Source organism: Nyctibius grandis, chromosome 4 (assembly GCF_013368605.1).
Source record: "Nyctibius grandis isolate bNycGra1 chromosome 4, bNycGra1.pri, whole genome shotgun sequence".
Classification (NCBI taxonomy): domain Eukaryota; kingdom Metazoa; phylum Chordata; class Aves; order Nyctibiiformes; family Nyctibiidae; genus Nyctibius; species Nyctibius grandis.
In genome coordinates, this window is record NC_090661.1 from 97783421 (window position 1) to 97855509 (window position 72089).

Consider the following 72089-nt stretch of genomic DNA (forward strand, 5'->3'; position numbering starts at 1 on the left):
GGGACCATCGAGTCCAACCTTGCCCTGACATCACCACGTCAACTAGACTATGGCACTAAGTGCCATGTCCAGTCTTTTCTTAAACACATCCAGAGATGATGACTCCACAACCTCCCTGGGCAGCCCGTTCTGAATCATTCTGACAAGTGTATCCCTTTGGAGACAAAACAAATCATGAAGCACCTGAGATCTTGGGAGAGTGCTTTCTAAAGGGTCAAATTTATGGTGCAAATTCATTAAAAAATTAAATTTGGTAAATCCAAATTTTAAACATTTTTTGAAAATATTTCAGGACTTCCTTCTTTCAGAAGATATTTTTATTGTAAGTGGTTGGCACAGTAATCAGTCTCCCTCTAATTCTTTAAAAAAAGACTGAGTTTACCTCCCTTTCTCCACATTGCTGCTGTATTTGTTCAAGGAAGAGGAAATGGACAAAAGATGTTGTTAGTAATTCTACAGGGAAAGTACTATGATACCACAGGGGTGTATAATACGTCTTGGGAATTTCACAGAACTCTTGCTTGGATAAGTTCTGAGTGCGCTGCTCTTCTTCCACAAGCGAGTTTCATATGGGCAGTCTCACATTAATCCACTTTTAGAGTCAGTATTTACATCGTACCTGTGTGATTTTATATATATGCAACACGGGTTTTAAAAAATCATATCTGGCAAAATCTTGCGTCCTGCGATTTTAGCAATCTTCACATGAGCAACAGAGCGCATCCGAAAGACAAATGAGAACAAGGGAAAGGACTGTCAAATAGAGAAAGACCAGGATGTCAAGCTTCAAAAGAGGGGCTGCCCTTGTGCATAAGGCCTCACATAAGCAACCAGGCAATCTGGATTCAATTCCCAGCCTTTCCACAAATCTTCGCCGAAAGTACGAATAATGCTTTTTTTTTTTTTCTGATGCTCTTCATAAGATATTCAAAAGCATATGTGATATTCCCTGCTCTTCTCTAGCAGTGAAATGCAGGAGTATTATCAACCATGCTAACAAGTCAATTTGACAGGTCGCTGTTGGATGAATATGCTGCTCCTGACGACAAGTGCACCAGCTCTCTTACAGTTTTGGAGCTCTTGGAGGGTTCACTCAGGAGAGCATTTGGTTGCAATCATTTCCTTTGAGTTATTTAATCAGTATCTCCTGTCTACTTAGGCTGCAGCGCCAGGGCAGGAGAATGAAAGGATGTAGAAATAGATGACCCAAAGAGATGACAATTCATACTTCTCAAGCTGTATATTTAGTTCTGAGGAGCCCCCAAAACAGGGGAGGGTCAGCTTCGTAATCACACTGGAGCTGTGCAGTGAGTTTGATATTTTAAGCAAACTCTTTCAGCCGATGGCAGGTTCACAGTCAGGGAACAATGGGAGCAGAGCCTGCTTCACATTTCTTACATGCCAACGATGCCAATTTATGAATTCTTCTATAAATCTCTGGAGATACAAACCATCTGTAAAGAATAAAAAGACAACAACATTTATGCATTTGGTTACACATAAGAGGAGTGAACACGTTTTGTTTAGACAATTCCCATGAATTCCAGTCTCAAGAATCATTGACAGCACGCCTTGTTGATGAGCTTTAAATAGTGACGGCAAAGCAGAGTTTCCAGATAGCTATACAAAAACATAGATTAATAAGTGACAGCTTTCCAGTTTGTTTTTGTTACTGTGCCTTTTAAAGGGACAAGTTAACACCCTATTTGAATACACCAGTGGCTGAGCTGAAATAAAAGAGCTTATCTGCTAATTTAATTTTATCTCCTAAATCAAAAGCAGTTATTATAGGAGCATCAGTTAAGTCACAATGATATGGTTTTGCTTCTTGAAACTCCTTTATTAAAGAAGGAATAAACAATGAAGTATGCAATGGACTTAGGGTATTTCCCAGGTCTTTTATCTTCCTTTGACCTTGGCAGTTATGTGTACAAAATACATTGCAGGATTAGGCCTGAGAAAATTAGGTTTTGTAATTTTTAGTGATACTTAGAAGAATTTTCCAATGTATGGGTACTATTTTTCAATGCTTTGACAGGTTTCAGGGACATAACCTGTCTTTTACTCCTCAGAATAACCTACTACCATGTCTAAATATAAAAAGACAACCTGTCATCTGATTGACAAGGTATCAGTGTTACTACATGGTCTTTTCTTAAACCCAGAAAGACCCAAAAAGAAAGAGGAAGGAAAAATAAACATATATGCAGAGGTTAAAATGACTTGTAGTGAACATACTTCTAGAGCAGTGTTTGCTTACCCTGAGTTCTGAATTACTTAGGCGATATCAATGTACTTTAAAAGAAATCCTTTTGTAGGAAAGCTTCACTGGGTACACAGCAAAATTTCTCTCTTCTCAGAGTAAGTTCCTCCCAGCCTGGCTTGCAGGAATGTGCCCCTCTGCTTTGTTACACAGAAAAGAAGACACCACTACTCTGAAGGGAAAGAGGGCTGACTCATTATCACACACGTGCTATTTCTAATAATGAATGAAAAGCCTGAGTTATTTGGCCTCACAGTTATTTTCCCTTATTTTTCATCTACATTCAATACATTTTAGTCCTTATACCAACAACTTGCAATTATACAGCTGCATTGGTGGTAGCAGCATTGTGATTTCTACCAGGTTGTCTTGCCATGCAGGTTAAGACACTTGAAGCAAGGCATTACTTTTTTGAAAACTTTGCCTTAGCTATATATATAACCACTGTGATTACTCTCTGCAAATTATACTGTCCTGCTGCAAAAGAACAAGACCTGTTATTTATCCTACTCTCAGCTCAGGAAGACAAGAACTAAGCTCGGGCATCAGAGTGTACGATCACAGGTAGACTTTGAAGACTGTATGTAGACTTCAGCTTTTTGTGGCATTTAGGGTAAATTCCCATTAATCCATAGAGCTGTGTGGCTTCCAGTTTGGTAACTTTCTGATCCTTTTGGTCAAGAAGCGCTTAGGTCTAAGTTACTCTGGAGACTGATATCATCACTTAGCCAAGTCAATTAAAAACATGGATGTGAAGATAGACTGTGAAGGCGAGGATATGCACTGGGGTATAAGTGTCATGCCATGAGAAAAGCAGCGGAACGGAGTCTTTGCTGTAAGGAATGACCTGAAAATCTAAGGCCATTAATGTGAATTTGAGATCAGCTTTCCACGGCTTTACTGAGGAAGGCTATAAAAAGGACAAAATGCTCCAGGCCACATAAGAGTGCAGATGTTAATGAAAACAAAAATCAGAAGTTGAAGCATAACCAATTTAATGCCTGTCCGATCTTGTACATGAGATATCCACTTGCAAGGCATGCGGCAAGAGCCTGTGACCTCATTTCCCCTGGCACATGGGTAGAAAATGTTATTTTCTTGTGCCATCACACAGTAACCGGAAGCTTTTCTTTCCAAGTGATAACTTGCACAGATGCAAGTTATTTCCCAGTAATGCAGGTGGTAACATGTGTTGCCGCTGCAGTTTGAAAAGTCCATTAATTTAACAGTAAATCCTTTATCCCTGTAAAATGAAAACACCATATTCCACATGGACAGAGAAGAGCGTGTAACTCTGCTTTTCAGATGTTAGAGCCTCCAGTGGACAATTGTTCACCAATTTCAATTTACACAGCTGGCTGTCTCATCCTGAAAAGATGCCTTAGGACTGAGAAAGCATGGAAAGTAAATTACCATCTCATTCCAAACAACATAATTTCCCTCTCCCCCAGGCTAAAATTGAGGTATGTTAATACAACAATGTTAGGAAGTCAGCCCCGCTTCTGTTGGCACAACATTTGACCTATGTAAAGAGGCCAAAATTTTCTATATCTGTAGAAATGAAGTTTTGTAGATACCAGATACTTGTTTGTCCTACCCAGAGATGATGATGAGGAAGGGACTGAGGTAGGCAAAGCTATGAAAAGTTTCACTGCCATTGGAGTAAAAATTAAAACAATCCCGTCTTGCAGAGTTAAAACAAGCAAACAAAAATTGAAGTGGTTTCTGCTTTATGTTAAAAAAATTAAGCACATGGAGGATTCTGTTCTCAAGCATTGCCAATTTTTCTTGTCCATGTAATACAGCAGTGGGAAATACTAAATGCGAGACAGTCCAAATCTATTTCTGACAGTACCAACAATTGCAAGGGAATAATCTGACTCAGCAAGTTCATTATCGCTAAGGACACTTGAACATGCTGAGTTTATAAATTTGATAATGCCTGGTTTATGAGTTTGATTACTGAGTTAAATTATAGCTCACAATAATTAGCCCAATTAATGCTCACTCTACTACTGTGCTGAAAATACTGACAGAATGCACAGGCAAATGCTAATCATGAGCCACATAGAACAGCAAGAGGGAGATGGGAGCTGTGGCAGAACCTCCCCCCAGCCCAACACTACTCTTTTTCATCCTTACTTCACTTCTGTTAGATTGTTTTAACATTTGTGAATTGTTTTCCAGAGCTATGGCACGATGGCAAGGAGTCTGGAATTGATAACAGCCTCGAGAAATGCTGTAAAGTAATATGATTTTCTCTTAAAGTTTGATGCTTAGCAAAGCTTCAGAATCCATTTTGAATTATGTTTTTCTAAATGATCAGAATTGTTTTTCTTCTTCCTGAAAGGGGCATGAGTCAAATAAACAATACCAAAGAGGATGCTATTCCAAGGCGTGTTAGAAGCTAGCCCTCATAACCTATGAAAAGTTAGATGCTACTGGGAGGCTGACTCCCCTCTGCCTTTGAAAATCTCCTCCTACGTTTGTATCTCAAGGCATAAAATCAGCTATATTACCATAGCCTAATAGGTCTCAATTCTCAAACAGACTTTACCAGAAAGTGAAAGGACCTTTATTTTTTTGAAGTAGTGTAAACAGAGGTTAGGCGATGGCTGCACAGATAAGTGCAATTCAATACAGCCTCCTCAGGTGTGGGAATTAACATCCATTCAGCCCCACAAGTGCTCTCCCTGTCTGGCTATAGGCTGAGCTGGGGCTGCCAGGGCAGAACTGTGCAGAAAGATGTGCAAAATTAATTTAATTGGGATGAGGCAGAGAAAGTATCTTTAACTGGACTAGTGCTGAGAACACATCTCTTGGGAGGGACAGACACTTTGGTTCTGCCCTCAGTCTCCATGGTTTATGGTAAGGTCTTACTGAATAGGATTTATAAAAAATCCTGGGAGCAGGACCTAGGAGTCTCCCCTACTCCTGCCCTCTCTAAACACCAGGCTATTGTACATGAAGCTGGTGTGAGGAGGCAGCAGACACTGCCATTGTAAATACAAGCGATCACAGTACTGTTTTGCAGCCATATCTGGGTTCAGCCTGGGCTATAGGGGCTATGGGGCAGTTTGGGGGGATGCACAGAGCTACAACCCAAAGCATGTGTGAGGACTGAGTTCAACTGCAAGGCACTTTGAGAGTTCAGGTTCTTCCAGGATTAGGCAGGCACTGCATAAGTTGTCTTTCTAATCAGAATTTTGGACTTTGTTGTCTCCATTGTACCTAGGTCTTGCTGTGAACACGTAAGCGGTGTGGCTAATGTTCATAATTCCTGCAGAACACATGGGTGGATACCTCTCTCATTCAGCTGTGATCATCCTCTTCCTTTCCCAGACTCCCACGAAAGCGTGAAAAGTGCAGTTATTCATGCACAATAAGGAGTGATCGTTATCGTGATTTGTTTCTGCAAATGTTGTTAAAACAAGGCAATATCTGAAGCTTCACAAAAGATGTGCCTTTCTCATGCAAACCATAACATTCCTAGCGAGTCAAATGCTGTGTCAGAACTGGGTAAACCAGAATATTCCCAACATTTTAATGCGTGTGCACACTCCTCCAGTATGAGACATATGTTTGTTAGCCAAGGAGAACGCTATCAACAAAATTCAATAGCTAGTGTGGTTTACTGTCATCCTTTTTGCAAATGAGGTATTAATTTAAAAACTGTCATTAGCTATAGAAAGGTTGAATTTATAGTGCTTTTTCCTTATATTTAAACCACCTCTTCCCTAAGGAATTTATCTTTAGTCATCTGTAAAACCTTGCCCACATTTGTATTGCTGTGTAAATAACATTATAACAAGCATAACCCTGTAACCGAAGTCTGAGGCTTAAACCGAAGAATCAGTTATTGGGAGATATAGAACAGCTTAAATTTTAAGACTACCCTCTTGAGATATCTGACTGTTTCTAGAATCTCTCTCAGCTTTAACAGACATTTTATGAGCAGAATTTGCAGGAAACAGGAAAACCAAGCAATGAACAAAGGAGGTCCTATGGCCTGGCGTTGGTGCAAAGTTCAAAAGGAGATTATACAAATCCAGAAAGTGACTAGAGACCCTATTACAAATCTTTCCACTTAGATAATGTTTTGTTTTCCGAAAACAGATTTTAAGAGTCCTTCCCATAACTAAATATTTTATATGATGCAGAAAGTCTTATAACTAAGAAGGAGAGAAAGTCAGAAGGTGAGAAATACATCTAATGTGAGACTTTGAAACAGATGTATATGCAGTTATGGCAAATTCTGCACTGGACTTAGGCTGTTGCTGTGCGAAACAGCCAGTTATGACCTAGGCTACTTCTTGATTGCATGATACTTGATGGTGTAGTACTGATACCCACTCAATCATCACAGTAACAGAGATCAGCTGCATAGAGCTATCTGTTTGTTTCCTCATAATAATAAGAAAAATGAGGACAAATGTAGAAGATACGAGAAACTTGGAGGAGAACTTCAGAACTCCCTTTTATTTTCAGGTACCCAAGGAAATCCTTGGGCTTTGCATGACCTTAGGGCATAGGACAATTCTGGTGTTAGTTTATTTTGGGGTACGATTAAGGGTTTTCACACAGAACACTAGTTCTTTCCATTAGTAAGTGAACGCAAGAGAAAAGGACTTCCAACCACATAAAACTACAGTAGTCCATATGTAATTTAAACTGTTTATGTAAGTTATGTTGGGATTTTTGACTTTTGACATGTTGGTGCCTGTCCTATTATTAACTACGAACCTTCCAACTCAAAAATGCTTAAACGTCCAGGATCCTCTGGTTCTCCCAGTTCTGTGATACGCTGACCTAGAATATTGTTACCAACATTAATGTTTAGTGGAAGCAATAGACACAGAGACGGCTTCAAATCATGCCTCGGAGCTGGGACAGTAGTTCAGTCTAGAAGTCTCTGAGCTCAGGGCAATACTAAGTGCCTTTCCAGTGGCTTTCCAGGGAGTCACTTTGCAGTTTCTTAGTTCCTCAGCTGTAAATCATGGACTGGCATAGGGATACAGTGAGGTAGTGTGTCAGGATGAGGCGCTCTGTTATAATGAAGAAAAGCTTAAGGAGTGAAACTGGGATGGGGACAGCTGCATGCAGAGGAACGGCTTGTACACTGGAGTGAATGAAAAAGGCATGGGAACTATTTTGAAAGGTAAATTGTGGAAATCAGGACAAACAGAGCTCTGGTTCACCCAGGAGAAAGTTGTCACTGCTGGAACAATGATAAGTTGCTTTTAGGTGGTCATACTGTACATCCAGATCTTGTTTAAAGTATAGAAGCTTGTCTTGTCTTGGATTTGTCACTCTATGGTTTGGAATATTTTAATAGAAATCATTATGGTCCACAGCTGTCCAAAGGGGCTATGAGTACAGACAGGTATACCCAATTTGTTACTAAATTGGGTATTATATGCTGAAAAGCAACAACTGCTCTTTCATAGGGAAACAGGGTACAGTACTGAAATGGAGCATCTTACTAAAAGCTGTGTAGCATTACTCTTTCCATCCATGGGGTCTGGCTCCATATTACTTCTACTGAGATATATGTGGGTGGGCATGTGCAGATTGGAACATAAATCTGAAGCTTATCTCCCGCTCCACCTGAACACTGTCCCCTACCCGTGCAGGCAGCCAAGCCTATGGTTTAGAATTAAATTAATGGCTAAGCACTCAGAAATCTGCACTCTCCGTGTGTTTACATGCTGAGTCTGCCAATGTACAATATACAATTTTAATGATTGCTGGAAACATGGATATCTGATGATCTAAGCTTCATCTGCTGTAAATTAAAGCACAGATTTCTTCAAATCAATTGAGTTTTCCAATCATACTGAAAATGAGATATGATATCAAAAGTATAAAAAGCTCAAAAGGTATTAAGCGACCTTTATCACTCTGTCAGATGTGATCACCAAATCGATTAATTTCCTTCACCTGATATAGGCAGTAACTTCTAAAATAAAATTATAGTTACTGGGACCTCGTCTCCAATTCCTTTCCCTGAATACAATAACAACTAATTATTTAAGAGGGGCTTGAAAACTTTTCATTACAGTGGTGCCAGTTGTCACACAATGATTATGAAACGAGATCTTCGCAAGCTTCCTGGGTGTATGTGCATTGTACATAACCATTACCATTATTTATAAACTTTTTCCCCTTAGCCCAATAGAATACAGAATTCTCTTTCTCCCTTTTTTTCCTAGACCTCAGTCCAACAAATATGAAACACACAGTAAATGCACTTTGCAGGCTAAGGCAATTCACGGGAGATATTCTGTATTTTTTCCTCATTTGACTGAATCTATTTAACCAGATATTTATCCATGCTGAACTTTGGTACCTTTGCAGTAAGTCCATGCTGTATATTTTATTTAAATTTCTCTGGCCTCTGACTATCAAGTTCAGAATTGTTGATGTTTAGCCTCAGACAGCAGTAATTTTGTTGAGTTCCTAGAGCTCTGCTGAACCTTCAGAGAAACCCGCTGGTCCTGCTCAGCAGGATGTCTCCAGGACTGAGTGGTGAACTGCACACAGGGGTGTTGTTGGCTGGAATCACAAGGGCATAGGCCAGCAGCTGCCTCGATAGTCAGCTGGTGGACTCCAAAGTGTGTTACCGAAGACATTGAGGTGGCAGCTACTGAAGAGTGACTTCTGGAGTAAAACAACTGTGCTGAAATATCAAAAGGTAATTTTTCTTAATTGTACACAAAAATGACAATCAATCATATCAATTCCATTACATGCGTCAGTTAAGATGAGAATACCTGCCAGAGAAATGCCTGTTGGGCCTCTTTTTTTCTAAAAGTCGAGATGACTGAGTCCATTTCAGACACGCGTGAACACATCTGTGCAAGATTAGCCCCAGATGGGCAAACATCAACATCCCTACGTCACAGGCAGTGGCCAGAGGCATAGATAGATTTGAGGGACCTGCCAAGAGCTACAAGGGGAAGTCTCAGGCAGATTTTGGAAGAGTATCTCCACCATCAGAGCCTAGGCAAGGACCACCTTAGCCACCAGGCCCCTCACAGTCTGCTTCTGAGAGTACTCACAAATGAGATGCCTGTTTCTCTAGCTCCAGGCAAAATATCTACCTACAACCGTGCCTTCTCTTACGCACCACACAGTTCAGATGTAATGTCAGCGAGCCTTGAAAGGAGGCGTTAACATTGAGAAGACTGATTATTTTCTATCCAAAAAGAACTCCTGTTTCCCTATAATTTAAGTTTCAAGCCTCTTATTTCTGCCTGGACTGAGTTTCAAGAAAAAAGACATGATGCTTAAAATCAAGCCCTGTCTAACTGGCTGATTTATTTTTACAAAATAAAACAGCTAAAGCAGGGATTGCTTTTTCAGTCTGGAAGCCTCTTCTTCTTTGTTTTTATTATTAATTTTATTATATATTAGACATCTGTAATCAGCAGTACGTATGTAGAGCTATCGGGAGATAACTCATGTTGTTCCGCAGTTTCTGGCCAGGTGAAGGGCAAAGGTTTAATGCAGTTTCATTACACTTAATTATTTAATAATGTCAGTCACAACTCCATACAAATTCAGATTAGTATAACTTAATTAAGCCCTTAGAAAATGATCAGCCTAGCCTTGTACTATCTGTTCCAGGCCAACTTGTCCTTTCCTTTCAGTGAATAGGGTAATAAAAACTACTTGCATGACTTTCCTAGGTGAAGCACACAATTTTGCCATTGATGCCATGCAGGAGAAAAGACAGCAGTGGAAACCACGAACTCCGGCATCACCAGCACATTGTCCCAACCCTTCAAGCTCTGCTTTACAACAGCAGGAAGGGCATTACCCACCTCGCATGAGATTACACACAGACTCCTTCTACACATGACAGAGTGATAGTAGGGTTGTAATCATGCGCTCAGAAGTGTATTTCATCCCCTTGTGCATCCCCTTGGTGGTACAACCTGTAATTACAGTCACACACTATTATTTTTCATAAGCCTCTGGCCTTATTCAGGGCACCTATAAAATAGTTCTTTAGTACTATATTTTCCTTATTGAATGTGGGTCCCATACCTAATTTACTGTACCCTATTCAAATTACTGTCTGAGAAGTGACTGATGAATGTCCTTGGAGGCAAGTCTGTGGCATTCATGCTTGCTCTGGTGAGTAATTGCTTCACAAACATCAATGAATTTATTTGCAGAGTGCATCTGTGAGAGGAGAGGATGTTTCACAAATATGAAGTGCCGAAGTCCACTGATTTGGGTTACTAGTCCAAAAGATCTGAATTTTCATAAGGCACCAGAATTAGATGACATGTTTGGTGCCCGAAGCACAGCTCCTCTGTATGCCAGCTCCAAATAAGTGTGCTCTGAAGTTTTGCAGATTGGGCTTGGTCGTACGTTGGGCACCCAGAAAATGAAGAATCATGCATGGTGACCACCTTTGACAACTAAAGCTGAGTTGTCTAATATCTGGTGGGGATGCTGTCCAGGACAGCAAGGACAGCATGCTGTTCTCATGAGTACCTCATCTGTGTTAAGTCTAAGACCATTTCTCCTATTCCTGTCTTGTTCCTTGCCCTGCAACCAGGCACATTCCTCCTTCCTTCAGTAAACAGTCCCAGTTTGTCCTCTGAGTAAGTCTCTGAGTAAGGTAGGCGTCTTGAGGAAAAAATATCACTTAGTTAAAGATTGTATTGTTCTGTCTATGCACTTGACATGATGCTTCCCAGGAAACCTTAATCCTAACATTTCTCAGCATTATAAAGCTTACATTTACTTCATATTCCAACATAGGTTCTTGGCATGCATTTTCTTGTTTTTCCATTCAGGTTAAAAGAGAAAAAAAATCCAGAAATTGTCAGATCCATGTCTCTTCCTCAGTCACCCTTGTTTTAATGACTATGCTCTCATCCTTGTACAGCTTTTCCAAATTGTCTCTCCCTGCATCTGCACCTCCCACCTCTTTCTCCTTTCCTTTGTGGCTCTGAAGATGATGTCTAGAATTTCAGTGTGCCTGGGCCAAGCACTCAATGGTGAAGAGTGCAGGAGAACTGGCTCTGTGGTCTGGTCTCCAGTGCTGGGTTCCAGCATATTTTTTAGCACCTCAGAGCCAACAGGCAAGGGGATGTTCTGCTCAGTGGTGGGATGGAAGACACCTTGCAGAGGTGAAATACATAGCTGTTAAAATCTAAATCTGCAGTAAATGTTTGTGGCTTTTTGAAGGCTGGAAGCTTGTCCCAAATAGGAATGTCTCTTCTCAAGGGCAGTAAAAGATGCTTTGCTTCCTTCCCCTCATTTTATCTAAATTTCATGCTCTGATCCAAACCATATGAGAGCATCCTTGCCCTCCCTCTGATCTGGATGGTGGTGGCTGAAATGAATAGGTTTTATTATTACTATCTAGGAGTAGGCACATAACACACAGAATTTCAGTCCAAATAGTTCAAATCCACCAAAGTTTAAAAAAGAAAAAGAAGATAGCAAACCTAAAAAAGTTTCTTACATTAGGAATTGCCAGGTTGCCTAAACAAGAGGTAGCTAGCCCAAAGTACATTGTCAGAATATGCACGTATGTAGTATTATAGGGATAAATACTGTCAAGTCATTATCAGTGTACAATGAATGAAATTTAATAAAGTCAAATGAACCCATCCATCTATCCTTGCAGATTTCCAAATGTTATACACTAATTTTCGTGTTCCTCTTTGACACTGAATTTTTAGGAAGAGAATTAATTCAGAGAAATGGTTCTTAATATAAAATTTAATCATAGCTTTTTCAATAAGTGTATAATTTTTTTAAAGAAATAAAATGTGATGTGATCTACATTTTTGATTAAACAGGGAAAATACTTATAGGCTTCATCCTGGTAGAGCCTTGATTCCTTAAGCAACACATTATGAGATGTTAATTAAATGACAGTAACGTGTAACATAGCTGCCATTTTTAATTTATTCAGGCTTCATATTTTTCCACACTGAAGGGATATTCTCACCTTAAGAGCAAAGCAGCTCTGTGAGCGGTGGAGCTGATGAAACCTGTTTTCCTCTAAGATTTGTGACCATGGGCTGAGCTCAACCCTGTGGATCACAGAGCATCCATGGGGAAGGTCCACCTGCTGCAGCCTTCCCTGGCGTGCAGCACTGACAGCGGGGTGGGGATTTGCTGAGACAGTGCCAAGGGTGTTTTGTTCTGCTGCTTGGGGAATTGTGTTCGTCGAGGATTTCTGGACCCCTAGAAAGGCCAGACCTTGCTGAATGGGTGCAGATCAGATACACACAAGATGTACAGAAGGTCTGACCTGCTCTGATTGCAGGGACTCGCTGGATTTTTGGGGCGTTTAACACACTGCCAGGGGCAGAAGCATGTCACAGAAGAACATGTATATTTTACTGGATGCAAATGCAGCACAAGAACCCCCAGCCAGCTCCTGGTGGTGCTCGTCCCATGATTTTTTCTGGTATTCCCTACACATCAAGAGGGGACCTCTACCAGCATGTTCCCCCACCAAGCACAACCCTGGTGTTCTTCTGGTCTGCATCCTGCCCTGTACATCCTGCATCCAGCCCTGGATCCCTCAGCTGGCAGGACATACTATCCATGTCACTTCTACTCTGCTGACAGGTGAGCTTGAACTGCCTAGTAACTTCAAAATTTCCAAGGGATCATTGAAAGAGGCAAGAAGGCAATACACAGAGCTCAGGCAATCACTTTTTGTGTGTAAGCCAAACTAAGAATATACCTCTTTGGTTTTACAACTGAGATAAAGAAACATGTTTTCCTATCTTATTTATGCCAGGTTTATTTATTTTGTACGTTCAGTAGCATTTTGAGATACTCAGACTGCCTACAGTTAAACACCTGAAACCCAGTAATTTCAGCACTGATGATACAGGGAGTCTTTGAAGTTCAGTCTCCTACCAGCAGCACGGGGATTCAGTGTCCTTTATTAAGGGGGTGAACCCCCGCCTTTACCTCAGGTCAGTGAGACCCTATTCTTGCAGGCATTAAGCGTGATGCTACTCCTTTTGAATTTTACAGGGAGTCATCACGAATAGCCGTGCTGATGCTCAGTGTCACTCACCACTAGCCACTGCAGTGAGGACCTGAGCAGGTGGAGGTCTCTGACCATGTCCCGGATAAAACATGGAGCACCATCTGCTCGGGTTCTTTCTCATGCCCATAATAGAAGAAGAAAAAAAGCAAAACCAAACAATCCTGCTGTCCCCCAAAGTGTAAACACCAAGAAAGGCAAACTGTCATGCCTAAACCTATCTTTAAAGCGATTCCGGAAACGGAATTTATCTCGTATATTTGAAGGTTAATATTTAAGGGAACATGACATCCTCCAGTTTCCCAATCTGCAGACCTACTTACATGTCATGCTGAAGCTGACCTTTTAAAAACAGGTCCCAACATGGGGAATAGTGTTTAGGCATGTTTTAAAAAGGGGCTGAATACAACAGGAAAATGAGAGCACACTGCAGAACAGATCAAGTGACATGTTCAATGCAGGGAAATATGTTTTCGTTGCTATATGGAACGGAAATCTAGACAGAAACCAAAATTAAATATTTGTGTAGTCTATGGCCATTTAAAAGAAATGTTCTGTTCTTGGAAGCAGAAGCAGAAGTCATATATTAGGTTGGTTGTTAATCTAAATTTAAATGTCCTTAATTATGCTAAATTTTTTTCCCTGGCAGATAATTAAAAAGAAGATTTTTAATGAGTTAGATGTCTTAAGATCCTAGAGAGAAGGAAATAAAGGGAGACAGAGGCTGGTAGAAAAGCTAAATAAAACAAACCTCAGACCTAAGATGCATTCAGTTCCACATTTGCTCTGCCGTTTAGTAGGCAGCTTAATTTCCCTGTGTTGTCCTTTGACAACATTTTCCGACTATGTGCATCCATTGCCATTTACTTGTACTTTTGACTATGAGCTCTTTGGGGCAGAGACAACCTTTTTTCATCTCCCTGCAGAACAAGGGAGGCCGGGGGTAGAGCTTGCACATTAGTACTCTACAGGAGAAATAATGCTGGAGACTAGTTCCTGCAGACGAAATCCTGACCCACTTTGGAACTGATCACTCTACAGTACTTTTATCCTTCCTCGCCAACGTTGTTTTTAAAAGATTTGGTCTCTGACCTATTTTCACACTGATTTCTGTGCTAGTGAGGCTTTTATCCTCTAAATTGTTGGGTAGTTGTTTATGTAAACACAGCACAAATTTTGCTAACCAAACAAGATTTCAGTGTTTTTGTTGGCAAGAGACTGTTTTTGTGTTAGAAACTGAGGTGTATGTAATAGAAATACTAACTTTATTTTAAGTCTAATATACCTTTCTGCATTTTTCTTGCAGCTGGGACTGAGATGGAGACACTGAGGAAAAATGTATTTACAGCCTGGGAAATAACAAACTAGAGAAAACAACCTCTTGTAGAGTCTCTAAGCCACAGTTTGAGCAAAATATTCAATCATAGGTACAAGTGGAGCAGAAATTTTAAGGCAGGGTTTTGGGTTACAGTTTTGCCTCAGCCAGTTCTGGAGAGAGCAGCCAGAAATTTCCGGTAAAACCATCCAAAACACTGGGATAAGCATATCCCGAGCACCCTGAGAACCGGACACGTGCCGTCTCAGCCCAGTTCTCAGCAGCCAGATAATCCCCCTTATAAAAGCCGCTACCTCAACAGGTGCTGGTAGCCCCCGCTGACTTCTTCATTCAGGGGCCAAAGACTATGTGATTACGAAAACTAAACACTCACTTATCCCTAGGTGAAGTTCAACTCGGTTACAACGGCAAAGGGCGGCTGGTGGAGGAGGCATCACTATTGTACTTGCTCTCCGGACTTCATCCTGCAGTACTGTTAACCCAGCACTTTTCACAGCACTAATCCCTAATTCAGCAAAACACCGAAGCCCCTGCTTAACTCCGAAGCTTGGCTGAACCAGGGCCTGAATTCATTTTGAGAGGAGGGAGAGTGAAAGAAAAAATAAATCTACGAAAGACATTGAAATTTTTCATAAGTAATTGTTAGGCATTGAATTGCTGCATGTAAATAAATGTATTCCTAATCAGCTAATTGTGTATATATGTATGTATGTATATGTGTATATATATATAACCTAACCTGTTTTCTGCGGGATGGGTTAGCTACAAATGAAAAGCACCACTAAATAAAGAAATAAACGGCTTTGTTCAGTTGTATCTCCAGCCGGGATCCGACTGTTCATTATGAATAGGGGCTGAAGGCTTCACTGCTCTGTAGTTTATAAATACTAATGAGTGACATATTGAGAAAAATTGTACCTACAAAAGCAAAGTCTTCTGCCATGCAAATCAGGCCCCAATTCCCCACAGATAAGGATCTTTTTGATGGAACACATGCAAAATCTACAGCTCTTAATTCTTTCATTAGTATTCCAGGCAGACGATTGCCAAATAACAGGGAAAACTGTCTGAATTGCTGTGTCTGAAACCTAATATTGATTTGTTTAATAGTGTCAGGAAGTCAAAATTCACAAATCTCCTGTCGATTGTTTATGAGGCAGTTAGCACAGAATTGGATGCCCCTGCTTAATTAATAACTCATTACTGAAATTTGATTATATGCTTGAATGGTTTAAATGGGCTCTAATTCAGTATCTGCAAAGCAGTGCTGCAACAAAGTAAAATGGATCTAAAAGCTTGTTTTTTAACACTATTGCTGCCTGTATTTCATGATCTCCATTGGTGAAGAATATGTTGACATAGTTGCTAGGGCAGACCTCGTAGTACATTAATAATTGACATAAAAACGTGTTGTTCTAATGATGTTATGAACTGAATCCCAGCTAAATCAGAGGGATACTTTAAGAGAAATGACACTGATTTGAAAAAAAGGAACTCTAAAGGTAATTTTTTTAGTATGCTATTAGTTTATCAACAATGGAAGGAGAACAAAGATATTTCTACCATGGACCTTAATTCAGAAGCATCTTAGGGATTCAGGTTTGTATGTCCAGAGACTTAGCTCTGGATTTAGGTGTTCTTGAAACTCTTATCCACCATATTTTATGCTGTTCCTTTCATTTTCTCATCTCTGGTACTAACAAAGGGAAGAAACACTCCAGGTGTAATTTTGAAGTCCTGAACTTCTCTTAATGAACCTTTCCCCATCTTCAGCATCTGACTAAAATAAAAATTCTCCCTCAGGGATTCCCTACCTCCCCTTTCTTGTCTTTGAGAAGCCAGAACAAAATAGATAAAAAAAATATAGATTTGTGCACATCTTTGAGATAAAAAGAACCAGAATGAGCTGTGCCTAAGGACTGGGTAATCAGGACACTTGTTTTTGGCAACACTGGAAATCCCCAATTTTCATTAACTATGAAAGAATTATTATTTTGTTGGAATATTGAAGAGGGTTTGTCTTTATCTGCTGTTAACTTATCTGTTAAAAAGAAAATCAGCCCACAGGTATACTCTGCTGTGAGAAGGACTCAAATGTGTGCCTAAACATGTTACTGAATGGTGGTCTGGGGGTTTGGTCAAGAAGCAGAAGCTGTAGCTCTCCAGTTAGACAATGCTCCCTGTGTGGCATCTTTCTGCCTGCTCCTGGTATTACCTTCAGTGCATGCAATGGTCACCAACAGACTTTGGTGCTCAAGTTTTCGTGCACGTTCTTCACAGCTGACACACTGTGGAGTTACTGGGTCTGCAGGGGATTTCCTTACTCCCAAGATGAATTCCACTGAATTCCACTAAGCTCCTACCAAAGGCAGTGCTCACTCCCAGCAGGATGAACACATGCTCCAGGGTGGCTAATGTATATGTCATGAATAACGATTAGCAAATAGTTGTAAGTGAAGAGGTCACGGGCAACCCATTGTCTGATATTATGTGCTCAGACTCTTCTGCCAAGTTCAAGATGCTCATTTAGCCAAAAGCAGTAAAAAATTAATAATTAATAAGATTCAAGCAGATAAGTTCAACCAGCTCTGATAAGAGAAATCAGTGAAATGCTTTGGGAGAAGCTGTTCCCATGAGAATTCCAGGTGTGGTTGGCCTTAATGAAAAGGTTTGCATAATTGGAGCAGTTTTAGAGCAACCTGGAAGGGGAACTCTGAGCTGGTCAAAACTGGCCCTGGAGGCAAGAACTTGACCCACAGCAGTAAGAAATGGCATAATTTCTCTGAAGTCTGTGAAGCTAAGCATTTAATCTCAGATCCTCAAAGCAACTTAATCCTTCAATCAATAAAATATACTCCTCTAAATATCCCCGAGGAACTGGACCTTGGAACTTGGACCTTGATCCACATGATGTGTTAACACCTACTCAGGATATGCATTTTTGGATACTTCTATAAAGAAGAACCTTCTAAGGACCTGCAAACTGTTGCAGCTGGACTGAGTATCTCTCAGAACGATAAACAGACCTGCCTGATGAGCAAATACAAATCTCCTGAAATACAGATATATATAAAATCAGAAATCAAATGGTAATTCTAATTGAAATAAAACTGACTGAATTATACAAGTGCAAAATTTTACTCAATACATTAACTGAATCTTAATGTGTAGGCACTTTGAGGGCAAAAAAAGGCAGCAAATGACTGCAAGTTTGCCTAGAACTGCCCATAATCTTGTGCAGATGAATAAGCAGTGAGGTACCAGTCCAGGTATTGTGTGGGCAGTGAGTGTTTCTAGCACAGTGGCTGAACTTCCTGGTATAAACTGCATGTAGGTTTTGTGCCAAAGCCTCACATGTCCGTCTCTGAAAATGTGAACAGCAGTATGTCCTATATTATAAAACTTCAAAAATATTTATTAAGCTCTTCTCTCACAGCCTTTCCTGCATGTCTTGTGTGGGCAGGGGAAGGGATTTCTGATGCCCTTGTTTGGAAAAGGTATCAACTCCTGTAGATTTAGCAAAAATGCTTTAAAAAAGCAGGGAAAGAAAAAAAATCTGAGTTTTACCCCTTTTGTGTGGTCCTTCCAGCCTTGTGATTGGGAAATGCTGCAGGGTTAGCCTCTCATACTCCGTCGCAGAGTACCGTATTCTGCTCCGGATCAGCTTTCTTCCAGCAAGACACTAATGCTCTTTCAGGTTATCTGAAGCCTTTGAAAATGGTTGTGTATTTATCAAAAGTAGAGTCCGTCAATATTGAATCAACAGATGTGCTTTTAAAAATCATCTTTACACTATGCGTGTGTTAAATCTTTTTAAAAGGCTGTCACTTTGCTGCCTTTCACTGACAGGTTTTAGTGACATCTCATATAGACTTTTTCCATTTGAGTTTCCGATAACTAGAACATCATTATAATTGTTTAGCATGCAGACTGCTTAAGCAGTTTAAGATGAAGATTATTTTAAATTTCCACTCTTACATAACGGAGCATATTATCAGTGTTAAACTGTGAAACAGTTATTAATGATAACTAACAATAAGTGAGGCCATCTTGAGTTCATTTCTCAAGCAAAAAGGAATTGCTGTACATTTTCATGCATGCAGCCATTAACAATGTTGTAGTTCACACGTTTGCTAACTTTTTCCAGTGATGGGTAACTTTTACAATTAATTTGAGCTAAATAATTAAGCCTGGGCAACTAAGAACATTTTTGAACCACCATTAAAGACAAAAAAAAAAACCCCTTTTAAGCAATGTTTTAACTTGTGCTGAACAGCAGTCTCAGGAAGAATGCTGGGTTCTTTCTGCTGTGGGCCGATTTGTCAAACTGCTATTAAGAATTTTCAGTTATAAAAAAAAATGGAGTGAACCTTTATTTTTTTCCTCTAATTTATTACGCTTGATTACGCAGCTGGAATGGGAAGGTAGCTGCTGTTTGTAGTTAAATAACTCCTCACAATTTCTTAAAGAAATGATCTTCAAAGCTTTAATGGGTCAGTGGCTCAAGTACAAAGGAAAGATTGATTTTCATACTCCCACTCTTTGTTCCCAAAGTTTAAAACAGACACGTTCTGGTAAATTAGTTTGTCTATGTTATTAATGGAAGAACTTATTAAACTCCCATAAATACATGGTGGTATCTTACTTAAAACACAGAAGCAATTGCTTTGAAAAAAATACAAGTCTAAAAGTAAACAGGGGTGTAATATTTTTATTTGATTTCAGAAATGCCTCTAAAGTCAGAAAGCGGGAGAATTGGGGGTTTGCAAAATATATTAGGTATGCATAATGATGAATGGCACAAAGAGCGTAGGCTTGAGTCGATAGAAAATATGTTATTTGTGTATAATGAAAAGCATTCGCATACTGGGCAAGTGGCAATGCTGTGGGGAGAATGACTACTTTAAGCAAGAAATATTGTCTGAGTGAAATACTTCTTTTATGTGAGCCTCATGTGCACGTTCCTGGGCTGAGTGGAGGGAGGTTACGCTGCTGGTGCAGGAACGATCTTGGGGTCAGGGCGGGCTTCAATATTGGCAGAAAAGAGAGTTGCTGTGAGAAAGATTATTCAGATCCATGCAGGCAGCAGCGCTGCTGCTACATGAGGGGGACAAGGAAAGGGTTCCTCAGCTGATGTAAACCGTCAGAGCTCCTTCTGCATCAGCTGAAGTTCTGCCCCAGGTCCGTGTCTTCTCCTACACAAGCGGAGACACTTCTGATATATTCCCATGGCCTCTGAGGTCACTGAGCTTCCCCTGGTGATCTGCTTGTCTGTAGAAGGATGTCTTACCACACTTAATCACCTTTTCTTTCACTCATCCAACAGTGTTTAGTTCTCGCTGTGAATAAATCCCCCACACCTCAGCAGTTCACAGGAGAGGACAGACCCTCAGAAATGTTCCCAGCTGACCCCATCAACAGCTATCGGGGTTGCTGTATCAGATGGGCTCTAGTTAACTAGGAATTCACCACCAAGGCTGTCATCAGTGGTAAAACCACCCTTTGAACCCGAGCTCATGCCACTGTTGCCTGCTAATGGAGGGGCAAGCTGCCTGTGACAGGCTATGGGGGTATTACTGGTGGGTTGACCAGCTAAACGGGGCTGGTCTGCATGCTCCTTGGTCCCACTGAGGTAGTGGAGCTTAGCTCCTGCTGCTGCTCTGCATGCTCCTACTCCTGCTGATGACTCTCCCTATAAGCTTTAGTCTGAATGTCAGAGCTATAGGGTTTATTGCAGGAAGATGTGGAGCTTTTTTCTGGATGATGATGCTCAGTGGACAATCAACGCAATATGGACTATGGGGAAGTGGTCTTTTCCCTGTCTTTTTTTTTTTTTTTCACTTTACCAGGGAAATTTGGCATGGTCCCCAGTGCAATTTGAGGGGGGACCAAGTAATTGTATTTCCTCATTACAGCATGATCTGGGAACTTCAGGGTGTAATCAGGGTCCAGCCAGCATCAACCATACTGGTGCCCAGGAGCAAGGACCACCCCGTGTAGAAATACACTCCTGGTAGAGCATGCTGGGGGGAAAGATGGTCCAACGTGATATTTTTCTGTCACAGTAGGCTGTTTCCTTCAAATGTAAAAGCTTCACAGAAGTGATTTACACAGCCCCTGGGAAATATCAAATTGGAGCGTTCCTAGAAAGTCTTTTGGACTTGGAAGTATTTTGATTTTCTAAAAGACATTTTGTTTCAACCACTGTTTGTTATGCATTCAAACAAAAAAAAAGTCAAAATTCTCACAAATGTGATGAACTAATCAAAACCTTTGAATCTTCTACTCCCTATGTACTCATTCCTCCGTCTCCCTTTATGTTTGTGGAAAATTTCCAATGTTTTGAATAAGTTCTGGAGCAGAAATGAAAACAAGGCTTCCTCTACCTCTTTAGCAGTATAATCTTGTGGTTCTCCAGCATGATTATCCTGCCCAGTTCCAGAGAGATGGTACTTTCAGAGACACGACGATTTCTCACTCTCTCATCCAACAGTTGTCCCTACCAGTACAGGGCTGAGATAGGGATTCTGCCTTGCTGCAAGCATGGGGAAATAAATCACGACATGTTCTCCACACCAGCTCAGGGGAGAGCATGCAAACGGAGACATCTGCCTCTAGTTCTGGGCACACGGGACCTCTGGGTGTTCATCAAATCAATTTTTCCACCATTTACTTACATATGGCCTTTGTAAATCACTCCCTAAAGGAAAACACATCCTGTATACTGGAGATCAGCTGTTTCATTGACTTGCAGTGCATTAAAGCTCAATATTGAAAGCGATTGCATTTCTTTGCAACCAATAATTGAGAGACTGCTCCAGAGCCTTGCTCCTTTTGGAGCTAGGTACCTTCCAATTCTAAGCTTCAACTTATTTATTCATGACTAGTTTTACACTAATTTCTTCATCTTTAAACATTGTCATCCAGCTCATCCTGCAGTACTTCAAGCAGCAAGTCATATACCCTCAACCTCATCTTTTCTAAAGCTGGGCAAGTAAGAAAATTTTCATCTTTTGTCATAAGACACGCTCCATACCAGAGAATCATCTTAGCAACCCTTCTCTGACCCATTCCAGCCTGGACTGGTGTTTCTTAGACAAAGTGCCCAAATGGCCCCATCTTTGATATTTGACCATTCATTACAGAGAATTTGTTATTTAGATAGGAATAGGTCTTTGTTGGGTAAGGGGGCTGTGGCAGCAGAGGTGAGTAGGCCACTGAAAATACTACCCAGTTGAGATAATTTTAGCAATGGATATGAACAATACCCCAGCGACTTTGACAAGAGAGGATACAGACTCCAAATTTTCCTCTACAATGGACTGATTATGGAACTTCACATCAATGGGCTTGAGGGATCTGAAATCTGATCTCTGTCTGGGCTCATTTCTAGTTAACATGAATTATACCAAGAGTTACACTTTCATGATAAAAAGGAAGGAAAAATAACATGGAAAAAATAATTGGCTGCAAACATCACAAAAAAAGTTTCTAAAATGATAGCAGCCACCTGCACTAGTGATACTGAAATAAAATGTACAAGCCCAGCATTGTGTTGTAAAATATATGCAATTAAAAACATCTCATGGCTGCTTGTTAGGACAGTTAGAAAGAGAAATTTGCAGGCATAGTTATTGAGCAATCTTTCACCATATAGTTGATTGTAAAAGATCATGAATAGAAATTGGAGCTCATTTCATTTCACACACTCATGTGACAGCAAGCAAACTCCTATCCCTGCTTGGGACCACAGGCTGGGGAGGACCATGATGCTTTCTGAAGGAATGACAGCAAGATCCTTCATGCCATTTGTTTTTAGTGGAACTCCCTATTGGAGTGACTCTGTTGCAATCATTGATGAGGACAGGACAATTAAATGTCTCTTTCATGCCCTAGCAGATACACAGAGTGGCTCATGCATACCTTCTGTTTTGTTCAGCCCTCTAGACGTCAACAGTACATCACAAGGGCAAGCACAGAGCTGGGATGCAGCGTGTTTGCATGCAATTGTACGAGCAACCCTCTGCCAGGTGGCTGGCGACAGCAAGGAGGGCTGGTTTAAGTGTGACACAAGTTTTACTTGACTAGTAACTAAATTGGCTCCAGCCTTTGCCCTGAAATCTGGGTACACCAAATCCCCCATCCTCAAGAGTCCTTCTCAGGTGGAACTTCCTCATTTTCAAGCACTCAGGTTTATCTACAGGCAAGGGGAGGTAATGACATGCTCAGAGGGGACTGCAATAGAAAGAGGTGCAGAAAGCAATTCAGATGGTCAGCTCTTCCAGTAAATTTAGCTTCCAGTGCCTTTTATCTGGCTGCCCCAGAGCAGCTGCCACAGGAATACCCCCACCATGCCATCCCCGACAACTGAGCCCCACTTGCCACTCCGATGAGTCCGGGGCAACATTTTCACAGCTGCCAGAGAGCTGTCTGTTTTGTTTCACTGACCATTTTCAGCATCTGCTTTGTCTCTGCTAGTTTGCAGAGCAGGCAGGGTCCAAGGGGAGCCCCCTCCGCAATGGTGCAGCTCCAGCGGGTGACAGTTCCCTGGGCACAGGGGCTCTCCCAGGAGAATCTGGGCAGGACAGAAACCAAGAGAATGTCTGTCCCTTCATCTCCCAAGTGCTTTGTTGTAAAATGAGAGTGTATTTCCCTGCTCTGACACTCAGAGGAATGCACTTCGCTGTTGCACGTACGCTGGACACTGTCTAAGGGAGCTGTGGGTAGACTGAAAAGGAGAGGAAAATTTTTCTGGAGCATTTTCGCCTTTTTACCAACAGAGGGATTTGAGAGCCTTTCTCCATCTGCAGGCTCTGGCAAGGACGGAGCCATAGGGAACTGAGGATGTGTGTGTATAGTACAAACGGCCCTGTGGGTGCTGCGTCGTGTCCAGCCAATGGTTTTACATACGGCACATTTTCCAGGAGAGGCTCACTGAAACGCAGGCTGAGAAATCTCTTCCCAGGCACCAGAGAGATGGATCTACTGCTGGAATGGAATGATCATCTGCTTAACAGCTCAGAGCTACATGCACACCAATTTGGGTCAGGAAGTCAAAAATAACACCAGATTGAATTGAAATTGTATGGGGGTTATAAGTAAGCAGAATATTGTTGTGGTGCCTGGGTTAATATTTTCCTCTTTTGGAAAGCACCGTCGGATCATTAACGTATATAAGTGGTTAGGCAGGCGTTGGTTTTATATCTCATCTGCAAGGAAAAGCTTCCAAAAAGGCATTGGCTTTTAACTGCGGGCTCTACAGAGAGATAAGATGCCAGTTACAGACAAACCATCCCTGCTTTTCTAGCACAGAAGCTTTCCCCCGGTGCCTGCATATCCAAGGCTCTTCCATCCCACGCTTCTGATCTGCCCCACTGTAGTGCTCACTCCTAATCAGTTCTTTTGTCCTAATATCTGTTTATTGCTTCCCAAGTATTTTAAAATGGCAATAATCACACAGCTTGCTTGCTTTCAACTGTGCTGGGGAAATGGCTTTATTAATGCTGTGACTGTCGTGCCATGTGTGTGCGCGAGCACGTCTATGCATGTGTGCTGAGGTCTGACAAGATTACAGCCGGAGATGGTCTGACTACAGGCTACATCCTATTTAGGCTTCTGCAAAGATTAGAAAGAGAAATCTCCCTTTTGTCTTTGAAGCACAAATGGATGCTGAGCTTTCTGCAGTCTGTAAACTGCCGCAATGCCTCTGAAAAATAACAGCAACTTTTAACTTAATGATTTACTGTTAAAACAAGAGATAAAAAAAATATGTCACTATCTGTACTCCCCTCTCCCCCTTCACCCAGCTGAACTGTACATGGATATTGGATCTCTTTTGTTGGCAGAAATTCTAGTAATCTCTAAAGGACGTGCTTTTTCTGCCTTCTCAGGCTACCTCACTGAAAAGAATTCCAAAGATTTCTGGAAAAGCTTTTTAACATAGGCAGCAGAGCTCCCCTCCTCATACCCCTTCCCCCTAGTATCGTTACAATTTACAGGATTCATATGATCATGTAACTACTTTGTGATTACATGGAAAATACCTTACAAATACATAATAATCACAAGTTCATGCAGATTACTTAGTAAAGACATTTGAAGTAAGAAAATGGTTCAAAGATTAATTATCCCATAACTCACAGCACTAAAATTATTTTCCCCCAAATGTACAAATATATTTGCAGTGACTTCAAGGCTGGTGGAGAAGGGGTTATGATGGTTCTGATCTGAGAGGAAAAAATGAAATTTGACAGCCATGGATTATTTAAAGCATGCAGACGTGAGCCATATAATCACTGCACTTTGATGCAAATCATAGAGGAAAGCACAGGAGGGATGGCCTGTACAGAGAAGCAGTGGACAAAGTTAGGATTTCCTGCCATCGACTTGAAATTTAAACAAATAATCATTTAATGGCAGGGCAGCATTACATTCCTTGTTGCATGCATTAATGTCAGCATCTGGGACCAACATTTTGACAATTCTATTAAAATGCTTCACCATTCCCTATCTAACACCTGTTAGCTCTAATTTTCTTTCCTGAGACGTACATCAGTAGACAGTGTAGATTCCAAATCATTTATCACTTTTAAAGTGCTTCCATATGAGCTTTTTGGGGGACTTATCTTGGCCTTAGGAAAACCTCTTCTGAATATATTAAAATTCAGTACTTAGAGGGGGGAAAAAAGTGTAGACATCAATGTTTCATAGCATTCATGTCTGGTAATTATTAGCCTAAATTATGGCTCGCACATGACTTGACAAAGTGGACCACGCATTTAAAAAAGCTGCTCACTAGACATGCACTCCTCAATATGTTCCAAGTTATTGAGATGTCAGTCAGTAATCATAGAGCAAACACCCCTCACTGAAAGGACCCTGCTAAGAGGGCTACGAGGCCTGGGGGACTACCTAAAAATGTCAGAAATGTTACAGTCTAAATGAATGACATCAGCAAGAGAACATGTGTTTAAAAACATGTGCAATTAGCTCATACAATAAAATGCAAATCTTGGAACACAACAGACCCGAGGAGCAGTACCTGGGAAGCAGCATTTAAAAAGAAAACAAAATATTCTGCTCTGGAGAATGAGAAAACATTCATATACATATATATGTAAAATAAAATATAGGAAACGTGAAAAATGATTGCGTTGGTGTTTTTATAGCTGTGCATTGTGGAAAGAGGAAGAAATGTGTTATATCCTTTATCTACCCGTACATAATAGGCTTGCTTATCATTATGTATGTTAAATCACTCCCTGCGTTGCTCCTATCATGCAAAACAAGGTGCACTGTGAATTAATGCAGTGTTGGTAATCTCTCACCTTTTACAATGCTGACCATAAGTTAATCAGCTTACAGAGACATGAGTGTTATGTACAGTATTTTAGAAGTATTTGCCTTTGCAATGCAATATCCTTATATGAGAGATAAGGCCTCACCTATTCCCACCGAAGTATATGGGAATTCTGCTGATGATTTGGGTGGGTAAAACAGTGGGTCCACCTGCAGTATCTACACCGAGGGCCTCTGTTGCGACGGTGCAAGGTGGTGTGAGGGAAGATGACGCCCAGGAAAGAAAACACGGGCACTTCAGGCTGGACTGCCTGATTTCTTTTTAATACAAATTTTGCCTTTATTCTCTGAATCTGAAATGTGTGGATGAGTCCGCCACCAAAAACTTGTGAACGTCTTTGGAGCCATGTGGAAAACCAGACTTCACCTCTCTGTGTTTTTTAAAGGCACGTGCAAAATGCTCACAAATAAATAGCAGAAAACAAAGCACATAAAGCAGCTGGCAGTGACTAGAAATGTATACATCCGCGGACAGCTTAAAAACGTCCATCAGCGCACAGATACGCACCTTTACTTTCACACATCTGCTGTTTACTAAATAACATTTCAGCACAGTTTTCATCTTATAAGGAAAGTGTTTGAAACTTGGAATAAGTGCACTTAATTAAAGGAAGGCTGTGAAAATGTGCACTAATCTGATATGACTAATAGCAAAGTGCATGAAATTGCTAATTAGAATTTCATTAAAGGTGCTGCTTTATCAGACTGCGAATATCACAACCTTTAAAATTCTTTCAGGAAAGCTTAATTCCTTTTCAAACAGAAATATTCTTTAAAGACATTTGATTTGTTCTGAAGGAATTTGTAGCTTAGGCTGAAACATAAAATGTTGCCAGTATTCCACGGGAGTAATATTTGAATAAAAATATGTATCAGGTACTTTCTTTCATCAGGCAGATGAATAATTTTTTTTTTAAACATTATTGTTCAAATAATACAATCAGCTAAGAAAAATAAAGTTTAATCTTTAGACTATTTCAAAGATGGTTTGTTTTTATGCCTATACTGTAATATTTGATATGTTCTTGCTTTAAAGGAGGAAAGAAATAAAAAGCTTGCTTCAAAAGTAATGTATGAACAATAAAAAAATACGGCTATGAATCTAATTTTATATAAATACATAAGGTTTTGGATGTCCAGAAAGAGGAAATTAATTGTCTACCTCAATTTAAAAAAAATACATCAAAAACTAATATTCTTTGTGAAGCATCTTCTAACATCTTAAACAGAAATTAAAAAAAAATCTGTATTTTTGAGGTATTGTTGAAGAAAACCCCGAACTTTACACAAATGCCTATATTTCTATATTTAGCTAAATATTAATTCATTTTACTTCTTTTTTCCTCCTTGCTAAGTCTTAAAGCTTAATGGTTTTTATTTATTTTATTGCCCCTCGCTTCCCTTGTTTGATGACAAAGTTTCTCTCCTCAGATTTATTGTTAATTTTGGAAACACACTCTGCCGTCAGTGATTTTATTTGCAGCTGAACATCTCCCTTTTGCCCAGCCACCCCCTGGATGTGCGTTCTTCTCGTTGCAGTTGATGGGGCAGTTCTAGGCTTCGGCAAGGCACTTAATTGCAGCGAAGCCACTGTCGCACTGTGAGGAGGCAGCAGCAAAGCTCACTTTGCTTTCAGGTTCCCTTTTGTTGGGGGAAGAGCTACTCCCCGTCCATTTTCGGCCCCTGACTCCTAGGAAATGCCCTTTTCTACATAGAGCCGGATCCTTCCTTGGCCAGAGCAGGTTCCTCGTGCCAGCAAAGGGTTTTCTATCATTAGGTCACTAGTGAGTTTGTCCTCACAGGTCATACTTTTGAAAAAATTCTCGTTTGCTCGTGTGTCACACTGCAATTTTTGGCCTAGGAACAGGCAGTTTTCCTTACATAAGCAGAGCAGCATTGGGACTTAAAGCTCTGTCCTTTTTTTCCTTGAAATTTTAGTTTACCAGCATAGGTAACTAATATAAGGCTTTCTGCGAAACTAAAGATTATTGCAGCAACTGAAGTTTATGTGTATTAAAAAACTATCCATCAAGGCTCCCCGTTTGTGGACTGCAATTATTGTTATTAATACTAGCAAAAAAAAAAAGATATACTTTTGCTGGAATTACATATTCAGAGCACATTTTTAGAAACTCAAATTAAAAACTAATCAATGCAAATTTACATGACAAAAAGATTCTTGGAAATGGATAAAGAGTGAACAGAAGAATCTTTACTTAGGAGATAGTATATTATTACTTTGAGCATTTTTAAAAATCACGTCAATTACAGTTTTATGTGATTTCAGCTCTTGTTATAGGTATTTTCATGCCAGTAGGTATTTTATCAGTTGGACAAAGCGACACATAAAAGTAATTTCAGCTTTCTTCGTAAATATGTCAACCTTCTTTATGTACATTTGCTTTCTACAAGAAATACATTGATAAAAAATCAGTCTAGACTCAAATAAATGAAAATTATGCTCATTAAATCTAATGTCTAGTGTCAAAAGTTAGGTGTCAATCTTACCTATCTTACTTCTAAGTAAGGCAAACAAAGCTGCTAATTATAATATTTAAGTTTAAATATAGAATTATTGTTCAAATATAGAAAACAATGGCGTGGTTGTTCTTTCTACAGCTATATGATTAAGACTACTTATGTCTCATTTTATGCAAAATAAATGACACATGATTGTGATTTAATTCATACTAAGTAAATGTCTACAGGGATTTATGACAAGAAAAGAAATAACAGTCCATACCTTGTTACTTGTCAATAACTGCATTCAGAACAGTGGGGAGCAATGAAAAATAAATAATTGCTTGGAAAAACCCAAGCATATGCGAAAGGAGTAGCGTGCAATACTTTACATCACGTTAGTCTAAGGCTGCTGGTTGTAATACAGTGAGTGTTATAAATTAATGTAGTCCTGTACTATTCTGCCTTATTTTACTCTCCCTTATGTAATGCCACTGCTCCCCGATTCAACGTGCCTCGATCCCTATCGCTGGTGACGAGATTAGCGCTCTCCATAAACACGACGAGATGCATTTAGTAAACTGTTTGCTGAGCAAAGATAAGACATTGACATTAACAATTTCATTCTTCAGCAATTATAAGACAGATATGTTTTGGTGTGCAAAGGAAAACAAGAGCAGGCAGAGGCTCTGGTCCTTCCCTCTTCCTGTGGCGAGGTGAGGCGTGCATGGTTTCCAGCCGGTGCCAGCGGGGATCCGTGAGGGTGGAGTCGGGTGCTGGCCTCCTACACGACCACAACGCTCCAACGTGGGCAGGGGATGTCCCTGCCATCCTTCTGGTTTTGACCATATAAAGTAATAACAGGAAAGTCTCAACACGTTTAGTTTAAAGAGGATCCAGCTACTTGGCAGGAGTGAGGCAGCTGCCACCAGCGTGCCATGGGGATCCACGGGACCAGCCCCCAGCACCTCGCTGGCAAGCCACATGGCCGGTGTAAATGCAAACTAGTGATTTTTTGTGATGAGATTAAAATCCAGCTTGGCTGGATTGCTCACTCTGTGTTGATCGTGGAGCACGATGTGAGGATCTTTCCAGGTTTAAAAGGAGAATTTGTTTGAAGTTTGACTTCAGTGGGTTGTAGGTGCAGGAATGATGCTGACTCTGGCTCGGGGTAAAGCAGCCAGATTTCTTTGCAGGATTTACAGAGTTTGCATTGGTCTGACAGAAAGTTCTCTGCTTAACTCCAAGGAATATGTGCACTCATGCTGTGGCCAGGATACCAATTTCTGCAGCTCTGTACAGCTCCGCTCAGCAAAGTTGAGGATTTTGTTCCTTTGCCATATTTATTTAGTGTTTGGCCTGACAGACAAAATCACAAATAAATGTATCTGGTTGTGCCAGGTAATACCATTTTATTACCTAGCTTCTTCTCACTAGACATCACTGGGACCCAACAGCTCATTACATGGAAGACACATTCCTAGAGGGACATAAACACCTGTAATCTTGAGATACATACTGTGTGATGATCTCAAAATAGTGACCATCACAAGGGCCGAGAAAGCACTACTCGGTTGGGCCTCGTCTCTTAAAGTACATGCAAGTGTGGCTTTTAATGGAAGCTACACAGCTTCTGAAGGCCTGACAGATTTCATTCCTATGCTCCACTAAAAGGCCAGTCAGAAAAGATCAGAAATTTCTTGTTCTTCTCTGCAGTGGCAGAAGCATTAAATCTGCTAATTATGTTTATAGTGAGCCAGTATTCCTACATCTTTTGTTAGAAGCGATGGCCGGTAGCACAGAACTAGCGAAGCAATGAGAAAGAAGACATACGCAGGACCAGACATAAGCTCTGTGAGGCCTCACTGGTTATTCTCAATTCCTTTGAAAACCTTGCTCTGTTTTTTCCTTTGTCTTATGTTTTCTTTTTCATCCTCCCTCTGCACGTTGTCTTAGATTTGCTCCTTTGTCTCTTCTCCCTCTGCGTTTCTTTCCCTCTTGCTTTTATGCTTTCTTCTGCATCATCTTATTTATCATCCGCTACCTTTGTTTGACTCTATCTCAGGCCTGAGGGCTTCCTCATGTGCAAATCCAACGTGCTTTGTTTTTTCCTCTTCCTTTGCATTTGAGACTTTCCTGTTCTCTTCCTCACATAAACATCTCACTGCACAAATACCTGCTAAAACTCGTAAAACTATTGATGCAGCTCAAGTTCACTGAATGAACCACTGCCCCTGCTGCCTTTGGACATCTCGAGACAAAACTCTTTTGCTAGTTTGTGTGTAAAAAGTAAAGGAGCCTCCTGTTTTTAGAAGAAAAGCTAAGAGAAAATAACTTCTTTTTCCCGCCCTTTGCTGCACATAGCTTGAAACTCCAGCTCTGAACACAAATTGCCAGAATCTGGATTGTTTTATCCTAACCTTTATAGGTAATCCCGAAAGGATTATAGGTAATCAATTGAAGATCATAAAATATTAGACTTAATACTGCAAAGTGCTGCTTTATAATTCACATAACAAGCTCCTAAATAATTCAAATAGCAAACATATCCTGCTACTCAGTGATGGGAGGTTGTTTAGATCAGTCGGAGAATGTCAACACATGCCACATCTCATGGATCTACCGCATTTCAGGAACTCTATTAAGTTAATTGCTGGTTTCTCGCAGCAGAGAGCATGCCGGGAGCAGGGTGATCTTTATTAGCCTTTCGGGCATTTGCAAACATCAGCCATTTTGCCCTGACGTATATATACCAGGTACAGCATGGAGAATGTAAATCAAATTGTGAGACAATAACCGGTGTTGGCATCACCTTTGCATTGGATTCATTTGTGAATTAAAACAAAGGTTCTCATGTCAATTGTTTTGCCTGTTAGATTTATGTATAATACCATATGCATATTGTAAAAGTCTAATAGGAACAATCAAGAAATTACATCATTTTGCACTGCATATGTAATGCAGATAAAAATGTAATCAAACTGTGGTTCCTCACATCTTCATAACGGAAGTACTTTGAAGACTATAAATAGACAAGAAGCTTCAGAGTAAATTAGCAACACAATATAATTTTCATTAGGTACCTGCCTTGTAGGTGTGCACAGGTGCTCTTTGTTCTTATATATGTTTTAGACCAATGTTTTGATTTCCAAATAGCCCAAACACCCTTTTGTTCATAATTTCCATTTTCTAGCTCTATTTTTTAACTACCTACTGATTTCAAAGAGTCCTAGGAGAGAAAGAGGAGGGGGAATAAGAAAGAGTCTCTAAAATAATTTGAGATGAGGCTCTATCCATCCATTCCTGGCTTGATCCAAGCTCCCTTGAAGTAATTTAAGAGGTTTGATGATACTTTTGTGGTCTTTGGCTCACACAGGTAGCTCTATTAATTCTACATATTATGGACCACCCAGTTTTCAGCTGATGTGTCAGCTTCAGTGTAATCATTCTAGCTAAAGAACATATTCAGATACAAAATGAAATCATTTAGGTATATAAATCAGTAAATACTTCTATTATCCACAAAACAGTATCCTTTAATCACAGAATCAACTTGTTAAACAGAGTGTAGATAAAAATAACAGTTGCATTCAACAGTGTTGTAAAGATGATGCAAAACTGAGTTACTTTTAAGAAATCAGCTAGTGTAAAAAGAAAAAAACAATATTTAAAAAGTCAGTTGACTATAGGCATGGAGAAGTATCTCTTTTGCCTACTCCTGAAATCACATATTCACAGTTTAATTTTTGCATGAGTCCGTGGAACATTGTACTTCATGGCTTATCTCTTCATTAGCCAGCACAAGAGCGGCCAGTGTTGTTGCATAAATATTACAAACACATTTCCCAGGCATAGCTGATGTTCTTTGGAGTCAGCACTACACATCTGAGGTGTATGAAAAAATTCTAAATTGCTTTTGATAGCTCCCAAACTAACTTGTTTCATTCAATTTAAAAAGTCATTTTAAGAGTGAGCCAATTCACCAAAAAAATTACTCCACATTTATGGGCATATGTGTATAAATATATATGTATGTATATGTATATATACACACACATCTGGATGAGCACGTGTTCTATATTGCTTTGAAAGATGCCAAGTGTGGAAGCTGTAAAAGGCTAACTGAATTTTGCAGTTCTCTGAAGATAGGGCCATTGTGAAGATCGCACCAGTATGTTCTGCTACTTCCGATACTTTTGAAAACAATTGTTTCCCATCACGGCATAAGTCAGAACACACATATCTTACCTCTCCAATTATATAGTATTTTTGTAATGCACGCAGAGTATGTGAACCCATGAGTCTAAGACCTTTCTGATCGCTAGAAACAGGAACATAGAAGTGTTACTTACTGCTGTATCATCAGGCATTGAATAAACACAAAGGTGCACGCTTCCCAACAGCTATCTCCCAAGTCCCTTGACACATCAATCTAACATATATTTTACTAATTGAAACCTTTTCACACAGACGTTGTAGTTGAAAGGTACTATAATAATGCTCTATTTGGAAACAGCCTTTTAAAAAACCAAATTCATCAAGTACTTTCATGTCCCTGAGTGGGTACTTGAGAATTGAGCAGCAGCTGTAAAATTCACACTGAAGTGCCTCTCTCAGGCACTGGACATGTATGAAATGGGTAAAATGTATTATAAGCCCTCTTTACCACTGAGTCAGTAAGGGGTTTAAGGCCGCGGCTTCCAGCCTGCTGCCATTCAAAAGGTAGGTGGCAAGGTGAAATCTTGCATGTTCCTTTCTGTGGTTTCTTTATCCACTGCAGATAACATAAAAAAATCAGTCTAGCAACACCCATGAACTGCAACCATATTTGATGCCTCATGAAGGATTCGACTGTGCATATTTTGCTGGAGGAAAAATGTGTGTTATTTATAACATAGGCTTGTCTCCCTTCCAGGACTGCCAACAATAATGTTATGCAACGTTACAGAGCAAGATGACAGATCGCAGGGTCTCATGCCAGCAAGTGGTCTCTGATAAAGGTGAGAACTAAATACAAAATCAGGAACTGGAGAGATGCAGAAGTTATGTGTCTTTTGGACTGTTTCATAGTTTACTAGAAAGTAGAAAGTTCTGAAACTTTGGCTTTAAGACACCATGGACTGTGGAATCTAAAATATTAGGCACCCAGCAGAGGTTTTATACAGTAGTTTCCCCTAATCTCAGAAACATCTGTTCATTTTTAAAAGTAAATCTGTACACAGTTTACATTTCAAGGAGGGTCAGATTCCATTCTTCAATTTCCTTTTTGTGTGTGTGCGTGTGTATCATTTATTGTATTTGCAATCAGTGTGGGTTTTATTTCTGTTTTCTTTTTCCTCCTGGTGTTGCCTAGCCCCTTGAAATAAAACTGGCTCATTTTCCAATCAAGTCATGTGTAAATGAAAACAATTCCACAAGTGTCAGCATGTGATATTCCCCTCTTTGTGTAAAACTAGGAGCACCTCGAGCAATGCAAAAAATCAAATACCTTCTGGAGACAAGGGAAGGGATTTTCCTTGTACTCGGATGCTGCAGGACTTCCAGGGCACATCAGCCGATTGATTACCCATTCAGTCTACTTTGTTTTCTTTCATAGCATAAATGAGATTTATGACAATTTAGAGCTGAGATGAAGTTTTGAAGCTTCATTTGATTTTTCAGCTTCAAAGAAGGAAGGCCTCCAGAACAGAGGCACTGGGTTCTTACCACACAGAATTGATTTTTCTGGAGGCAGCTCTTCCATTCACCGACTTGACTGGAGGCCCTTTTTCTAGGAATGCCTTCTCAGTACTGCAAGGGCTGGCACTGAGCACAAGGAGACGTTCCCTCCTAAGTTTCTTTCTTTTCTCCTAACCATTGGTGTTGGTGTCCAGATTGCCCAAGGCACCGAGGATTTGTTTTTAAACAAATTTTCAAAGCAATTAGTCGGTTGTGTAATAGCTGTAGAAGGGTTGTCTCTCCCCATTACAGTTTAAGCTGCAACAAACAATAAAAAATACTGGACATTCGTATATTCTATTGATAATCAAAATCCTGTTTTCCTTGTGGTAACCCAGCAGCTCAACATATCAGAAAGAAAAGAAGAACCTGTTTACACAGGCTTTCTGTTTTTAGATCACTTAATGAGTGATGATGTAGAATTATTGCTCGTTCAGGTACCCAGACTCTGTGGGTAGTGTTAGAGAGCATCCCAAGTATGTAAGGAGAAGAACAGAAACAAAATCTTTGGGTAGGAATTCACTTCACTAGTTTTGGTTTTTTTTAGATTTTTTCTTGATCACTACTTTCTGGTGAGTCAGTTGTCGTGGAAGCTAATGGCTTCATGAAGAACTAAGGGCAGGTGATTTTTGAATAACAGGACAGAACCTTAAACTGTACTGCTCTGTGCATCTGGTGTGGAAAGCTGACCTGTCCTGTTAAGCAAACAGATTGTTGCATTATGGTTCTTACAGGCATTTGTGACTTTCTTCCTCTTTATAAATTATAGCAATATTGGCTGGAGCTCATCAGCTTCTGAATCACGATGGCTAGATCCAAGTCTAAACTGAGGAAGTGTGGTCTGGATGATCAGGTAGTGAGGTGGATTGTGAACTGGCTGAAGGAAAGAAGCCAGAGAGTGGTGGTCAATGGGACAGAGTCCAGTTGGAGGCCTGTGTCTAGAGGAGTCCCTCAAGGGTCGGTACTGGGACCAGTTCTATTCAATATATTAATTAATGACTTGGATGAGGGAATAGAGTGCACTGTCAGCAAGTTCGCTGATGACACCAAACTGGGAGGAGTGGCTGATGTGCTGGAAGGCTGCGCAGCCATTCAGAGAGACCTGGACAGGCTGGAGAGTTGGGCGGGGAGAAATTTAATGGAATATAACAAGGGCAAGTGTAGAGTCCTGCATCTGGGCAAGAACAACCCCATGTATGAGTACAAGTTGGGGACAGAGCTGTTGGAGACCAGCGTAGGGGAAAGGGACCTGGGGGTCCTAGTGGACAGCAGGATAACCATGAGCCAGCAGTGTGCCCTTGTGGCCAAGAAGGCCAATGGCATCCTGGGGTGTATTAGAAGGGGTGTGGTTAGTAGGTCAAGAGAGGTTCTCCTCCCCCTCTACTCTGCCCTGGTGAGGCCGCATCTGGAATATTGTGTCCAGTTCTGGCCCCTCGGTTCAAGAAGGACAGGGAACTGCTAGAGAGAGTCCAGCGCAGAGCCACGAAGATGATTAAGGGGGGTGGAACATCTCCCTTATGAGGAGAGGCTGAGGGAGCTGGGTCTCTTTAGCTTGGAGAAGAGGAGACTGAGGGGTGACCTCATTAATGTTTATAAATATGTAAAGGGCAAGTGTCATGAGGATGGAGCCAGGCTCTTCTCAGTGACATCCCTTGACAGGACAAGGGGCAATGGGTGCAAGCTGGAACACAGGAGGTTCCACATAAATATGAGGAAAAACGTCTTTACGGTGAGGGTGACCGAACACTGGAACAGGCTGCCCAGAGAGGTTGTGGAGTCTCCTTCTCTGGAGACATTCAAAACCTGCCTGGACGCGTTCCTGTGTGATATGGTCTAGGCAATCCTGCCCCGGCAGGGGGATTGGACTAGATGATCTTTCGAGGTCCCTTCCAATCCCTAACGTTCTGTGATTCTGTGACTCTGTGAAGTCTACTAAAGTCGATCACGCCCTTTGGGGCTGGTGCAGACAGACGCAGTTGATTTTGATCATTGTTGCTATGTTTGGCTCTACAAGCCAAGCGTGTGCCTATGCAAGTACGTTGAAGGTATGCCAAGACCGACTTCGCAGTTCAAGGTCCCTTGACCATAAAGGAACCAAGCCTTACCAAGCACACCCTCTTCTGATTGTCAGTCAGTGGGTTCTAGTAGATGCGAATCCACGTGTTCGTTGCAGCTAAGCATTGACAAATCTTTAAGACGCTGTATTGACAGCAAGGAGATGTACGGTATAATCTTCTCACTCCTGGCATTTCAAACCACTTTGTCTTTCTTGTTCTTCCAGCAGCCTCCTTGTTGAGCAACATCAGGCAAAGGACAGAGCTTGTACATCTTTGCCTGCAGGAACTTTAGAGATGTAGGAACAAATGCTAAGAATGCTCAGGCTTTAGGGAAAGGCCTAGGGTCCTTCAGGACTTTAACATTTATCCCCAGAAGCTTTTTGGAGACAAGACAAAAATATTTGGCAGTATTGCATGAATCAGATAGTGCAAAGCAATCCAGAAAGATGCGTGTTGATTTTCCTGTTTTTCCCTGAAGAGAAGATGGGGACACACAAGGGAAATGAGATGATGTTTTTCTTGATCAAAGGCCATGGTGAATGACTGCAGTAAAATGTATCAACTTTCACATTTTGTGTAGCTGCTGCGATGGTTGATGAGAAACACAGAGGTTTGGTGGTTCTTTAACAGCTATGAGAACTTGGAATCATGTTCAGGAGGAACCATCTCAATGGTAACCATGAACTGTCAATTTAGAAAAACTTAATCTCAAGTGATTTTTTTTCCTGTTGATTGGACTACTGCATATTTCAGAGCAGATAACTGATTCCTTTATGCAACAAGATGTTCCTAGCAGAGGTCTTCAGTGATCAATCTTTTATCATGTTGGAAGAGGAAAAAACAGAGTCAAAAGAACATATCCTGTTTGTATCTTGTATAATTAAAACGAAAATATTTTATTTCTGATCCCCACTCCTCCCTGTTGTTCCTACTGATACCTAAACTCACTCCAGATACAGAGAAGATTAAAATCATGGGCCTGAAAAACAAAATGCAGATCCACTTCTGAATCTTGAAAATGATCTTTCTTGTTTGAATTAAAAGTATTCAGGTTGGTTTAAGTACTAAAAAAAAACTTTTAAAGAAAAAGAGGGCCTTGTCTAATGCTCAGATTTTCCTTGGGCAAAGTTAATTTTGGGAGAAATTTCCTCATGAACAAGTCTAAATAAAATATTTCTACTTATGACTATCAAGCCCTTGTCATGGACACACAGTACTGTCAATGGAAAAAAAATAATTGACAATTTTCTAGATGCGAAATATAAGAAAATATGACTTTACAAAAAATGTCTCTTAATTTCAAACTTTTCTGAGAATTCCTTGTGTTTTTGTAGGCTGGATAAGGAGAGATCTGGATTAAGACAGGTTTTACAAAACCAAACCCAGATTAAGAAGGTTGATGTAAAACCACCCCAGTTTGCTCAAACTTTTATCTGTTTTCCCCTTCAACTCTAAACTTTCGTGGATGAGATAAAACAGAAACGGAATCCAAACAAGCCGGTTTTGCAAAAGCTCCTCAGCTTTTCTCTAAAAATAAGATTAAAGAAATCCTCTAGGCTGCAGGAGATGACTTTATCTTTTTACATTGCAAACCTCATTCCCTTACTTTAAATCTTCTTCTCTCTTACTAAAGATAACTAATAGGGATGCTGAGAACCATTGTATTCTGTTGACATCTTCAAACACAAAGCAAGCTATCAATATCTGGCTTTTGAGGGGTCTCTCTGCTACCGTTCTCAAATACAAAAGTTTATAGTCATATCATTATGAGAAAGAGGTATTTCTACACATACTAATGGAATTTACTTTTGTGAATCTTATTGAGGAACCTGAGACACCAAGGACATTACTGTGCTACGATTTACGCTGGTGTTACACCGTTGACGTCAGCAGAATTACATGTGATTTTTCTCTATACTATCCTAAAGCAGACAGGAGTCCAGAGACATTGGGGTAGGACCTGGACAGGAAACAAAATTCTGTGCCTTTTAAAGATAGCTTATATTAATGAAATGTGTTCGTTAAAAGCACATTCTATTATGACAGAAAATTATGACATCATGACTTTCCTGGAGCTATATTCACTTCTATGTGAGGTGAACTTAGTGTGGCAGGTCTAGCCATTTGTCTGGACGTGTTCTGCATATTGTTTATAAGAATTCTTGTTTTTGAAATAGTACTGATGGTAACAGTTTGCATAAAGCTGTCAATATGCAGGATTCTTGGCAAAGAAGTATCTGGCAGGGAGGGAGGAGGCAAATTCTTTTTTCATTTGCCCCAGTGAGAAGTTAATGGAATTACTCTAGATTTGTAAATACCTGAGATCAGATTCTGGCTCAGTATCCCTAGAACTTACTGAAAATACTGACCGACACAATAACTTAATAAGGATCAACTAAAACCATCTAAGTCTCTGTGTACTTTCCCTGACGATGTTTTTCTTTGCTTTTATTCAGCACTGTGCAATGAGTCCATTTCACTATCTGACACCCAGTGGGCCAAGTGCATCCCTATTGTAACAAGATCTCTCATATTTAGAGAATTACTTTGGGATGAATGTGGTCTCTTGTGTTTGTACTAAGTATAATACAGACACTAAACTGTGGATTAGCATTTCCTAGTGGGAGATCTGTGTCTTGTGATGAAATTAAGAAGGATGCAGCTGTGAATGGGACAAGTTTGGCTAAGTTGCCCTAAAAATTTAACTAGAGCAACTTTGGGTTGTGAAAAAAGGGCTATGTGCTATGTTCAAGAATAAGCTCCCACATAAAATCCTTGCAAAGCATGTGCAAAGCTCCTTTGTGGTAAAACAGAGCTGTTTTGACTAGCCATATATGTTTCCTGTGTAAATCCGCCACATCCTGGTCTATAGCTCACTTGCATATCAAGTTTTCATGTGAGTCAGATTCCCAAGGCATCTTTGCAGAATAATAAAGTCATACATGACCATGTAAACGATACCCCTGAAAAAGCCCCTTAGTCTTCTTTTCAAAGTTATTTCCAAAACCAGATTTACACATTCCAGTTTCAAAAGCTGCTCAGATAATGTCAAAACAAGAGTGCTCCACTGCACTCATCTCTACTTAGTAAAATCTGACTTTTGTCTTCCTGTGACAATAGCTCTGTGCGTCTCTGAGAAACAGGGAGATTTACAGGATACTGCTGATATTTATTTTGAGATGGCATTTTTTCATCATTTTAATATAACTAAATTAAAGGCAGTATTTCTGTTCATTTAAATCGTAATTTGTGCATTCCTTTTATCATTACAATCCCTGAGAATGTGGAAGACAATACAAAATCAGTATAACACATTAGCAGTAGATAATACAGTCTAAATAAACATAATAAGCTTTCCTATACGTCTCTAGACCAAACCTTATCTAAAAATACCCTAATGAAGCTGAACCATCCAATTACTTGTTTCTTGGAGGAACCCCTTACTAATGACATTGCAGTGAGGGAAAAACATTAATTATTGGACACAGTGGGATCTTTTACATTCTGTCTAGTCTGGACAGCACCAATTAATACAACAATAATTATCAGCTACTATGGCAGGTTGGCTAAGCAGAGCTCCTATCTGCTGATTGGGTGGGGAATGTGGGACAGCTCTCAGGCTGTGCAGATTTCTCAGGCTTAGACCTCTTTTAATTTTTGCATTGCTATGTGAAAACCGAATTCTACGGGTATTAAAGCAGGTGGATTACTCTGTTGAGGCAGGGGCTGCTCCTATGAGAAGGAAAGCACAGGTGCCATCACGTGAGAAATGCCATTTTCTCCTTCATCTCCCACCCACCTGCTGTCTGACTTTCTGTCGTTCGAGATTTAACATGATCGCTCTTTTGATAAGATGAGTATGACGGTGCAGGCTTTTAAAGCTGCCTGTTTGCTCGCTCCCTTGTCCTCTCTCCAGCTATCTTAAAATGACAGTTTACAAATGCAGAAGCAAATGTTGACATGATTTATTGCCGGTGCTATTGCTACAGTCTTGAAAGCAGAATACCTACCCTCGATCAAATTCAACCTGAGGCAAACACCAAGTATGGGAAACTTCAGCTCGAAAGGTTAAACTCTGCAAAAGTTATAAGCAAGAGACTAGAGGGGGAACAATGGAAAGTGTTAGACAACCTGAATAACAGGCGTTACTACTCCACTGCCTATAATAATAATAATTCACCTTTTATCCATTGAAGATAAAAGGACACAATGAGGGAAAATTAAGCTGTATAGACATCTTGGGGATATCTCATCTGAGATCACACACCACTTCTTTCTTGTGGTTATCATGATTTTATCAGAGCCACTTTGAAGTCTATATAGCTTTATATCTCAGTTATCTATATTTCATCCTGTATGTATTTATTGCAGATGGGCCTAAGCTGCTAAATTCAGATCCAAATCCAGATTCTGATTTTGAACTCCCTAAGGTCTGTACCTAGCTTGAAGCTAGGGCTTTGGTTTGCAATCATCTCTGCTTATGGGTGAGAAAAAGGGGTTTAATATATGCTCTCCCAGACTGCATTGCTCTATATATGTGCACACTGAGTTACTCTCATTCACACATAAATCTAGGAAAAACAGAACATGGCCATGTAATTAAAATCTGCCTACACTGTTACTTGTATTTTAAAGAAGGATGTATTTATAAATGAGCCTTAGCTTTGACATTTCGTGATTTCTGAGTGCTTTCCTTTACAACCATAACAAGCTTTTAACCATGCTTTAGCATATGGAACTCCAGCACAGAGACAGACACGCTCAGCTCTCCCTTGCATACAGGTAAAAACTACAGACAAGCAGTATATTTTACAAACCTTTGTGCACCAGAGTCTGTTTTCCTGTCTTACCTGTAGCCTTGACTCCAGCAGCAAGCAAATGATGACACAGACGTAAATAGGATTATACAAAACCAGGCTGCCACTTTATTCAAAACTCAAGAGGAATTCCCAAGAGGAATGAGTGTCCCGTTCACAGGGAGGGGACACCAACCAGGTACACCAGGAACAACCTTCCCTTGTTCTGAGACAAGACCGTGTAGGATAAGCAAGCCCTCTGTGTCTAAAGGGAACTAGAAATGCTTCTACCTTTTGCATAATACTGATGTGCTAATTAGGGCACTGATATCCTCAGAGGGCAAGCTCAAATCTGATGATATGTACAAAACACACACTCTCCTCTCTCTCTCACACACACACAGAGGCAAAACGTAATCAGACAGACAGTGGAAGCAGAAATCAGGAAAAAAACAACTGCAGAAATAGTGTCCGAGAGATCAGGTGGCATTCCCTTGCCAGCAAGCTGGTTGGTTATACGGAGTCACTCTTCCATCAAAACAATATCATTTGCTTAGCGACTCTCGTAGCATGCTGTATAGGGATAAGCCAGACTTGCTCTGTCTTTTTGTTCTTCATATGATCTCTTGATGAAATGATAACATATTAATCATACAATAACTTAGAGACACTTTACGGTGGTATCAGTATATTATCAGTGACAGGCTTTCCCTGTTGTTTTGTGATTTGAAGCATTTTGTAATAACATCTCTTTCTCCCACTCTTCTCTGTCACCTGGGCTTCCTAAACCTAACGAGGTGATAAAATGCTCTCCACTAGGGATAATCCATTTTCCCAATATAACTTAATTCCTTAAAGCTTCACATCTGGAAGAGACTTCCAGAAACTACATCTCAGCACCAGGGAGCTGGCATTTTCATCTCTGAAATACCATTCCTTGAAAATAAAACCCCTTTGTCTGACTAAAGACACATTGCGTCTGGAAATGTTGAGGAAAAGGCATTTCCACAGCAAATGATTGTTTCTGATTATAAATATCCTGCTAAAATTAATGAGTACTAATAAAATGTCAGTGAAACTGGATAGGTGTCATTATATGCTAGAACTGAATATGTATTTCTTCCTTCTTTAAAACCAGGAGCTTCTAGTTTAACTTTGTAAATATGATGTAATACTTCTGTCTGCAATAAATTGTGACAAGGGACAGTTTTTAAATAATCCTTAAGTCTTGTTGCAACACATTTCATCATCCATAAAACACAGGAATGCCACAGAGTGAGAGAGTAATTTTAACAGGAAATCTTAAAAAAAAATTGTTCACTGGTAGCATCGCCCCACCGTTCCACAAAGACTCTGCAAAACTTTTCTTGCCATGCACCGTCACCTGTCAGATTACAGACAAGTAAGTGGCTGAGGGGTCAGCTCCTGAAATCCCCTAATTTACCAGCACTCAGGGCACCCCACAATTTGCAGAAGCCAGTCACTGCACTCAGGGTAGGACATGCTGTCAGATCACAGGCAGACGCATCAGGGGCCAAATCGTCGTACATGCAAATACAGGGCCACTCATCTAAACCACTTTGGTACTCCAGGATTTAAAAAAAACCCAGCCAATCTGTCTGCACACTTCCTTCTTCCCCCTCAAAATGCCATAAACCAATGCTCCTTGAGGTTTTTAGTCCATGCCTTGCTTTAATCCATGAAGGACATCCTGCTCCAGAAGGGAGAGCAAGGGATGGGAAGGGAGGGGAAGGAAGAAGGAAGGATCCCAGGGAAAGCAGAACAAGGGTGGATGAAAGGAGGGAGCTGTATCATACCTCATTTGTTGGTCACAGTGCCGCAGAGGTTACAATGACTAATAGAAGTTATCCCTCAACATATGAAGACTGTAAAAGCCATAAAAAGAGCGTGTCAGGGACACTGTTCAGTGGCATCATCACCATGGGATGATACAACGCTGTAGGGTTTCCTAGTACATATTCTGCCAGCGCCATTAACCTGCCATGCCAAGATAATGAAGATAACCCACGTTCATGTATTTTCCTTTGGTCCACAGTTAGAAATAAGATTCTTTGGCGGTCGGAAGCACTGTTCTGATAAGCATCCGCATTTTTTTAATTCTCTTCCTTTGATCTCCCAAGCAATCCAACCTGTTCCCAAAGATCCCCCTTCAGATCTCTAGCTCCCACACAACTGTTATTTCCAGCAATCCATAAAAAAAAAGGAAAAAAAGAGCTCTTACAAGGATTAAGTCAAGAGTGTAACCTAGAAAATAAATAACATCCTACAGAATTATTTTAAATTGTAAAGGAGAAAGTTTTCATTAAACCTTTTCTAAAAAATGGAAAATGGATTGATGCAAGCATTTTAATGAAAAAATAGTATTCTTTGTAAAATATTAGGCTTTTCAAATATATGTAGCTTTTTAATTTTCAGACTATTTATTTACCTCAGTTACCTAGTAACCTGTCTCATGGGTGACACTATAACTTCATTACCAGTTCTGAAGAAGAGGTAACTCAGAGAAAAATCAGCTTACAGCAAAAACGCATTCTGAGACAGGGACTGAACTGAAGAAATTGGCTTTGTTCTGTTCACCACAACTTTTTTTTGTCACAAAACAGTTTTTTTTCCTATAAAGAGAAATATTTTCATTAAAGCTGAAATGTACTGAAAAGGCCATCAAATATAATGTTAATTTAATGGGTGACAAAATCTGACTCAAAATTTCTTGAATTTTAGTTGTCTAATTTTAGTAATGAGCCACAGTATAAACAACAGCACCAATTAATTGGTTTTCTTTTAAGAAGGCTCATGCCGTACCTAAAAGATTGTTGTTCTGTCTAGTTAAACACTCATGCATTAAAATGCTAATAATTAAACTGTTACGACTGACTAATGAACTCTGCCAACTATAAATGATGGTCTTGTTAGATTCACTGCACAGCAAGGCTTCCTTTGTACTGAAAAAGTTAAAGGTTAAAGAGCTCTTGAAAACAGTGAGCAGCATCTAGAAGCAATTACATTTTTTTCCTGGAAACTAATAGTTGTACAATAATGTTTCAATTCGCACTCTGAAAAAAAATATTACTATGAGCTCCATTCATCAGAGTAAATCTGCAGCTTTCTACACCATGGCAGGTTGTTAATTTGGCTTCTGCATCCAGCCCACTCAGCCTATAATCTAGTGTTTTGCAGTACCTTTTATTGATCCTGCTCATGGAAACTGACAGGGCAAAGACTCAAGCTTGACTTGTGATACCTGTTGAGTAGCACTCACTCACATCAGAAAAACACTATGAGATTGAATTTCAAAAGGCTTATGTGGCAGATTTACTTGGATGTAGCGTTTGTTCGCTAGCTGTCCCTGTGCATTGACTTCCAGACAATACAGTCTCGGCTAAACGAAGGAGACAGAGCTGGAACTTGAACTGTATGCCTGTAAGGAAGCCTACTTGATTACATCTATGACCACAGCTATGCTTCTTGAGAAACACCTCCCAGGTGAGAAGACAAGGGATTCCAGTGTGATCATTCAATGAAATTGTGAGTTTCAGAATCAAGACTTTCATGTAAACCTCACGTTCCTGGAAATCAAATAGAATCCCTAATTATTTCCCTCTTTTAAAAATTACTTGATCTTGGATTAATAATTAAAAAAGAGTTTCTATGAATCCTAGATGAAATATGACTAGTGGTCAATGAAGCTAATGAGATATAATTGAGCATATACAGAAGTGCTAAGCCTCAAAAAAATAAAATATATTTTCTTCTCTAGGTGTGGGTTTGAATTCATCCACCAATTTCATATCTAAACATTGTTAATTTGACTATGCACCAAAGATAATCTTCTTCAAACCCGTAGTATGTATCTACCTGCTTAGTCACTGTAAACAAGAGCCCTAGATGTGATTTAAGCAAGTGATTATGGGTCCAGCTCTTAGATCGGCACTAGATTGATAGCACTGTGCTCCATGAGCAATCTCCTCAAAACCAACAAGTCTTCCCAAAGGAAAGTATCCTCACATGTGAGTAGTTGCAAACACTTCTGGTCGGGAGTTGCAGAGCTTGCTCTGATCATGGGCAGTCCTTGGGCCGCAATGTGTTCAGACACAGATGAGCTTTTGGAGTCATTAACAAAGCTCTCAGCTATCTGTTATGCACATCCTGAGCCATGGCAGATGAAGCTGCAGGGTTCAGATGATGTGCCTGCAAAGTGACAACTGCCAAACCTCTTTCTTTAGATGACCACTTCTCCTGAAAGATACTTGTTACAGGAGTCATAGTCATGAAGATCTGCCTAATGCACCTGATTTGCTGGTGTATGTGCTAAAACTACATTCCTAACACCAGTCCAACAGCACACTTTTTGGTACTCTTGCCCTTTCAGTGTTCTTTCTATCCATTCAGTTATGTGCTGTAAGAAAGCAGCTAAAGATTTCCCTTGTCTCTTTTTCCATTGGATGTACTTGAATTATTGAGATCTGTGCATTAGAGAAATAGCCAATTGGATTGCTACCAAATAATTTTTACTCCTGCAAAAGATGGGCTACTGGTAGATGTCACTTCAGTAGGTCATGTGGTGAACATACTGGTTGTTGGGAAAAATGTTGGAAAGAGATTTTACATAATCTCCTGAATACAACAATCTGCCTTCAGTGCACCAAAAATTCTTTCCAGGAGCAGACTTATCATACCCCCTGATGTGTCTACTTTTCTATGCATATTTGCTTTTGAATACTGTTGTGGAGTTATGAATATACAAATATACATGTATATGTATCGGCTGAGATTCAGGAAAGGGCCAGCATGATAGGTCATGAAAGGTGCAATTAATTATGTTGCTTTACCTATATAAATTAACCTACATAAACCTATATAAATCTTCAACATTAAAACAACATGGTTTTACAGTGTCAATGCTTCCTTGTGCCATAGTGGAAATAATAATAGTAACTATAATCACAAAGGATAACTGCATTCTTTGGATGATATTAAAAGTACCTGTGAGTCACAGATATGACATTCAAGAAGAGATTCACCATACCAAGCAGTGAAAGAAAGCCACCTGCTATATTTCTTTAAGATAACTCTACAGAGAGGAGCTTCTGATGAGGCAAAGAACATATTAAACTCACAGTCCTGGGGAAGAAGTTGTGTGCAGCATTGAGGCAATAACTCTGGGAGCCAAACACTCAAATGTTCAACCCTACACAGTCAATACAGGGGCAAAGAAATATAATTACTCTCAACTTTATACAAAAAGCTTAGAGTATTGATACATAACAGGCATGTGAGAGATGACTGTGAATGGGCTACCAGTCATGAGTTTTCTTAGGAGCTGGCTGTTCTGTTTTGGAAGTGAACCTTGTGAACTTGGCTCTTTTTCTGTACAATACTGAAAGGCATGAAGGACATAGATGCTGATTTTTCTACTCAGAAGCTGGTCATGTCACCCTTCTGACACTTAGAGACACCCTTGTTCGTATGATCCTCAATATATTTGTGGCAAGGAATTGGGAAACTGTCTCAGAGAGCTGGGAATACATGGGATGTCTGAAAGGTCTGAGTAACCCTCTCTTATCTCTTATTTTCATCTCTGCAGGTTTTCCAAGACTGTGGCCTGGGACACACAGTACAGTTGACAAACTACTGTAAATAAAAGGTCTTCCCTCAACATATTTGTAGCTGACAGGAGATAGGAAACACTCAGAATCTACTTGGTCAGCATCTTATTGTCAGATTTGCAGCACAATGTTGTAAAATCCAGGGAACAGAGTAATTTGGATTTGCCTTATTATACAATAGTAAGGTTAAGACAAGCCTCTGAAAGGCAGCTCAGCAAACAATATCTTTTGAGCTCTTCCCTGGTCTATAATGCTGGCAACCTGAAATGAACAATAGTGGTGTGAGGACCTCAGTGTGGATATTAAATCAAAAAAGATCCTTTAAATGTCAGATACACTGAACAAAGGAGAAATATATCATACCAAAGTACAAACTCACCAGAACCCCCTGGTTTTCAAAACTGACTTGATCAATATTGGGCTTGGTTGTGCCTAAGAGAGAAAGTGCGAAAAAAAGAGCAGATAGAAGCTTTGACAATAGAACTGTATTCCACAAGAGAGGAGGTAGTAAAGATGTAGAGAATATTTGCAGGGAAAATTATTAGTCAAACATTGCTGTCCAAGACCTAGCGTGTTGGCATGATGGAGAAGAAAATGCTTCTAGATGCAGATAGCTACAGTATAAAATATATTTCACTCCTTTCTATTGCCCAGCTTCCATAGAGCTCACTCCTCGTTTTGATATCTAACATGATAACAGGTACATCAGCTACAATGTAGTTCGTAAAAACAACAGTAAAACGAACCAACTTTTATAGGAAAAAAAAAAGAGCATTATAAGTACTAGGGAAAAGTTTTGTGAATTCAGGCTAGCTTTTCAAACATTCAGACCACCCCTAAAATAGCAGCTACAGTTCACAGGGGCCAGAGCTACACAAATTCCAGCTCTCCCTATGTGGTAAGTCTAATACTTTCTTTTCTTATGCTTTAAGGACTTCAAATAGGGTTTGAGCATTTGACTCCTTTTATCTCTTTCATAGAGTTCTCTCTGCTTTTAAATCCCTAAGTATCTCTGTCCTCCCCCTGCCATTCCTTAACAGATCCAGGACAGCACAAATAATGCCTCTTGGCTTTGAACACATCATGGCAAATTTCACTGACAGAGGAAAGATGTATGAGCAGTTATCTGGGATAGTTTTACACCAATCCATCTATTGTCCGCTATGTTCACAATCTTGGGCCGGAATGAATTTCAGGCAAAGTGCGTCCCTCGCAGACCACTTAGAAACAGAATAGGTTCTGTCTGAGGGCCCAGTCCTATCTGATGCTAAGCACCTTACAGTATCAGGACCTCGCTGAGAAATATTTCCCTTAAATTTCTCCAGGGCTGCATAGGGCTTTGTCTCTTGACACTGAAAAGATGACAGGAAGATGGCAACAGTTTAGGGGCCTAAAATCCTACACAATTCTAGGAAAATATGACCCCATCTGCATAAAAGGATACCAAGTCATTATGCAGAAATGAAGAAGGAAATATTTGAAAAGAAGGGAAAAAAAACCCTTCTTGAATGATGACCCCACAGGTTTCCCTCTTGCTTCTGCTATCAGGATTTACATGCAGGTTTTTTGGAGAAGGCAACACATGAAGGGACTCACTTGAACAAAGCTGCACAATTTCGACCTGCTTCTGCAGGACTGCGGCTTTTGTAAGATATTCATGACAGAGGCTTCTATTTCTTCTTCTGTATGGTGCCTGGCATTCTTTTGAGCATGGTATAAAACAAGAACTAATCGTTACAATCCTAGCATGGAAATCCAGTCACTTTTGTTTTCTAGATATTCTGCTTAATCAGTGCATTAAGATGTAGACTATTTGGTGTCTCGATAGTACTGTGCTTGCACTCTTTGCCATAAATTTTAGCCTTTGGTGGGAAAAACAATGGTTATAGAAAAACAGGGACTCCTCTGCTATTGTATTATAATTCCAAATGCAGGAATTCTGTGTTTCAGCTAAGACATATTTGCATAATTTTAGAGCTTGAATTGTAAAAAATGTGAAAAGCCTGCAGTTTATACTGTGAAACATTTGAAAAGTAAAGCAGATTTTTACAAACATTTTTGTAATAATGTATTTTTAAACATGTAATTCATTAGTGAAGAAAATGCAGCTCATGTAATGAGGATTGCTATAAGTAGATTTAATATATTCTGGCATTTAAATATTATTGTTGATCATAAAAGATTAAATGCCCTTTGGTTTCAATCCTCTTATTAAAAACAGCAAATTTATTTTTCTTGAGTGTGGCAAGTAAGTTTGAACCGAAATGTAAATGCTTAACAGACTCTGTGCATATGTGCACACAGGCGTGTGATGAAGGGATGGGGCATTTTCCCCAAAGCTTCAATTTCAACTTCCTCATTTGTTATCATTGTTCATTAACTGTGTGGTTGACCTAAGATGAGCCTGAAGGATTACAGAATATTTGTCTAACTATTTAACAGAAGCTTATAAAATAATAGTATTTGTTAAACACCTCAGGTTTTCCTCCCACCACCACTGTAATCTCAAAACATGAAAGGACTGGATGGGGTGGACACAGACACAGCGATACTTGGTTGGGTCAGATGTGTCAGTTCAGCTTGGTTTGAATAGGTAACCCAGTCCCCAGTGTAACTATATTAAAGGGAGTTTCTGAGAAACCACTGTCAACTGTCTGATTTCATGCTGATTTGTTTCTGGATGGGAGCTGCTGTTTTTCATTGGGTGGCTGAGTAGCTGGGATAATCAAATTCATGTCACCTGCAAGCAGGGGTGGACTGAAAAGCATGACTAGATGGGGAGGAAAGCCAGGATAGTGTTTCACCATCACCTATGTCCTTAAAATACTGCTTACGCTTGCCGTTACATTTGCTGTCTGGGTAGTTTCTCATGGGAACACCAACAACTTAAGGCTCACAAAAGCAAAGCCAGCAAAAGCTGTGCTGAGAGCAGAGCCCTGGCGTTCTGTTACCTTGCTTGATCATCACCAGCGTAGAGCACGCTTCAAAAAGGGGGTGCTGTGTCTCATCCTTCCTCATGATCAGCAGCCCAAACCCCAGTGATTTTTGGTGTGTAAACCTGTTTGGCCAGGAACAGTGGTGCAGCCCTGACTCTGGCTATAAAGTGTTTTTTACTAATGCTTCCTAATGACTTTGCACTGTCTGCTGCTGTCACGTTAAAGAAAGACATAACCTAATTTCTACTATTTGATTAAAAAAGGAATCTCATATCTTAAAAGAAAAGAGAGCTCCAAAATTTCGACTCTCAAAGCCTGTTAGAATAGGAACATACCATATGGAAATTATCTACATTGCTTCTGTTAGGATCTAGTGGATGTGCTTAGGTTAAGAGACTTGCCTGCTCAGGCTCCTCTGTTTGCACTTTCCCTGTTATCTGAGCCTGAACACAACTAGTTTTTCCCTGCCACACTGCAAGATATTGTTGCACCAGCCTGTAACACGGAGGTGTGAATTCAGAGCCAGTCCCAAAGTTTCCTGCTACAGTAGATCTGATCTCTCCTTACAGATTTCAATCAGACTCGAAGCCCATGTGTCCTAACCTTGCTCCTTCAGGAGCACAACTGGACACATCACTGAACTTACTGGTAGGGTCTCCCAGGTAGGAAAACATTTCTGAGAGTGGAAAAAGTTGAGAACAAATTCCCAACTTACTTTTTCAATATAAGATTTAAAAGACAGTCTTACGGATATTACCTGTGTTGGGACTGAACTCAAAATTTATCCAACCTGGCTGACACAAGAGGACAGCACAGGACATGTGTTTGCCCAGAAACAGACTTTTAGACCTTCTTGAATATAATTCTTTGGTAGTTGAGTGTTCCTTGCTAGTTAAAGAGGTACTTCCTTTCTAAGCCCCTTTATAAGTTTTCAGAAAAAAAAAAATTACTCCTTTAGGCTGATAGTTTTGTAGCTTTTGGAGAGTTTGGTAAAAATCCATATGGTTGGTTTTGAGTATGCTTAAAGAATTGTTTCAGATGTTTAACTTGTGCTTGGGTAACTGAAAACAGTTCAAACTTGGCATGTAGTCTCCAGCGAGAAATGTGGGCTTGGATAAGTTGGAAAAAAATTGGTTCAGAAAGAAAGGAGTTATAAACAAGTGGAAATAGTATGCTTCAGTTATCCAGATGTATGCCAGGCAAGCATAGACGTCTGGATATCTACATGCTGAAATAAATGCATCTGTATTTATTTAAATGTGTGATGTAATGTTCATGTGCAAACATCTCAGTAAATGGTAGGCATGTTAATTTTTCCCATCTCACAAAATAAATATAGACAATACATGAGATATACATATATGTACAGCTTAGAAGTGTCTGGCTGACCAAGAGAATGACCCAGAGCTCTTGGATGCCAATGAAAAGACTGTTCCTGGATGTAATGGAATACGGATCAGAGTCCAATGCCCTAAAATTCTGTTCATGTATTAAAAACCAGAAAGGGTAAATACACATGTAAAATGTTAAAAACCTCATCAATCCCTAGAAGTTTCCATTACACTATCTCAGATAATACTCGGTGCCAACTGTGATGAATTAAACGTTTCCACAGCCAGCAAAGCTGTTCAAAACCCAAAATGTAATATACGATTTTCTTGATTCAGAATTTCAAAACACAACCTTTTAAGCAGAGGTTCAATCATCAAATCCACAGGAGAAGTAGCTCTGGGTTTTCTTGCTGAAAATCCAAATTACTTGGGTGCCAAATCTTCATATGCCTAAAACCGGTGTTGCTCCATTGACTTCAGTGGAGTTATGCTGATTTACACCAGCTGGATGGCTGGCCCATAAATATTTTCAGTAGATCTGGATTATTTTATATATTATATGAATTTTCTTTATGGATTACATGGCAAAACATTTGTTCTCAGCTTCCCTAATGTCAGGCTCTGTGAATTTATTTTAATGTGGGACCATTCGTGTGGTTCTATTATTGCACAACTAAATACATTTGTGCTCGCAACGTGATTTCACTGCACATCCTCCCATCTACACGTCCACAGACATCCTAACAGAAGAATTACTATCACTCCATCTATCCATAGGAAGCCATATATTGGTGTGAAAGGGTGAAGCTGCAGCTGCTGTGGGAAACATAGCACTGAATGCCAAGCTGCTGGTCATGTAAAAATTTCCACTATAACACTACGTAAGTGTAGTTCTTTGCATGTAGTTATGTTAGTGGGGTTTTAAAGTTAATCATGCATGTTATTATTCATCAGGGAGTTTATGCTGGACACTTCACTTAGCACTTTGACACAAAGGTAAATAGATCCCACAGATGCTGAGTGGTGGGATAATGAGATTTTATTAAATCTGTGATCTTCCCCTCTTATAGTGGCACTTACTGCAGGTCCCCTTTTCTGTGCAGTATTTTGTTTGCAACAGCTCTGTTTCCTAAGTACAATGCACAGGGTTTGGGTTTATTATGGGGTTAGTGAATGCACTCAGGCTTTTCATCACTAAGACCCTGGGATGTGGTAGGCAGGTGTGCAACCACCTCCACAGAGCCTGTTTGGGGCAGGATAGACACTGTGAAGCCGGGCTTGGCATGGGGTGGCTGGAGATGAAGGCAGGGAAATACCCTCAGCAGCATGGGAAAGAGTGATCCATCTTTCCAGCTACACAATCCCATCTAGGATGCAATAAATACAACATATTTACATTGCATTTAAAGAGAATGTATAAACAATTAATTCCTGACTAATATATTTTCTAATAAATGCAGAATCATTGCAGAATTCAACAATAGTTTGCTTAAAACCATCCTGGCACTTTCTCCTGCTTTTTCTCCGTTGATGCACAGCCCATTCTGGTCTGTAGCATGTTTAGCTTGTGTTAGTCATTTATTAATCCTCAACAAACTATTTGTCAGTTAAATGTTAAAATAAAGCACGATTAAAGGAAGAGTAACAAACTTGCACAAGAAAGAGACTATTGGTCTGACTCTCAAAAACCACGCAACCATCTGATAAAATCCTCCTGAATCCAAATTCAAGTAGTTACAGACCGAGATTGAGGTATATGGTCTGGTAAATTGGCAGAGCCTGAGAGCAGTTACCAGCACCTGCCCAGATGGTACCTATCTTTGCTTTTATAAGCTCTACTTTCATTTACAGTTTTCTAGAAGAGAAAGTTCAAAGCAGCTACAACTATTTAATATGTGTAGACTTTCCTTTATATGCCAGAGAAATTAATACTAAAGAAATTTCCTCAGTCGTCTTAGTCTGCAAGTGCCATTTAGAAATCCAGCCAGACTATCAACTCTGTTTCCTTAATACATACAGGCTTCATGGCATTAAATGCATGTAACACCCCATGAGGCAAGAAGTAACATTGCTCACACAGCGCATGGGGGAAACTGAGGCATGAGGAGGCTGAACAATGCAGCTAAAGCTACACAAGAGTTACTTGTGCCTTGCTGTAAGGACACGCACCCAGGTCAGCCTGGTTCCCAGGGACTGCTCTTGCCAGTTGGCTGGACTTTCCTCTCCCAGACTGTGATATCTGCTGGGGCCCAAACAACACGGAGGACAGACTATCTGCCTGCTCTTCTGTGGATGCATTACAATAAAGGAAAAGCTTGCAAGGTTAAAGGCTATGAAACACAACATTAAACAGTCCAGCAATTCGAGCAAGGGTTAAGACAAGCCTGTGACACCAGGAGACACAACGGGACTCTCCTTCTGTGCTACATATGTAGATGGGTATTAAGGACACGCATCTCCCCTCATCTGAAATCATGAATTTTTATGAAGCCCTGCTTTCCCATAATTCAATAGGGTGCACTTTGCAGACCCTAAAGTGCTGTCACTACAGAAGGTTTCATTGCTTGCACCTGCTAAAACATTTGAGGTATTTGAGAGGCAGTGAAACACATTTGCTTTTCATTTTATCTGACTTTGAAAATCTTTGAAGTGTTTAATAGTAGTCCAGAAAAGATTTCTGCCTCTTAATCATTTACTTGTAGGGCACATTCTCCACTGGTAGCCTGTCAGGCAGAAAACGAGTTTAGCCCAGTTTTATTAAGTGCCACATGCCGAGTCAGTGTTCATTAAAGGTGTTTTAAGGTTTGAATTATGTAATTTATGAGAAAAAGAAATACAAAATTCCATTGTTTTATTAATATGCAGCACAGGATATACTGCTAATAACATACTTTTCAAACAGAAGTTTTATTAAAAAAAATGCTTTTATAGGGGGCTACAGATAGGCTTTTAAAAATCTCTTTTTCCCTGTTCAATAAAATTCAAACATTTTAATTCAATCAACACAGATTTGAAAAAAGGAACTATTCTTAACCTCTCCTTTCGGTCACTTTTCTTTACACACATTGTAGACAAAGGGGGAAAATAAAAAAACATCGGAATCTTTTTTTTTCCTTTTTAATAGCAGTGACAGTATACAGTATTAAAAGCAAGACGATGCTGAAGCCTGCAGTCAGATGTTAATTCACCCTTTAAACAAAACAAAGCCAAGAAAGAAAAGAAATGGTAATGGAAAAAAGAAAAAGAAAATAAAAACTCCACATTATAACCCCAGGAAACACTACTTTCCAGAATTATTTTAAATTGCCCCCCACAGATTCACAGCTAATGGGATATTTTTAATTAGATGAGGGCTTAACTAAATCTTTTGGTAGCCCACTGAATTTTTATGGTCTACATTGTTTTAATATTGTAAATAGATTTTCTTAAGCATATGCAAAAAACACAACTTATGAAATACAAGAAGGAGCACATTTTTGTTCCCAGCCTATCTGGCTCAAGGTACCTGAGCCCAGTCCTGGAGACCCAAGGTAGGCCTGATCCTGCAGCTGGTTCTGGCAGGGAACCCTGTCCCCAAGGTGGGGTGGCAGCCATCAAGGGTTCTCCTTACCCCCTCTCAGTGGCAAAACTCCCACCAGCATCCCGTAGTTTTGCTTGAAAAAGAGATTGTGTGAGGCCTGAGGAGCCAAGACCAGTTGAGTTTAATATGAACTTTTATTGCCATGGGAAAGTCTTAGTCATCCAAACTTATACCAAACTGGAATTCATTAACCCCTTCAAGGCAGGCCAGGCTGCAGTTCCTGCACCAGTGGGTTTGTTTTGTTTGTTTCTGTTTCATTTATTTCATTAGTTTGCTATTTACTGATGCTCTGACAAGTCCTGGGAACAGAGGAATGCTGATGTTTTGGGGTAGACATGCTGTGTCCTTGAGGCTGAGCTGCTGGATAGCTCAGGTTGTGCAAAATGGAAAGAGCTGGTGCCTGCAATCAGTGCTATGGGCAAGCTTAAATAAAAATAAACATTGCAGATGTGATGGAAGCCACTAATTTTGGAGGCCTGTGTGACTAATTCTGCTGATATGTTGGTAATGTGATGATCATGTGGAGTCTTAAAACAATTTATGGAGAGGGAGGTATTAGCATCAGACCTTTGAGATTTGGCTGTTTCCAGCAAGTGCACTCTGCATGTACCTCATACACAGCTGATGTAAAGGAGTGATGTTCTGTGCAAGGGACACTCAGAGTCTTTAATTGCCAAAAGGCTGCAAAATATGAAGCTGCTGACACTGAATAATTGGTCATAACAAATCGTACAGAGAATACAGATGTAGTAGCAAAACATCTTGAAAAGGAATAGCAATTATACTTGAGCACAGCCATTAATTTTTAAATTTAAGTTAACAAGGAGGGAGAGCTCATAACTATATTAAGAATTTGTTCATTTGATCCAGAGTAACATTTTAATGAATTCTCCTGAAGCATGAGCCAAGAACTGTTAAAAAACCTTGCCCTGCAGAAAACGCACTTTTAAAAACCTATGTACTCTGAATGAAACATTATTTTTACAGTGAGTCCTCATTTTATGGCAGGCACATGCTTGTAAAAGTTGCCATTGTTTGCGTGGAAAGTGAGAAGAAAAAAAAACAAGGGTAAAAATTGGCAGATGCTTTACCTTACAGCATCCTAGCCATTTTAAGATGGCTTCCCCAGCCCTGGTTCTGCTAAGGAGTCACTGGCACAAGCAACCTCACTGACCGCAGTCGGCATGTGTCTAACTACTCAGGCTGCAGGCACTTGGGAAACTTGGGAGCCAGTGCAGGGCATCAACTTTTGCTCCAGCTCTTAATTACAGCTGTCAGAGGTGACCTCTTTAATTGCTGAGGCCGGCTCCTTCTGGGAGGAGGGAAATGCAGTGACATGGCTGTTGTACCGCCATCACTTACTGCAACACACCGGGGACGTGGAGATGGGAGGAAGGAAGACAGAGTCTGCTGCTTCTTCTTGTGAGACTTGCAGAGCAGTCTACATGCTGTGGCCACGTCCACACCTGCTTGGAAAGGATTCCTCCCTTGGGCACCTGCATAAGGAGCAGAATACTTATCTGCCGGGCACCTCACTTCATCCCCAGAGGATGGGAGCACGGCTTACCTCTCTGAAGTAGTAGGCAGAGGGTGTTTTTAATTCAAGTGGAGGAACTAGCTGCTTCAGTTTTATTGCAGAATCATGCTAGTAATACATCCAGATTACTGAAGCTCACAGTAAGGAAGTCAATTTATAATGACTTTGCCATTGTCCTGTTGCTAATGTGCCACACTTGATTCTCCTCAGCTGGCTTTGAAAGGTCTCTCTTTGAGGAAGGAGGAGATAGCACCCTTGCTTATGAAAAAGGCAAATTATACCCAGGGGCAACATCACTGCACAACAGGAAAAGGCCAGCCTCCTCCCAGGAGACATGGCCCCAAATTAAATGCAAGTAATTTCCTGACTAACCTGTGATTTCTATCTGGTTGTGGCTTCTGGCATACAGCTAAGTCTCCGGTTCTGCTGTTCTGTTCAGCAGGTCTCACATGTGCTTTCACTTGCATTTCCAAACTTTAATACAGAACAGCCCATCCACAACCTGCTGCTGAGGCAGTGGAGGCCACGGACACTGGCTCTGGGTTGTGCAGCCATGGGCAGGAGTAAAGACTATCTGCTTGGGGGGGCAACCCACGTGTAGTGTTCCTCAGCCACAATGGCAACGTGCTGGCAGAGGAGGTGGGAGTGGGGAGAAGAGCAACATGCTCCTGCAAATGGTTCCTCTGCATCCTGTATGCCACCCAACAGGGTTTAGGGTCTGGCTGCTCCATTCCCTTTCACCAACCTAAAAGTGATGGAGCTACCATAGGCATAGGGCTGGAAGAACCTATGCCAGTAACTTCTCCACAGTGGGCAGGTCTACATTGAGAAAATCATTGTTATTAGGTCAAAGTGACTTTTACAGCACCAACAATGGATTCAGTGACAAATTGGAAGGGTGAATGCCCCTTAACTATGTGTGGCTGGCCAGAAACCGGCTAGGGAGAAGATGCCTTGGGAAGTGGATGACTGGTAGCGGGCTCCATGGAGTGTGTGACACAAGGAGAGAGCCTTTGAGAATAACATAAATTACATTCAGCCTTTCCTTTCTGTGATTGCTTCTAGGAGGAAGCACTGTCTGGAAGGAAGGAACAGGAGACACAACATCCTGAAAGTTCCGCTGGGCAAGCGATGACATATTTATTTTACTAAAAGTACTCCACCATGATTTATCCCAAATATCTGTCTCCCTCTTGTACTTCTACAGAATTTGGGGATAATTTTTATGGACATTGTAGGACTTCTGTGTTGGGAACTATCTGTTCAGTAGATCGCCTGCATATGGGCTACAGACACCACTGAAATAACGTACATAGAATTAGGGTGAATTAAATGGCTGACCCTCTTTTAAGTAATCAGTATGGTGGTTGAAAAGCCTATGGTAAATAATGCAGGGACATGCTGGAGTCATCTCTAGAAACTACCTAAACTTTAATGTGTGTGTATGTGGCAAAACAAGATGGCAGCTCCCTCACTGCTCCTTGATATCAGCAAAGATGATAAGTTGTCATATATTGAATTATTTTTTCTTAATGAATTAAGACTTTAAGGGACTATACACTTAAGAAATATTGGAGTAGCTTTAACGTTTTACTCAGATCAAGATGGAGAAAGAAGCAACGTCAGCCTTTTAACTTTTAAGGCCCAGGGTAAAATAATTTTTTGTGCTGGTGTTACAATTTCATTTGGGAGTACTGTTTTGCCACTGTTCATTTTTTTAACCTAAGTAGTTAATCTCTAGTGTGTCTTCAGCCTTATCAGCAAAAGTCTTCCTTCCACTGGTAATAGTAGAATTTTTACTGGTGTGAGTAAATTCATACTGGTCATCACATAAAGAAAAGACTGTAACATAAAGAAACTGTACTATTTTTATTATGTTCATATAATCAAAATAATAAAACCTGTGTGTTAAATGATAAGGGATATTAGTGCCATGTTGTTGAGAAATTGTCACAGGAACAGCAGTGAATGAAAAGCATCTGGGAATAAGAACCTAATTCATATAGTAAATAATAGGTTGCACAAATTTAATCAGTTGGAGAACTATTACATGCGTAAGTAGATAGTAGATAGTAAGTAGATATTACATGCGTAAGTAGATAGTAAGCTCTGTGGGGGAAAGCTTAGATTTGATGCACAGGACTTAAATGGCCAGTCTGCTTTGGATTTTGTTGTGAAAATGCCTATTTGTTTCAAGTCAAAGTGGTTTTCAGGTTGGGAGATTCATTTTAATTTCTGAAATAACTGGGCCATATCAAAAAGCACAGATTCAGATTTGGATTTTGATTTACCGCTGTTCAAAAGTACAGGAGGTTTACTTCTGAACATCTTTAGTTTAAGCCCAAATGAATCCCAAAGTCCAAGTAGAAATAGAGGTAACATTGCCAATTTCATCCTCTTTTCTGATTAAAATCATGTGAGAAATGACCAGTTTAGGCAAGGTTTCTTTGTGAGAATAAAAATAGATACCAACCTGGTAAAGAAGTTTAGAAATATTTTAATGCCCTCAGGCAGTGTTTTTTGTTTGTAAGAAAATCAAACAATAAATCGGGTTTTTGTAGGAAACTTTTGCAAAGAGCATTTTCCCATTAATTTTGTAGGGAACTTGCCTTAGGTTTTTCAGTGATTGCTAATGCTTTTGCTATGAAAAAGTTTCAGTATATTACAAGACATATGTACCTTGATATAAAAAAAAATCTCTCTTCACAAAAGGAAGTATTTCTTAGCTTTTTCTGATTCTTGGACTTAAACTTTGGCTGGGGGGAACTTTTTTTTTTGGTAAAATGTCCCTGTTTACAATAGGAATACTAGATGTTTCATTTTCCTGAGTATTGCTTCTGAGGAAATGCCACAGCATTGTATTTACAAGATACCCTAAACTGTCAGTTTCCTTGAAACACAATGTATTTAATACAAAGCCATTAAGCCTTGTAAAACTGTCAAAAATGTAAATGACACTTGTAATAAAACCTTGTCGTGTGACCGGCTCTAGCTAATCAGGGTTGATGATATCACTGCAGCTGATCACGGCTGGTGCTATGTACATTTCGACAGCTTTATGACCTGCATGGATTTGTGTTATTAAAATTGTACAGTTTTGTAAGGAATTTGGGATTTAATAAAGCAGCAGAGAAACTACAAAAGGGACAATATATCCCACTAAAAGTGAGCCAGGCTTTAAAAAAAATAATATAAACAGATACAGTGCATGAGTGTGTGCGTGCGTGTGTGTGCATGCGAATAGGGAAACCAGGAGAGGTTCTCCTTTCCTAACTCACGCGGGGTACGGGCTGCTCGTATAAACCACTTTTATGTATTTATAGCTCGGCAAATACCTTGCATCTGCGAGACCATAAAACAAATTACAATGTATCCAATTGCTTCAAGGTGGCGAATTGTGCTTAAACTTAATGACTTGTACAGATTATAGGAGAAGGAGCATTACCTGTTTAATGTCTTTTTTAATAAGTAATTCCCAAACAAGCGTAGTAAATGGGAGGCTGGGATTTTGTTTTGGTTTGTTGCTTTTTATTCTTCTGTGTTTTTTTTTATTTTTCCCTGAGGTTTAAATGGATCGGGCCTTCACCCTTGCAAACGCAAGGTAATGTGCCGTTTTATTTATTTTTCAATACTTGGAACTGGTCCCCAGAGTACAAACATGTCAGAAAAGGAGAGACGAGGATACATATTCTCCCAATAATCTATAAATTCAACCTAATGGGGCAGATATCAGAAAAATGTGTTGGATTGAAGGCACATAAATCACCCCTAGTTTCCTGGCATGAGCTGGCACTGTGTGCGTTATATTTCAGCCAAATTATTCCATTTGTTTCTGAAGATATTTTAATCCCTCATGACCTCAAACTTCCCGTGAACCAGGGCCTGAACAAAAGGCCGCCCACTGTCTTTGCAGTAAATCTGTTGTCTCCCTTCTAGGCCCGCAACCTGGGATCATAGATCACCCCTGCACCGCATCTTGCTTCAATTTACTCAATTAACTCGAGTAAAGCACTTGTAAGTTTGCAGATGTTGCTTTATTATCAAGGCCTAAAACGTACACGAGGGTTCAGGAGCCCAAGGTTACGGGGAGGTTGTGCGAGGGGGAGGGAGGGCCGCGCAAGGCACAGGCCTCCCAGTCGCGTCCTCGGGGCGGGCGGCCCCGAGCTCTGCTCCTTCGAGCCCTGAGAGGCATCTCGCCTTGCAGATCGGGGGGCTATCTGATGTGATCTTGCCAAAAGATAGGGTAGGAGAAGTAGGCATTCCACCTCCAGACGAGATGATAACGTCGTGATTAACAGATGTTTAATTGGGCCATTCGTCAAACGAAGAACCTGCCTAAAAGTCAGCGAGGCTAAGTAAATTATTTCCAACCCTGCAGGTGTTGGACTGGCAGCTCTATTACTCTTCTGGAAATGGGCTTTAGAAGATTTTTATATGAAAAGATAATTTATTTCTATGAGGTATTATATTGTGCCTTTATTCATGTAATATGCTTTCAGGTTTGAGTCCAGTCCTTTATCTTGAGCACTGGAATGAACTGGGGAGGGACAGGAGGAAAACCAGTTGCCTTCTTGCCACATCATCCAGATAAAATCTTGTGTCACATTATTTAATAACTTCTCCAGCAGCCCGTAACTATGAGCTAGAGAACAAATAGGTGAGAAAATCTTTCAAAAATAACTAGGTTAGTCAATACACCCAAAACCTACTGGCAATGCAAAGGCATGAGGGGTTTGGGTGCTGCGGGTCCTGCTGCCGGCGCGGGGTCAGAAGCCTCCCGACATTTCACTGTTTGCTGGTCTGAGGTTATGATCCGGATTCATACCTGGTTATACCTGCATTTTTATTTTCGGTTCATGCAGTTTCCCCTCCTTTTAAGCTTCCACTTTGATTCTTAAGTTCAAATGAGCCCTAAGTCTCAATCAAAAACATTCTGGAAAGTACAAAAGATTGCAGGTGAAAACCACATTAAATAGGGTAGGTTTTCAGTGAGTTTACAGCAGAATTGTAGATCTGCCAAACTTGTTAGAGACAAGGTGCATGTTCTTCTAAAAGACCTGGAAATTTTTTGAACAAATATTAGGCCTGACCTTTAGCAGGGATGAGTGGCCAGAGACCCATTCACTTCATTGAAATAGCATCTGTTTACATTAGCTGACAATTTGACCCGGAAACTGAACGTCAACACATCGTGAAATCAGTTATTGAGTTCAGTGTCACTGCAGATTTCACAGCAAGTTTCATTCAGGTGTAATTATAAACTGTGATTTTCAGGGAAGCTCAACTTAATAACCATTTAGCCTGCACTCATTCTCCTCTTCACCACCTAACTAATTTAGGGTGCTTTTGCCATGGTTACAAAAATATCTACCTGTAATTTCGGTGGATCATTTTCTTCTAGCTGCAGCTTTTTCCTGTCAGTCCACAGTTGTTGAGCAAAGGAGAAGTCTTTGGTGCCCATTTCTGCAGTGCACAGATAGAGTGAGGAAACTCCTGAGCAGCCTCTCCATCTTTTTCATTAGCCTTCATGAAACAGTGACAATCTAAAACCAGGCCTTTTCCCTTGGGCAGATTTCTTCTACAGGACATGGCTAGAATTACTGGGGATTCTCTTGCATATCCTCCAGAATATCCTAAGCCTATATTACACCTAAACTGAAGAGCAGATAGGGCTTTTTGTGTACAGCAAAATGCTTGCTATGAAAGAGTAACAGGAGTAACAACACCAACACCTACCAGGCTTTACCTTGCCTGTAGTCTAGCTCCATGATCACAAGGCAGTTTATAGCATATTTCATGCTAATGCTTTTTGTGATCTTCATGCCACTTACAAGTATCTGAGATAAGACCACATCTCTGGAACAGCAAGAACAGAAAAGAAAAACAAACCTGTGTTCCTGGACATCTTTCGTCCTTTATGGCATTCAGCCTATGCAGAGTACTTCGATAGTTGTACAGATTTTTAGCTTTGCAGGCATCTTTATCAGGTTCTATTTGGCTTAAAGAGTTTTGGCATATGAAGTCCTTTCTAATGGTGACACTAATTGAGCAGACTGGAGTGAGTTAAGTGAGGTCCGATTCTGTCAGTTTCTCCTGCATCATCTAAACTGAAGCTTGGGTTTGATAGCAAGCCAAATTTTTAGTCCTCAGTTTTCGGTATCTGTAATGCTTTAACCAGAGAAGCCAAACTAAATCTCAGGGGGCGTCACATGGCTCACAAATGTGGATACAAATGGGTTCATATAATTTTTGTGCAATATTTTGTGTGTGAAAGTCTCTCATACTCTTCTTGGCTTTTAACTTCCATGAGAGTCTTTAATTACTCTTTGAATACGCCATTACATTTCTTTTTTTTATTCACAACATTTTTTTAAATAGTGGTCTGTTTTGTTTCTATATATAATGGAAGTTAATAAAATATGTGCCAGAAGCCAAAAATATGATGAGTTATAAGGCATACTCCAGACTGTAAGGAAAAAGAAGAAAGAGCTGGCCTGTAATTCCACAGCCTATCAGTATTTCTCCTTAGAATAGATATTACTTTTGGTCTGTTTCCCCCAAAATGTCTGGCCTGAATCTAAATTCTTCTTCCCCTTTCTAAATCTGTAGCTCACCAATTTGTGCTCATTTAAAGTCTGTCCCCTGTGCCAAAAACTGGCTATCGTTTAAGTCCAAAATCTAAGTCTGAACCAGAGGTTCCCCGTGTCTTTTTCTTAGTATCATCAGTGTACCTAGATTGGATCAGATATGTGGAATTAAGACAGCTGGGGAAGGAATCTCAGCAACATGCTACAGATCCATAAATTAATTCATTTTTATTGTTGCAGCAGGAAGGAGCAGGTCTATGAAAGCATCAGTTTGCTGTTCCTGCATCTCCAAGTGGCCACTGGGGCCCAGGCTCATCCCCCCTCGCTTTAGACCCTTAGCTTAAGCACCTGTGTTTAGAAACTGATAGCCTGGTTCCTGTAGGCAATGCACAGAGACAGAAATCTTACCTGAGCTGCCTTCCTGTCTCCACTCCATAGAGGAAGCTTGGTGACAGGACTCTTGAGATGCTGGGATCTGGTTTTTGAACATCGATTATTTGTCATTAGAAACAAATTTGTTCATCAATCAATCTATTGCACTGAGTATCCCAGAGACAGCTGGAACTTGACCTTTAAACAGTTCTGCATGTCACAGCTTCTACATATTTGGCATAACTATCTCATCCCAACCGCGCTGAACATTTTGTCTGATGCTTTGCTGTCTGGAGATGGTCAAGACAGCCAAGCCACTTAAGCCACTGCTAAATGAGATGACTTTGGGGTTTGCTAGCTGTATAGCTCCATGTGAATTAGATGTCTGTGCTGTCACCTAGCAGCTGGCATGTGAGAAGCTATCTTTCCTCAGCTGCTTTCTATCAATACACCAGCTGTCAGCTATTGATAAGCTGCTATCAAAAACCTGGTAGCTAAAAGCTCATTGGGTGTAACTATTCCAGCTCCAGCTGCTGTGATGTTGGTGGTGTTTTCGACAACTTACAATCAGGAGACAGCCATTGACTTCAAAGGGAGATGGGTCAGCTCTCAGCCTGTAAAACACAGAAGCATCATCTTGAGTGTGGCAAGGTCTGTGGGGAAGCAGTATTCTTTACTGGTGCAGTTACTGTTCAAAAAACAGCATCATTTACAAGGTATAAAGCTTTCCTTCAGGTTTCTGTCATGACTTTCTTCATAATCTTCACAATTCAGGAAAGCTGGGTGCAAAGAGTTCATGGCTATACCTTCTTGCCACCACTTATTTCCTTCCAAACCCTAGTGTGGAAACCATTCTGAAATCATCTCCTGTACATGACGAGGTACATCTTGTTATTCTGTTGTTTCTTTGGGATCTTGTACTCAGGAGTGTGGATGAAATAAACATCTCTTATTACCCTGTATTTCAGGTTTGCCAGTTACTTTTATAAAACTACATTGCACTACAATAATTAAAGGCATTTATTTCAACAACCAATGTGGATGATGTATTCTCAGGCCTTTTATAGAAGACTAGGTAAATTGTGATGCTGTGAACTTGTATGTTGAAATGTCTGGGTGCTTATTCCAGCTGTGTATACTGGGCATTCCCAATTCTCTCTCCCTGCCTATCTGATCCTGTTCTTAAACCTGCTGAAGCAGGCCCTCTCTGTACTAGCGCTGCTGCTGGGGCCTGAGAACATTTCGGCTGATTAGACCATTCAGCATTGTTGCACTCTGGTTCTCACCAGCATGTCTTCTTCACTTTGTCCCATATGTTTGGGCTAACCTTCCTTTCCCCTTACAAATCATTCCTCTGTGAACTACTGGCATCGCTACCCACATATTTTTGCATGCACCTCAGTAGGAAATGTATGAAATCAATGTATCTTAAAGAACATCACAAGCAGGTCAAACTTTATATTCCTAATGAAAACCCTTAACAATGTTGCTTCAGACTCAGCTGCAGTTCAGCCTCTCACTTTCTTTCTTCTAAATATGATTTTATTTGGTATCCTAAAAACAAGTTCCAGGAAATTCCATCTGGTCTTGTTGTGAATCATAAGCCTACTGTGTCTCTTTTCTGAACACTAGCTTGGTTTTGCACATATTCACATAGAAAATGATCAGAGTAAAAACTTGCAATGACTTCACTGGAAGAAGTTGAGATTTTTTTTAGTTTGTTGTCAGTATGAAAAGTTGAATGAAAATATTTTGTCAAAATAAAAAAAAAGTACATTTGGGAGATGTGTGTGGATTGAAATGATAATTAAAATCACAATTTTGTAACAACAGAATTGAAAGTTTGATTCCAACTTACATACTTTAACTAGATTCTTTTAATTTAAAAATAAAGTTTCAGAAAATTGTCATCCAAAGGTAGTTTTAACCTGGGAAGTGTGTGTTGTCTTTTTTAAACTCAGATGCCACCTCTCAATTTCAACTGTTGAGGAAAATAAGAAAAACTAATGGAATTTTTCGGTATTTAATCTTTATTTTTTCTCTAGAAAAGTAGGAAACAGCTTTGTGCAAAATAATAAAAGCAATGTAAAGGTCATCCAGCACTCATGGGAAGCTGGACTGTCCTTGAATAGTCAGTGATTTTGAAATAAGTTAGTACCTTTTTCTCTTTTTGCAATATCAATAGCACAATGCCCATCAGAGACGTGGACTAGGACTGTCCCAATGAAAGACATTTTGGGTGCCTTGTTTTTTTTCACCATTGAAAGTCATGAGATCCTGTCATTTACACTGAAGGCTGTTTTGTTGGCAGTGGTTGTTTTTTTTCTTTTTTTATATAAGCAAATTTGAATAATATGCAGCTAATTGAATGACATACAGTTTTGAAGGCTAAAAACCTAAAACCTTTAAGCAGTGATTTAAAAGCTAATTATTATGGGTATAGCCATTCAACATTCATTTCTTAATATTTTTCCCTCAAGAAATAGTGATTTAGTCAACCAATTATTTTATCTCTTTTAGGGATACTTTCTTAATTGCAAAACAATCTAAAAATATAATCAGCCTGCTAAATACATGTGGTATCTTGTTTAGAATTCCGTGTCAGAGGAAGAATGCAATTAAACTGTCAAAATGTAATTGTTTCTCATGTTTAATTTAAAGAGGCTGATTCACATTTGCTTTTCATGTTTAGGAGTTAAAAAACAAAGCAAGCTACTAGTACAACTACTATTTTTTAATAAAGACAACATAAGCTCGGAGCACTGACAAAAGCTGCCTCTGTCATGAGACATTGCTATCAAAAGGTAGGCAAAGATTCACTTTTTTCACTCCGCACATAACCACGGTTCAGAATGCAGAGTTTCAGTATGTAGGATGATATTTGTAATTTCATGTGCAGGTCTAACGTGGGGTGATGTGTAAACTGCACACTCTCCATCCACACCATTGCCTTTGGAGCCATTGCTCCTCAGGGATGTCTTCCACCCATCGCTGTTTCTTCCTTGCTACTGTAGGAAGTTTGGGGGAAGGGGACCTCGAGCCGGGATCCATCACATTCAACTTTCCTTCCCATCACTCCTGCTCTGGAGGAAGGGAGATATACAGACCTACAGTGACTTCACCCTTGTCTACCTGCACCCAAAACCACCTGCCTGGTGACAGCTAGTCCAGCTTTGCCTTTTTAACCATTCCACGCTGAGTAACAATGTAAACAACAGAGCAGTGCAGTCCTGGGACTGCTGCTTCACAGGATATAAACCTTCACTGTAGTGGAAGGAAATGCTAGACCCATTCATACAGGTGCATTCTCTTCAAAGACAGCTCTGAGCAGAGAATTCTCCTACTTATGCAGATGCATGCGGATACTTTTCACCACGATACCAAAACAACCTGCTTTTGTTTCCAGGTCAAGTACGTTTTTCTCCTTTTCTTTTAAATGTCATGTTAGTTCAGCAATCCTGTACACCTTTTTTGGTAGCAAACGACTTAAAAGTTGTATGACATCCAGTTAAGGAAAATCTTTGAGTGGAATTAATCCAAGTATGCTGGGTCCATTTCAAGTTGTCAGGAGCTTTTCAATCCCACTTATCTCCTGAGCAAAGATAGAAGCCCTGTGGAATCAGTAGCACTGGGATTTAACTTCAGTTAAATATTAGATGGGGTGGAAATCTTCTAGTGACCACCACGCTGAATTTCATTTTGTGGTAATAAACGTGGTATCACAAATTATTTCAACCAACTCACCTGAACACCTTACACTTGGGTATTGGTGCTGTAAGTGGTACATATTCTGGTGAACAGTTATGAAACACACATACAAATACAAGACAAAAAAAGTCATGGTCGTACACACATTTACAGAATGCATGTCTGCTTTGCCTTGGATATATTATCTAACAGTTTATTTGGGGAATTGTACTGTCATGAAAATGTTCCCATTTAAGTACTGTTTAGTGAAAATATAGATTACTGTTTTTTTTTCTGTAAGTGCATTGCTTCTTGTGTATTATTTATATCGTATATATATTATTATTACTATACAAACTGAGTGGATTTACTTTTATTTTAGATTATATGTTTTGTCAATTCTGTAACTAGAACAATAAACAGCATTAGTAATTGTTATCCTGTCAATAGCGCAGACTTTAGAGAGGGCTAAGACATCAGCAGGTGGGTTTCCCACTTATTTGTTGCCAGCAGAGTAGATCTGCAGATTTATTCCTACCTACAAAGGCAGGATCTAGGAGAAAGATGGTTAAAGATCTATCTGCCTCTACCCCCTAATGTCTTCCCTTCTCCTTACAGTACTCTCCTCATTTCATAACATGGTCCAGCTGCAAGCGAGATGCTATATAGGAAGGGAGCACTGTTTGTGCAAACTGAAGTCCTAACAAGGCTCTGGTGAGCAAGAGGAAAGAGGTTTACAGCTATGCCAAAGCTGAATGGACATGGATTTACACAAAATTGCAGGTGGTACATCCCTTACTATAGAAAGAAATCCCCGTTGAATATTTTCTACTGTAGCCTTATCCACAAATCCAAGCCCAAGGTAGATATGCAACATGGAAAAAAACCTGCCCATGCAGTTGATGGAAATGGTGCTTTATAATGAAAAGTGCAGGGGACTTTAGGGTCTCAGGCCCTGCCTAGAAATGTAGCAGCAGGCCTGTAATGTGTCTCACTGTAGTTTGCATAAGAGACCTGATTCTTGGGTAGCACCTAGGGAACAGGCAAGAAAAGTGACACCAAGCCCATACGGTCCAGCTTAAAAGTTTAGTATTTGGCCTCAAGTGTGTGAAACCACCTCCTATCCACATTTTTTTTGGTTTGTGTCCATATTGTTCTGCCCCACCTTAAAACAGAAAATAGATTGTAGAAACTCAGAAGTCTCCAGCAGACTTGATCTGTGCTTCCTGCAGGACTTTTCTGTACAGCATGGAAGGGTAGAGGAGGTCCAGGCTCCTGAGGGGACTGTGGGTCCAGGGTACATCAGGATGCTGCAAGGTTGCTCTCTGAGCCACTTCCAGGTCCTTCTCTGCCACATTTACCAGCTAGCAAGCTCCAGGATAAACAAAAGCAATGTAGCTGCCACTTTCCCTTCTCTATGTTATCACCCCCTTTTCAGCATCCTTCTGACCTGAAACCAGGGCAAATCTGGGCTACAGATGCTGTGTCGATATCTGCTACCTCCAAATCAAGGAAGAGCCCTATATCCACAGCCAGAAGTGTGTAAGGAGGGTCCATTTTAACTGCTTGATCCTGCAAATCCTCAAGTCCTGCCCCAACTCTCAGTGGCTCCACCAAGGCTCCAGCAGATGTGGAAGCAGATGAAAAACTCCCTCAACGTCCATACGCTCCTGCAGCCATTCTCACGTGAAAAAAAATGATTCGCGTGTTCCAGGCCAGGCTTTGACTCGACTCTGGGAATTTCATACCAGATTTGTATCCCGTAAGAACAGGCATTAGGGTTGCCAGTTTGAAATACGACAAAACCCAGCCGCCTCAGACAAATGGCTGCTACCCACGCTCAGCTTCGTCCGCACATGTGCGGTGCTCGGGATAACAACTGCCAAGTCTGTAGTAAAAGGGGCCAGGCAGGAAGCCAGCCACATGGCAACTCTAAATGATATTAATAAGACTTTATAAAAAGTTAAAAGCACAATGTAGCTTTTCAAAGTGTTTCTTAGAGATCTCTACATATGCATAGGTGTTTCATGTCTATGAGATAGAGGCTTGGGGTAAATTTAATGCAGTATACTTTTCTGCCTAAGAATTAATTTTTTTTTTCCTCCTGAAAGCTGTTGATATAAACTGGGACTCATTAAAAACACCTTGTGTTTTGTTTTCAGAAATCTTGAATTTATGTAATTCCCTGGATCATTAGAAAATGATGTAGCATCAGCCCTGTCTTGCAAGGAACAGAATATTCTTGCCGCAGTCAATGGCAGTAAAAGGGTGCTTAGCACCTTTCAGGAGATGCTGAGCATCTCTCCCAGGCCTAAGTCCAGAGATAGCATTCCCAAAGGACAGATACAAGGATATTAAAAAGGACTTTGATCAAAGAAATATTGCTTCTTTCCTCCTTTCACTAAGCAGATGTGCAACGTGTCTTGGGAAAGAAATAGAAAAATTCCTGAGTGATTTATTTGATGAACCTAGTTTTAACCCAGGTTATTGCATGCCTGATACGGTGATGCTGGTTATTAGTTTCCAGTTGAAAATGACCAGATAGAGGACATATTCACTTCATCAATATAATACATTTATTGGTTGTCAAGAGAGTCACATCACACAGATATGTAAATCTGTCACTTTGTCTTAAAAGTGTATTTCTCTATTACAATGTTGCTTGATGTATGTTTTAAGGCACTAAGGCCTTTTAAATATTAAAAAAAGCCAAGACAAGGGGGAAGATTTGTCTATTCAATCACAGGATTTAAGACATTAAAAGCAGATGCATCATTTATAAAAGTAGGATTTTATCAAATGCCATTGTAAATGAAAGAATCATATCTACCACATGTAGATATGTGAATTAAAGAAACCTTTTTCCCCAGGAAAATTAACAAACTCTTTTGCTAGCATTAAGATGGATTAGTCTGTGAAGCTGGTTACTAGTTGACCACAAATCTCAATTTGCTGTGTCAAAACTAAAATAGAATAGAGTCTTTGTTTATATTATATAAAAAAATAAATGTTTTTCATTCTGTTTATATGTCCACTGAAGTAATCCTAGCCTTGAAAAAAATACTTTCAACACTGGAACTAAGGAACTCAAAGAGGTTTAGTTGTAATTCAATTCTGTTCTTTACCATTAAAAATTGCAAGAATTATTGATAGCAATAAATACTAAAAATAGCAAGAAACTCACTAATCTGTATTTCTATCTTCAAAATGTGCATAATTAGCTTTTTTGAAATATGATGGCATTCTATATTTCAAAACAAAAAATAATGCCTAACATCATGATATATTATGGTACTAATCCTTCACAAAGGTCCAATGCTGTGATGGCGGCATGTGTTCACTAACAACTCTCCCTGCTCTGTGTAGAGTAAGACTAAGTTTTTCAAGCCCTCTGAAATACTGAACCAGAACCTCATTTTTTTCTGTTGACGATATTTTTTTTTGTGATGGGCCAGAGCAATATGGCACACAACTCACTTGAGTCAACATGAAGCATCTCAATGGTTACAGTGAGATTTGTATCAGGCTCTTAGGGAGTAGCTTAAGACAATGGTTTTGCTGCAAGCTAGAAATTATGTTAAATGAAAACAAATATTATTTATTTTGATCATGCAATAGTAAGCGAGTTATTGTGTGTGCATGTTAGCTGTCTTGATACAAATGCAAAGGAACTGCAGGACTAAATATGAAACGTCTATCTGCCAATGAAAGAAATTCTCCCTGTCTTTGAACAGATACCTCACTCTGGACCTACTTCAGCAGATTCTCCATATGTAAAACTGCCACTGAACTTAAAAAACTTCTATGTTTTCCAGTGCCTCTGGAATCAGTGCTATATCATCCTGGTTAAAACACATGGTAGTTTACCAGCTGGGTGTCCTTGCTGAGAAGGATGTTGATAATACAGAGGAGAATGTGATAATTAATTCATATGCAACCAATTTAAAAGAAGGAGAGGTAAGCATGATAGGGAGAATTACAAAGCATGTCAGAAAGGAAACAAAAGAAGGACATGGCAAACCACATAATTAAGATACAGACTTTTAACTTCAATTGTTGAAGGGCTATAGATACACAGAACTGTAAGGGAGAACAGAACTAACTGTCTAGCCTAAGGTGTTCCCACCTAAAATTTTAACGGAGTTCATGACAGCGGTTTGAAGCAGAGACAAGTGTAGGTCTGGTTTTCAACCTCTCCCACTGAAATATAGGGTTGTTGATAACCAGAGCTTTGGTTCCAGTTCATCTCCGGTGAATACTCACCTAAGTCTAACATAAGCAGCCTTTAGTTCATCAGTTTACATTATAGAATCTACATCGTAACAGCCCACCACTTTGCAAAATATAATTCATGATTATGGAAAAAGAACGCTAAGACTAAAAAGACACCGAGGCTGATCATAGCCTGAGCAGTTTCACTGATGTTCAGTGTGCTTAGCTGGCTGCCTGTGCTTTGTATTGCTTCTTTGGGCAGAATGGCAACTTCGGGGGGGGAGACGATACAATCATAAAAATGATTTGCCAATTTGGTCAGGCTAGGACAAGCTGCTGTACAGTAAATGATAATTCATGGTTAATGCTTCTTAAAAACTCCTAAGAAAGTCATTAGACTATGAGACTGTGTATGGAAGTGCCTAGTAAGTCATGATGACGTTTCCAGGAGAATTTCCTGGTGTGAATTTGGGATGGTGACATTACTCAGATGCGTTGAAGTCAATTGTGAACCTAAAAGTAGTGGTGCTGAGACTGCCATGAGGCACAGCAGTTCTGCATGGTGCACGTGCTACATTCATTGCAGAGAACATTACTGACTTCCTTCTAGGTTTTAAAAAAACCCACATTGTTGAGACTGTTTTTATGTCTGTTTTCCTGTTCTCCTGGCTTTGGTTGCAAGGACAGAAGTTTCTGACCTCAGAACCTGTTAAAATGGTCAAAATGAGTTATTCAAGACCTTAAAAACAGAGATGAGAGAATGGGTCTTGATATTTTAGTGTAGCATGTACCCATATGGACAGGTTTTTCCTGGATCTCTCTACCCTGTAGAGATTTCAGGGAATGCACAGTTTAGCTGCAGAATCCTGGACATAGCAGTAGTCACACAATCTCTTCCCCTTCCTGGAAGAGGGAACACACCTTGGGAATTAATTCGTTTTTTGCAGTAAAGCCCCTGGTGGCCCAAGACCACCTGTAGTTCCCTGCTGGGCTGCCTCAAGGGAGAGGGGGCTCTGCTGGGATGAGGGAGTTTGCAGATAACCAATGGCCAGCAAAGAGTTACATATATGGCTCAGAATAACAGGTCCTGACCCTGCCTGCCAGTGTTCCATCCCTGATTGCACCTGCCTCTCCCTTTCCACCTGGTCCACCACCACCTCTAGGGTATTATCTCCTGCCTGGCTCCTGCCTTGG